Below are 72,089 nucleotides of genomic sequence, written 5' to 3'. Positions count from 1 at the left end.
CACAGTGTTCCTTAGTGAGAACAGCTCTCTCCATGAGCGACCAAGGAGACATACTCATTCATCTGTGAGGAACAATGTGGTGTCACTACTATTCGCACATGGCTACTCCTTCCAAAGTCTGCACTGTCAAAGGGTGTACTTCCGAACATTGGAGAATATCAGGGTGCTACTGCTTGACCACATTGTACACAGTGACTGATTGGACAGCAGGTTTAGGAATGGGTGTTAGCATTGTTGCATGAGCCAGATTCATTTCTGTTGGATCAGGGTGGTAGTGAGTGGAAGGGAGAAAATGAGGGGACCTGTTCTAGATCTTAAAAGAAAGTCTAGCCTGACCTGTGGTGGCGCAGTGGATAAAGCATCGACCTGGAACGCTGAGGTCACCAGTTCGAAACCCTGGGCTTGCCTAGTCAAGGCACATATGGGAGTTGAAGCTCCTGCTCCTCCCCTCCCTCTCTCCCCCCTTCTCTAAAATAAATAAATAAAATCTTTAAAAAAAAAAAAAAAAAAAAAAAGAAAGTCTAGCCTGACCAGGCAGTGGCGAAGTGGATAGAGCATTGGACTGGGATGCGGAGGACCCAAGTTCGAAACCCTGAGGTCATTGCCTTGAATGCAGACTCATCAGGCTTGAGTGCGGGCTCACTAGCTTGAGCGCAGGGTCACTGGCTTGAGCGTGGAATCATAGACATGACCATATGGTCGCTGGCTTGAACAAAGGGTCACTTGTTCTGCTGTAGCGCCTGGTGAAGGCACATATAAGAATGTAGTCAATGAATAACTAAGGTGCCACAACGAAGAATTGATGCTTCTCATCTCTCTCCTTTTCTATCTGTCCTTATCTGTCCCTCTCTCTGTCTCTGTCACACACACACACACACACACACACACACACACACACACACACAGAAAGTCTAAGGCCCACAAAATATCAGTCTGCAAATCACCTCCTTACCATCCTACAACAGCTGCAAGTCATTACTGAGGCCGCAGCCTGGCTTCTTGCCCTGCTGACCTTTGCTATATCTCAAGAATTTTGTGCACAACTTCTCTATGACAGATTTTTTCCCCATTCTGTACTTTCAGCCACTTCTCCCATATTTTTTGTCTTTTCCATTTCTTTGCTGAAGGCTTCATTGCCACTTCTCCATTATTTTCTCCGTGTTCACGCAACAACCACAGTGAGTGTTTAGATATGGATCTATTTTACCATCCTTCTCTGTGAAATAGTTCACTGACTTTACATTGCTCTAGAATTACAATCCAAATAGCATGAGCTCCACTCTAGACACCAGTCTTGCCTTCTACTCCTCCAATCTGCCAAGCTAACTCTCTTGTCTCAGGGCCTTTGCACAATCAGATCCTTCTGCCTCTTCTTCCCATTCTTCATCAGCCTGAGTCAGCCTTTAGATTTCCTTTTAAAAATCCCATTGCAGTAAAGACCAATATAAATTAGGCCTTCCTGATGTTCTCATTCATAGCACCCTATATTTCAGACATATTATATTCTGAAACGAAATATTTATTTATATTTGTGACTAGTGTTTCTTTTGCAAGTGTACCTGCGAGGTGACACAAATTTATTTCATGTCACTCTATCCCCATGGCCTAACATAGTATCTGATTACATACATGTTAGTTAAATTGAATTTAATACACCTCATTTAAACACCGCAGGAAAGGTGTAAAAAAAAAGTGGTGTATTTACATCCTTAGGTACTACTTGTCCTCAGGTAGGACTACAAAAGTACACCGTGCAAAAGATATCCCTTATCTCACAATTTTTGGAACATGTTGAATCACAGAGTAAGCTAATCAGGGAAGGTTTATGATGCAAGCTCTTTTTTATATTACGCCCAGAGGAAACAGCCACACATGTTTTGGCTAACCTTGGTCTTGAATCATTTCCTGTTCGCTCTGGAGGCGCCTTGAGTGCAGTACCAGCCTTGTTGGGACAGATCTCAGTCTTAAGCAGTTTGGGTTGGCTCTGTGATGTCAGTCCTGCACTGCAGAGAGGACCTCCACGACACAAGTGCGTTTTTCAGGGAAGGCCTGGAAGCTGGAACTGGTGAGTCAGTTCAAGACTGATTCAAGCAGTGTGCCAAAGAGAGGTTCTCTGAAATATATTTTGCATGGTGACAAACTTTTATTTTTTTTAATCTAGAGCTATGGTAAGAATACAAAACAAATTTATTCAGAAGAAATTTTTATCATAATAAAAGATGAAAATTAAAGTATTGGGACCCTGAAATGTTGACTGTTTCTGTTCCAAATGTCTTCAACTATAAATCAGGACAAGGATATCGGGAGCTGGAAGAGTGGAAATTATTGAACAATTACTCATTATTTCTTTATTGAAGAACAAGTCTCTGAAATAGGAGAAATTCTCTCCATTATTTGAATAAGAACAATGAGTCTGAGAGGTTAAATGACATACCCAATGTCACAGAACTAGTGAGTGACAGAGCCAGGATAGAACTCAGAGCACAGGCTCATGTAGGGTCCAGGTGTGCTCTGAGAACAGTGTCCACAGGGGAATATAGGTTTCTATGTAATCAAGATAAACTATTTATTTTGCACATCAAGTATTATCAAAATGTTAAGAAATGTGGAAATATATTTCTTTCTAAAATAGTAGTAAGTTAAAATAATTGGGATATGGTGTGCTATTCTGTTTATTAGATGATAAATTTTAGTACAAATCACAAGAAATTGACATTTTTGTATAATTCAAAACTGGTAGAATGTTGGCAATTTCAAATTGCATTAGTCTTTGTATTGTCTTTTTCTCCTTACATCACTGTATTTTATCTCTATTTTAGCACTTAGAACATTGCCAATGATGTAGTAGAGACCCAGTAAATGTTTATTGAAGAAGTGAAGGAAATAAAGTTACATTATCTAAGATACAGTCATCCTTGAATGTTATCCTTCTTACACAGAGACGTAACATTTTAATAAAATAGAGAGTAGCTTTCTAAAGGCATCCTGGTGCAGAGAAAAGAGTGTGGGCTTTGGAGATAAGAAGGTAGGTCAGATTTTCACCTCCAGTGCTCACCATGTGAGACCTTGGGTGAGTCATTTATAAAATAAAAGGATTTCTGTGAGGATCAAATAGGATTACCTTTCTACAGAGCCAATCTTACAAGAGGGACTTGACAAATACTATTCCCGACCATGTCTCTACATTTAACCAACCATTTAAAAATAATTGTTACCACTTACATGGAGTCTTAAAAAGTTTATTGTTTGTAACCCTATATTCAGCTAAGCCATAGTCACTAAAATGCACTGGAAATTTTTGAATTATTAAAAAAAATCACCATTCCAGGAAAACATATAAAGAACAATATTTTCCAAGTATGAAATGCATAAATACCTTAATATACTAATATAGTATAATAATATCAACAAATCTAAAATAATGAAAATTCTAGTTACTTTCCTTTGTGGGATAGTATCTTTGTAATATAAAATTCTATTTTAATAGTGTTAAATGGCAAACTTCCTGTGTTCTAAGTTCATTATCATTGCTCCGCCCTGTGAAGATGATAATGGTCAGCAAAACAGAGCTATTTTGGTATTAAGTCAAGCTGCACAATCTTCCTCATCAGCAAAAATTGAGGGGACAGGCAAGGAAAAAGCTTTTATGTTTGCAATTAAGCTTTGATATTTAATAATAAAATAACAAAAGCAAAGCTTTTTGTTGATCTAAAGCAATTTGATATTTTAGGGGAAAAGACAATTCATATGGAAAATCTCTTAGATTTTGTTTTGCTGTTATATATCAAGACACACTTAGTGAAAAAAAATGTTTATTCACTAGAAAAGATTTTTCAGATTATTTTTGTCCCTTCTTTTCTTAAGTGCAAATGTCTGGAATATTGTTTGTTTGTTTTTACTTTATTCCAGAAAAATGATCTCAACATACCTTTAATTACTTTATTGTCTGTTACCATTGTGATTTCTCATAATTGAAATTTAATACTGTAGCTTTTTGCTCATTTAGCATTCAATAAATATTTATTACTTACTATGAGGAAGCCACAGGCATGGCTATGAATGAGAACCAGTGACCTTCAAAAAAAAATGTTTATATTCTAAGTGACTGCTCCCACCCTGAAAACTATAATCCATGTTGTATTATATACGATAATTCAAGGTGACACAGTACTAAAATAACCTGGTTTGTGTATTATTTTATGACCTGGTCTATATACATTGAATAGGTATACTCTCTCTGTCTGTCTGTCTGTCTGTCTCTCTCTCTCTCTCTCTCTCACACACACACACACACACACACATACATCTATTCCACATGCAGTCAAAATTTAAGTCCAGTTCTGTAACAGATATCAGCTTAGAGTTTGGATGAAATAGACCAAATCCTTCCCTCAAGACGAAAACAACTGAGGAATATTGGGGGAAAAGACTTCTAGTGAAATACCTGTCAGGAATGTAGAAAAAAAATCAATGACGCACTTGAATTTAGGAGCTACTTTCATAGGGAAGGTATTTGACTTAGCCCATAAAATATGTAGAGGATTTGAGTAAGTGCAGGGGCAATTATTTTGGGGAGGTAACACTGATCTTGCTACTCTGACTTGGATTTGCAGACCAGCAGCATGGGCATCTGGAAGCTTGTTGGTAAAGCAGAATCTCAGGCTTCACCACAGCCCTCTGAGGCTCCCACGTTATAAGAAGATTCCCAGGGATTTGGATGCACACTGAAGTTTGAGAAGCACCATGCTGGACACAGAGGATGGAGGATGTGGGACTTTGACTACCTGGGCCAATGTAGCTGGAACACAGAGCATGTGTGAATGACAGACAGGCTGGACAGAGTACAGACAGGTGGTAGTGCAGTTGATGTTACTTTCTAAAAGGCTCTAATGGTGGAAAACTCAAGATCTTTACTTTTAGGTTTAGATCAGGTATTTATTTGAATAAATCTAAACTTCTGAGTTGAAAAAGTAATAGTAGTGCGATCAAGGTAGTAACCTTTTATCAAACTGTGACGTAGGCAAATTCTAGTCAATCAATACTTCCCTAAGTAGAATTAACCATATATTCTTCTGAGGTTATTGCTATCACGTGTATTTTTCTTTTGTTGCAAGTACTACCCTATACTATAAGTATTTGTTTATGTATCTGCACTCTTTCTACCCTTCCCTAACCCCACTACTAATATTTTAAAGCAGAAATTATTTGCCTTTACATCTCCTGAATTCAAGAATTGATTGAACTGAACCATCTAAGTGACAGCTATATATTCATTCAGAGTGAGGCCATAGCTTAATCTCAAATGACTTGAAGTTTAATATTGCAGCTAAAGAAAGTTGTGAAACATTTATTTATTCATCATTACTTACCAGTGTCAGGTATTTTCTACCTTCCTTTTCTGGTACCTGGGCATTTTCTTCTTCCACTGCTTCTCAGCATCTCCAGTCCCCAAGTGCATCCTGTGCTCTGAACAGAACATATGATTACTGATTACATCACCAATGACAAACTCTCATTGACATAGGCAATGGTTACTAGCAATTGATGGCAGAACACAACTATGGGTGATAGACACAATGGCTAGCTGTGTTTAGTATGAGCTAAAAGCTCATCAAAAACTTATTAAGAAAAGAGTTTTGATCTGGAATCAGGAAGAGTCACTTTTGCAAAAGCAGTGACAAGGGTGAGGGTATTCCATGAGGAGACAGAATGAGTGAAAGTATAGTGAGAGAAATGCATTATAACAAGTAATTAATCTGGGCTGAAATGGATGCTGAAAAATTTTTTTTCAATTGAGTTCATGTTAAGGGGATGAGGTAGATGTGTTAATAGAAACTGAATCATAAAGCACTTGAATGCAAGACTAAGGAAATTGGACTTGATTATGTTGGCAGGGGGTAGATTTTGAGTTTCGTCAGGAAAGTTATGTGTGTAGAGTGACTTTTTAGAAAGCTAAATCTTACTATAATACCGGGACACTGTGAGGAGCAAGAGCTGAACACAAGAGAGTCCATCAACAGTAACAATACTCTAGTGCAGGGATCCCCAAACTACAGCCCGCGGGCCACATGCGACCCCCTGAGGCCATTTATCCGGCCCCCACCGCACTCCCGGAAGGGGCATCTCTTTCATTGGTGGTCAGTGAGAGGAGCACATTGACCATCTCATTAGCCAAAAGCAGGCCCATAGTTCCCATTGAAATACTGGTCAGTTTGTTGATTTAAATTTACTTGTTCTTCATTTTAAATATTGTATTTGTTCCCGTTTTGTTTTTTTACTTTAAAATAAGATATGTGCAGTGTGCATAGGGATTTGTTCATAGTTTTTTCTTATAGTCCGGCCCTCCAACGGTCTGAGGGACAGTGAACTGGCCCCCTGTGTAAAAAGTTTGGGGACCCCTGCTCTAGTGGATGGTGATAGAAGCTCAAAGCTCAAGTAGGATGGCTTTGGACATGGGGAAAATGGTGTTATGTTAATAAAGCAGAGCATTAAGCTAATGCATTTCCAAAGTTTGTTGATAATTTGTCTCTAAAATCCAACTACTTCTCTCTATTTCCACTCCCATGTACTCTAATTTGGACAACTACAGCAGTCACTTAAAAGATGAATACTTTAATGCTACTGCTACCCAATGGCTCTACTCACAAAATGCTGTCAGATCAACCTTTTCAAACCACAAACCATACATAATATTGCCATTCTCCAACCTGAAATTCTTCTATGGCTCTATTTGCATTACAACACAATGCAAACTCTGCAACGTGGCTTCAAGTGAATCAGCCCTGCCTGTGTCAATTTCCAGCACGTGCTGTTCTTTCCCTTACTCTCTGGGGTCCACCAATATCAATTTGTTCCCATTTTCTGTAACAAACTATGTTTTTCCCAACACAGGATCTTGTTACAAAATAGTCCCATTCTTTGAAATTCTCTCTTCTTCATCACTCATCAAAATAAATTCTACTCAGGCCTGACCTGTGGTGGTGCAGTGGGTAAAGTGTCAACCTGGAAATGCTGAGGTTGCTGGTTCAAAACCCTGGGCTTGCCTGGTCAAGGCACATATGGGAGTTGATGCTTCCTGCTCCTCCCCCCTTCTCTCTCTTCTCTCTCCCCCCCCCCATCCTTTCTAAAAAATGAATAAATAAATAAATAAATTAAAAAAATAAAAAAAATAAATTCTACTCATTCTTTTTATGTTTTTACAAATTTATTTATTCATTTTAGAGAAGTGGGAGAGAGAGGGAGAGAGAAAGAGAGAGAGAAAGAGAAGGGTAGAGGGAGGAGCAGGAAGCATCAACTCCCATTTGTGCCTTGACCAGGCAAACCTGGGATTTTGAACCAGTAACCTCAATGTTCCAGGTTAATGCTTTATCCACTGAGCCAAAACAGGTCAGGTAAAATAACTTCTACTCATTCTGTATATTGTGGCTTAAATTGCAAGAAACCCCTTCCTTAGTTATATTTTTAAAGTCCTTAAAAATAATTTGGAAGTCAAATAGTAATTCAAATGTTTTAAGAGGGGGGAATATTCTTATGTTTTGTTGCAAAATCCATACCCCATTTTTATCTCTTTTTAAATGATTGTAGTAAAATATCTATCATATATAAATTAACATTTTAACCATTTTCAAGTGTACAGTTTAGTAGCATACAGTATAATTACACTGTTGAGCAGCCATTACCATCATCCATCTCCAAATCTTTTTTATCTTCCTAAACTGAAAGTCTATACCTATTTATTAAAAAATAACTCCTCATTGCTCCCTCCCCTCAGCCCCAGTCTCTGTGAATGTGATTACTCTAAGTATCTCATATAAGTGGAATCATACAGTGTTTGTCTCTTTGTGACTAGCTTATTTTCTCAGTGGAATATCTTTAAAGTTCATTCATGCCATAACATGTGTCAGAATTCCCTTCCTTTTTAACACTGAATAATATTCAACTTATGTATTTATCACATTTTATTTATCCATTCCTCCATTAATGGACATTTGAATATTTCTACATTTTGGCTATGTGGATAATACTAATATGAGTGGTAGAGCGTCGGCCTGGCGTGCAAGGGGTCCCGGGTTCGATTCCTGGCCAGGGCACACAGGAGAAGCACCCATCTGCTTCTCCACCCCTCCCCCTCTCCTTCCTCTCTGTCTCTCTCTTCCCCTCCCGCAGTGAGGCTCCATTGGAGCAAAGATGGCCCGGGTGCTGGGGATGGCTCCTTGACCTCTGCCCCAGGCACTAGAGTGGCTCTGGTGGAGGCAGAGCGATGCCCCGGAGTGGCAGAGCATCGCCCCCTGGTGGGCAGAGCGTCGCCCCCTGGTGGGCGTGCCGGGTGGATCCCGGTCGGGCGCATGTGGGAGTCTGTCTGACTGTCTCTCCCAGTTTCCAGCTTCGGAAAAATACAAAAAAAAAAAATACTAATATGAACATGGGTATACAAATACATGTTAAAGCTTCTTCTTGCAATTTGGGGGGGTACATACCCAGAAGTGGAACTGATGGGTCATATGGTAATTATATGTTTATTTTTCTGAAGAATTGCCATAATGTTTTCAACAGTGGCTGCACTACTTGACATCCCCACTAGAAATGCATAGTTTCCAATTTCCCCACATCCTAGCCAGTCCTTGTTATTTCCTATTTCTAATTTTGTTATAGTAAATATGTTAATAAATGTAAAATCCATACGACATTTTATAACATAGTTATACATTTAAAAATTGGAAGGGCTATCTTCTCATTTTGATCCAGTCCCTTAATGCTATAAAGAAGAATAAAACCCAACCAGTTACATTGCTTTCCCTATGGTACACATCAGAATGGGACTAGAACCAGGGGTCCTGCTTGCCGATGTTTCATGGAGCCTCTTGGACACTGAATATGAAAGTGGGGAATCAGAACTGTTAAGCACAGAATAAGGCATACATCAGGACTGAAATGTAATCAAGTGTTGGGTTGAGGCAGAATTCTTACTTTGTATATGCCTACATTCTTAGAAAGTTAGTATAACATTGGAAAAGTTAGTGAACCTCTCAGAGCCTCAGTTTCATCTTTAAATGGGGTATAATAAACAAAAATATTGAAAAAATTAAATGGAGTTATTCAGCATCTTATAGAGTGCCTGACACTGTGAAGGTGCTGAAAAAAAATATGAATTTTTTTTCCTTCACTGCCAAAATAGAGCATAATAGTGGACTCGTATTAGGTGCTAACCCAAAGTTTGCTAACTCGACTTGCTTTGACATGGGACAGGGTCTAAAACTGCCATAGGCTTAGTTTTATTCTGGCAATTTCTTTCCAATTTTGGGTGGGTTGTAATAAAAGGTCAGAGGAACAAGAGAAGCAGATGGCCTTCCTGAAGCGTGTGCCAAAGGGATTCGTGTGTGTCTTAAGGGTGATGTCTCCACCCATCACGCAGCTCGGAGACTCAAGGGCAGATCCCCAACATTGTGCATGTCCCTTCCTGAGCACTCCCTGGTGCAGACTCCAAGTCTGACAAGGAAAATGTGCTGTGATCATCACAGGGGGAGAGAACAGCTGCTCCGAGGTGGAGTCTATTGTCAAGGCTCTCCTGGTAACAAAAAGAGGAAAAGGCCTATCAAAGCATTTCCTGCTCACAGGAGCCATGTGCTTCCATTAATTCTTTTCTCTGAGTCAGTCTGTCTCCCTCAGGCTAATGTCTCTCAAAATCCACTACCCCAGAGCACAGAACTGGCATTTTTAGCAGTTAAATTTACACTCTTTCCAAACAGTGTAGTTTTTCATGAAAGGAACTATCTCAATGTTCAGGGACATGTACTTATATATTTCTTAAGGAATAAAAGATTGTGGTTAAAGTGGCTATAATTTTCTAGAATTCTGGTATTGGTACATGGGGATAAAGGTGAAGTCTCTGCCTTTCCTGCACCATCAGGAAATTACAGAAAAACAACAGTGAATCTTAGAGTATGACATTGGTTAAATTCACACCTTATGGAGAAAATTAGCTAGCCATAAAAGTCAGTGAAAAGGTATTCTTAAGTGAATGACTAGTTCTGTGAACCAAAGGACTAAATGAATGTCTGAGTCTTGTGAACCAAATTCACCAGACGTGGAAGTAAGTAAAAACATATTGCTAAATGAATAATTGAGTTTTGTTAATTAATCTGGATTTGATTTCAAGGAAGCAGTCCTGCAATGCAACTCTCATTAATAAAGTATACTTTCTTATACTTTACCCCTGTCACAAAGAAGGTGGATGGTGAGCATGGTGTGTACATATAGGAAGGCAGAAAGGCAGATTTGACAAATGCTTATTGAGCCCTGTCATGGTGAGAGTCCCTAAGTGCTAAAATGGTAGATTGTAAAAAATAGTAGAGAATAATCAAGCTGTTCTGGTCAATAGTCTGCCAATCACCAAACACATGAGCAAGGCCATCCTGCATCATCTAGCCATCAGGTGGCCTGACAGCTGACCCCAGTTATGTGAGAAAATCTGACAGAAGACAGCTGACTCAGTTCAGGTTGGGAAACTCCCCAAATTACCCCACAAAATTATGAGCTAAATAGAACAGTTGTCATTTTAAGTTGCAAAGTATTTGGAGGGTTTGTCCTGTAGCAAAAGCTTAGTGCTGCTATAGTCAGTAGATAAAAGGCCTGTGCTGTGAGGCTAGTTTTTCGGGGTTTGTTTGTTTGTTTGTTTTGTTTTTGTGACAGAGACAAAGAGAGTCAGAGAGACAGACCAATCGAGACAGACAGACAGGAAGGGAGAGAGATGAGAAGCATCAATTCTTTGTTGCAGCATCTTATTGTCCATTGATTGCTTTCTCATAAGTGCTTTGATGGGGGGAGGGTGCTACAGCAGACCGAGTGACCCCTTACTCGAGCCAGCGACCTTGGGTCCAAGCTGGTGGGCTTTGCTCAAACCAGATGAGCCTGCACTCAAGCTGATGACCTCGGGGTCTCAAAACTGGGTCCTCCACTTCCCAGTCTAATGCTCTATCCACTGCGCACTGCTTGGTCAGGCTGAGGTTAGTTTTTCAAACCTTTTACAAAGCCAGGATGAAATTGTCCTCAAGACACTCCCTCCCCTTTGTCTTCACTTATAATTTGCTCACATGCATGGCAGTTAAATATGTCCCATAAATGAATAAATTAGTGGTCCTTATTGATGCTACAGACTGTGAGTTTGACTAGGGCGAGTGAGCCTTTGTAAGTCTCTCAACCTTGATGCCCAGAATTTTGTTTCTGGTCTTTCTTGGCCAAGGAACAGAGTTTTGAGTGGTAATACTTGTACCATACCCCTGTCCTGCCCAAGGAACTGTCTTATTTGTCCAGAAATTTTACAAACCTATCTAACAGCAACATTGAGTTTTTAAAATGGAAAGAGATCAACTGTTCAGTTTTGTATATGTTTCAAAACAGTAAGAACAAGCTGTAAAAGAATACAGGTTCACTAAAGCAGGTGTGAAAGGTAATCAGTGGGATAGAGAATCCTGGTCCTGACATCTTTTGAGATGGATAAAGTATTCATATGCCGGGTTAGAATATCCTGGAAAAATCACATGTGCTTTTGATCCCATAAGAACAGTAATGATATAGATATTTTCAACCTTCATATGTATGTAGAATAAAAAGACAATACTAGTTCCAATGGTGGGATTCAGCTGGTTCTTTTTAGTTTGGCACTAATACCTAATTTTTTGTTGAGTTCGGCAGACCGATTGTTAAAATGGCACTTGTAATCAGGGTTCTCTCTCAGGTAGGCACCTGGGCAGTCACTCATTGTGGAAATCACAACTTTACATTCTTGACTCTTTTTTAACATTCACCTGCACAACAGTGCATTCCAAGCACCCATAGCAATATTCATTCTGTCCATAGGTGAAAAAATATTTGACAGAACTATGCTTGTGGCCCTGGCCGGTTGTCTCAGCAGTAGAGCGTCGGCCTGGTGTGTGGGGGACCTGGGTTTGATTCCCGGCCAGGGCACATAGGAGAAACGCCCATTTGCTTCTCCACATCCCCCCTCCTTCTTCTCTGTCTCTCTCTTCCCCTCCTGCAGCCAAGGCTCCATTGGAGCAAAGATGGCCCAGGCGCTGGGGATGGCTCTGTGGCCTCTGCCTCAGGCGCTAGAGTGGCTCTGGTCATGGCAGAGCGACGCCCTGGAGAGGCAAAGCATCGCCCCCTGGTGGGCAGAGCGTCGCCCCTGGTGGGCGTGCCAGGTGGATCCCGGTCGGGCGCATGCGGGAGTCTGTCTGACTGTCTCTCCCCGTTTCCAGCTTCAGAAAAATACAAAAAAAAAAAAAAGAACTATGCTTATAATATTTATTTATTCATTTCATAGAACTCCTTATACCTTTGATGAAATACCACATTTTAATTCCCTCACATTTGTTACTTCAGTAAACAAACATACAAGTAAAGAGAAAAAGTGCCAAACAACCAGGGGGCGACAAGCTTTCCTTAGTTTCAGCTTTGTGTTATGCCCCAAATTTCCCAAGATATTATAAGTATTATTTAATATTTTTTCATTAATATTTTAAAACTCTTTCTTATAACATAATCTAGCATTGTATACCTCTTTTATTGTTCTTATTTAAGAATTAAATGAATGAAATAATAAACTACCTTTTGGTATATCATTTTTTAGACTTAAGATGGTCATTAGAGCAGAGAACCAGTTGTTGAATTATTTGAATCCCACCACTGACTAATTCATATCCACTCAATGTGACTGTGATCAACTTAACCTTAAAAATGAGATGTTTGGATTGTTATTTTGCCTACACAGTATCCCACTCTTCCTTGGCTGACTTACTTAGTCCATTTATTTTATTAAATGATTGTTCAATGTCACATTAATATGGTCTTGACTGTTGGTATGATACACATTTAGTTGTCTTTCTTTTCCAATTGAAATCAGACACTAGCCAGTGGCATTTGGTTCTTAAAAAAACATGCTACAAGCTTTATTCCACAAAAGTTCCCACACTTCTCAAGCATGGATTATGAAACTTTCTAAGCCTGTGCCATTCTTTCTGAAATTCTTGCTAGATAAGGTAAGATGTATAGAATTGCTTTTGTGATCAGCACAGTTTTGTTGTTGTTGTTGTTGTTTTTCATTTTGTATACCACTGGAGTTTTTAAACCTTCCCACTAACATCCCTTCCCTTCTTCACACTCATCCACGTGAAGTGCCTACGTTGTGGCAGTGTCTGGTTACACTGTGTCTTGGACCCTGGAAGGAGAATAGGAGAAAACAGTATCTTTTTGTCTTAGATCCACAACCAGAGATACAGACATTATGTCAAGAGCAACAGAACTAGAAGCTATCAGCAACTCAGTTCACAGATATTCAGAAAACGGGTTCACTTCCACTGAACATTTTGAAGGCAATCACGTGAAATGAAAAAAAAAGTGCTTAGCGGCGGAAACGCGCAGCGCACAACGCCTTCCTGACGGGACCCCAGTCAGCACCGACTCCAGCCCGTGCTGGGGTTCAGTTATTAGCAGGCCACTGTTGACGGAGCCATATATTGAGATGCAGAGGATGTTAATTTCAGATTATTAATAAGTTAATACCTCAAACAATTACCTTACCTTTCTGTGAAGTGTGTATGTTCATCGTCAATAAACACTCACATGTTCAGCACTGTGCTAGAGGCTTTGTAATGTTCTGCCATGACCAGAGCACCACCCTCGTCTTCAGGAATCTTACTTTTAGAGGCACATAACATCTGACCTTTTTCAAAACATTACCTTATATTATGCTTACAACAATCAAGAGAAATAAGTGTGAAGATGTTAAGAGCTGAATTGTGCTGCCTCTAAATTCATATGTTAAAATCCTAACCCCGGCACCTCAGAATGTGACTGTATTTAGAAATAGGGTCGCTAACAAAGTAATTCAAGGAAAATAAGGTCACTAGGGTGAGCCCTAATTCAATATGATGGGTGTCTTTATAAAACAAAGAGATTTAGCCGCAGGGAGGGCAGACCATGCAAAGGCAGAGAAAAGACAGCCGCCCTCAAGGCAAAGAGAGAAACTTCAGAAGAAATTTACAGTGCCGACATACCGAACTTTAACGTCTAGGTTCTAGAACTGTGAGAATATAAATTTCTGTTGTTTAAACCACCTCGTCTGTGGTATTTTATTATGGAAGCCCTAACAAACAAATATAGGAGGTATTATTATCCTTGTTTTATAGATGATAAAATAAGGTTGAAAGAGATTAAATTATTTACTCAAAATTTTTGAGTACATGCCTGAGGCAGAATTAATCCAGTTCTTCTTCCCCCTGCACACTGCTCTGTTTATCTTTCTACAGTCTCTGCTCGGCACACCCGGCTACGTGGCTATCTAGCAGCCAAAACCAGTGCTAAGAAACATGGGGAGCAGATGTTTTTCCTGAGGCCACTACCACCTTCAGTTGTTTTTGCCTTTCCCCATTTCAAGTGTCCCCTTATCCCTGATCTCAATCTTCCTCTTCTTCTGCTTTGAAAGTAAAACCATATTATCTCAGTGGAAGATATTTGCTGTTAGGAAGAAAGTTGTTTTATTAAACAAATTCATTAAGTGCTAGTTATATAAGTGCTTGTAATTAATGAATGCTAAACCTTCCTTTTTAAAAGACTAACTCTAAAAGAATAACTTTTTTTTTGGATTAAGAAATGAATTCTCCAGATAGTAGGTGAGTGGTAGATGTATTTAATGGGAGGAAAGGTCTTCCATCCACTTGAAAGATATATTTGACTGCTAAGAGTATGTGGCTAATTGTAATCAGGTAAGATTTCATAAAACAGAATTTATGAGCAAAGTCAATATAATGGTATTGTTTGAATGAGAGGTAATAGGAATAACACTGGTCACATCTTGGATCAACATTTTGTTCAGTCAAAAATGTATAGCCTTAGCCGGTTGGCTCAGCAAAGAGCAAAGAGTGTCAGCCTGGTGTGTGGAAGTGCTGGGTTTGATTCCCGGTCAGAGCACTCAGAAAAAGCGATCATCTGCTTCTCTACCCCTTCCCCTCCCCATTCTTTCCGTTTCTCTCTCTCTCTCTCTCTCTCTCTCTCTCTCTCTCTCTTTCTCTGTCTTCTCCTCCTGCAGCCATGGCTCAAATGGTTGCAAGTTGGTCCCGCTCGCTGAGGATGGTTCCATGGCCTTGACTTAGGCTCTAAAGTAGCTTAGTTACTGAGCAATGAAGCAATGCCCAGGTGGGCAGAGCATCACCTCTTAGAGGGCTTGCCAGGTGGATCCCAGTTGTGGTGCATGCGAGAGTCTGTCCTTCTGCCTCCCCGCCTCCCACTTAATAAATAATAATAATAAAATGTATTGAGGTCTGTGATATGCCTGGAGAATCACGAATGAGTTAAAATGAGCTAGGTCCTCACACTGATCACAGTTTGTGACTTTAATTTAGGTCAGTGGTTTTCAATCTGACTTTATAGCAATATGACCTGAGGATTGGTTTAAGAACAGAGGTAGCAGGTGACCAGTCCTAGAAATTCTGAATTATTAAGTACAGGGTTCTGAGTTATAAAGCATCTTTTAGAAGATATTCTGATGAGAGTAAGTTTAGAGACAGCCTGACCAGGTGGTGGCATAGTGGATAGAGCATCAAACTGGGATGTGGAGGACCCAGGTTCAAGACCCGGAGGTCGCCAACTTGAGTGCGAGCTCATCTGGTTTGAGCAAAGCTCACCAGCTTGGACCCAAGGTCACTGGCTCGAGCAAGGGGTTACTTGGTCTGGTATAGCCCCACGGTCAAGGCACATATGAGAAAGTGGTCAATGAACAACTGGGGTGTCGCAACAAAAAACTAATGATTGATGCTTCTCATCTCTCTCCATTCCTGTCTGTCTGTCCCTATCTATCCTTCTCTCTGACTCTCTTTCTGTCTCTGTAAAAAAAAAAAAAGGTTTAGAGACAACTGCACTGCCAGATATATGCCACAGTATTGATAGGGGGAGATGCTCTTATAAGTAGCACTTTGAAACTGTGAGTACTTTGACTCTCTGGGGTCAGCAGGAATCTCCAAAATTTTTCAGATGATGAAAGGTGGACATAAATAATAAACGCGGGCAACTTTAAAGAGAATAAGAACAAAAGGTAGTGGTTAGGAAGCAGGAGCTTTTCTTTTGGTAAAACAGATATGCATCAAAGTAGACAAATATCAGACTGATGTTCAAGTAAAAATCCCAGGGAAAACAATGAAGATATTAATCTGCACACACTGCAATTATTCAAGTTAAAGAAAAATTATATAGTCCTCAAAATATGTCCTTGTTGGGCCCTGGCCAGTTGGCTCAGCGGTAGAGCGTCGGCCTGGCGTGTGGGGGACCTGGGTTCGATTCCCGGCCAGGGCACATAGGAGAAGCGACCATTTGCTTCTCCACCCCCCCACCCCCTCCTTCCTCTCTGTCTCTCTCTTCCCCTCCCACAGCCAAGGCTCCATTGGAGCAAAGATGGCCCGGGCGCTGGGGATGGCTCCTTGGCCTCTGCCCCAGGCGCTAGAGTGGCTCTGGTCGCGGCAATGCGACGCCCGGAGGGCAGAGCATCGCCCCCTGGTGGGCAGAGCGTTGCCCCTGGTGGGCGTGCGGGGTGGATCCTGGTCGGGCGCATGCGGGAGTCTGTCTGACTGTCTCTCCCCATTTCCAGCTTCAGAAAAATACAAAAAAAAAAAAAAAAAAGTCCTTGTTGGAGTATCATTTTCAATTAATATGATAAGAAAATCTTGAGTTAATGTCACAAAATCTAATTATGTTTATTTTAATCTTACATTAAAAATTGTCATTGACAGAAGATGACACTGTAGCATAAATGGTTCCCATGCTCTGGCTAAGTAGCTCAGTTGGTTAGAGCATTGCCCTGATACACTAAGGCTGTGGGTTCAATCCCTGGTCAGGGCACATGCAAGAATCAACCAATGAATACATAAATAAGTGCAACAACAAATCAGTGTTTCTCTTTCTCTCTCTCTCTCAAATCAATCAATAAATAAAAATTTAAAAAGAAATGGGTTTAGCTTGACCAAGCGGTGATGCAGTGGATAGACCATCAGCCTGGGATGCTAAAAGCCCCAGTTCAAAACCCTGAGGTCACCAGTTTGAGCATGGGCTCATCCAGCTTGAGCATAGGATCACAGACATGACCCCATGGTTGCTGGCTTGAACCCAGAGGTTGCTGGCTTGAGCTCAAAGGTCGCCAGCTTGAAGCCCAAGGTCACTGGCTTGAGTCCAAGGATGCTGGCTTAAGCAAGGGATCACGGGTTTGGCTGGAGCCCCCAGGTCAAGGCACATATGAGAAAACAATCAGTGAACTACTAAGGTGCCACAACAACTATGAGTTAATGCTTCTCATTTCTCTCCCTTTCTGTCTATCCCTGTCTATCACTGTCTAAAAAACAAAACAAAACAAAACAAAATGGTTTTCACCATTCAATTCTCTTCACAGTTAACTGTGGAGCTTTGTACAAATAACCATTACTGGGCCAAATGCCCAGAGACTTTGGAACCAAGATTCTATATTTTTATTATTTTAAAAAATTATTTATGTATTTAATTTTTTAAAAATTATAATTGATGTTTCTTATTGTATTAGTTTTAGGTAGACAACATGGTAGTTAGACTTTTATATAAGTTATGAAGTGGTCCTCCTATAAGTCTTGTACCCCCATGCCATAGAATTATTACAATATTACTGACTATATTCCCTAAGTTGTACTTTGCATCCCTGTGACTATTTTGTACTTACCAATTTATACTTCTTGATTTCTTCACTTTTTTTCACTCAAGCCCCTAACCCCATTCCCATGTTACAATCATTTTTGTTCTCTGTATCTATGAGTTTGTTTCTGTTTTGTTTGTTCATTTATTTTGGTTTTTAGATTTCACATATAAGTAAAATCATATTGCCTTTGGTGTAATATGAAGCAAATGGTACTATGAACCAAAAATTTACAAGAGATTTACAAGAAATACAGAGACTGGAATCCAAACACAACATGACAAGAAGTCATCAACTTACAAGGTAAGAGAGCAAGAGAATCAGAAAGCAGAGAAAAACTAGAGAAACAATTAGAACAGTTAATAAAGTGACAACAACTACCTATCTATTGATAATTACTTTAAATGTAACTAGATTAAATGTTCCAATGAAAAGATGAAGGGGGAAAGAAGAGGTGGTACATATACACAATGGAACAGTATTTGGCTATTGAACAGAATGTACTCTTACTCTCTGTGACAACATGGATGGACCTAGAGGATAATATACCAAATAAAATAAGTCAGACAGAGAAAGAAAACTATACTTTTAAAAATGCCATAGGTCGCCTAACCAGGTGGTGGCATAGTGGATAGAGCATTGGTTTGGGATGCTAAAAACCCAGGTTTGAAACCCCGAGGTCACCGGCTTGGCGCGTGCTCATCTGGCTTGAACATGGGTTCGCCAGCTTGAGCACAGGGTCTCCGGCTTGAGCATAGGATCATAGACACGATCCCATGGTCACTGATTTGAGCCCAAACGTTGCTAGCTTGAAGCTCAAGGCCACTGGCTTCAGCCAGGGTTCATTGGCTCAGCTGAAGCCCTTCAGTCAAGGCACATATGAGAAAGCAGTCAATGAGCAACTAAGGTGCCACAACTATGAGTTGATATTCCTCATCTCTCTCTTCCTGTCTATCTGTCTTTCTCTCTCTCTCTCAAAAAGTAAAATAAAATAAAACAAAATAAAAAAAATGCCACAAGTGATTACAATTCTCACTCACAGTGGAGATTTTCTCAGTGACTGTTATTACTTGGATGTGGAAGAGAGAGTTGTACTAACAGCTGGCCTTAGCACGGGCACCCACCGAAAAAGAGGCAGGCTACTAAAAAACATTGATGGATCCACAGAAAGGTATTTCTCTCACATTCTGCCTTCAGCCGCCATCATTAGTGATCACAACTTTTTAAGTTAGGCTTTTGTTTTATTCAAAAGGAATTCCTGCCATGTATGGAACACCAACTGATCCAGAAAGAAGGTTAATCATGGAAGCTGGTACAGCTATTATTTCCCATTTATGTACAATGAGAGTTCTGAAAAAGGTCACAAACATCCCCATTTCATCAGATCTATTTTTTACCCCCTTATCAATAAAAATCCAGAAGTTCAGGCAGAGTTAAAAAAAACCTAGAACTTCCGAGTCTGCTGTAGCTGCTTCACAGAATGCTGCTGTTTACAGATGAGGAAACAAAAACTCGGGAACGTGAATTGCCACGCTCTTTGAAAGACTGTAAATATTTTCTGTGCGCATCTGTGTATGCTATTCATTTTAAATTTTCTGGCTCCTCTGACAGGAGAATAGAGATTCATTCTGACCATGGTGACCCACACATATGGGAGTTTACTATATTTTTGTTGCATGACTGGATAAGGTACGAACCCTGATTCCACTCCCCATGTGTGAGAAAGGGCGTTAACTAAGTTAAGTGCCTTTCTGGGAAACCTGCACGTGAAGTTTAGAAAGGTAGATAGGGAACCCTGGAAGACCATGCAAGTCCTAAACCATGCTTCATCATTTCTTTATTAGTAAGGCTTGTCAAGTGAACTTTGATCACATCCTCTGATTGCGCTCTGCCAGTAGGAAAAACTATTAGGCAGGTGTATGTCCTGGGTCCCTTTCTCAGTAATTTTTATCTATTGGAGACTTCTATAGATAAACACGCTCCTTTACTGTGGACCAGGGAGGTAAACTGAGGGGCTAAACACTGAGTGAAATGAAATAATGAGTCTAAAGTTTAAGATCCTCCAGTGAGCAAACTGTGCCCCAAAGCATTGACTGATAGCTGGGACAGAACTTAGATGTGGTGTTTTGTTCTAAGGTGTTAACCCAGGTCTTATTTTAACTGCGGACTTGGAAGGTTATATCTAAGAAACCCCTGATACAATTAAAATGACTGAGCTAAGAAGCTTTCCTCCGTGTAACTCAAGTGACAGATGAACAGACAGACACAGGTCAGATCAAAGTGATTTTCTCAAAGGCCATGCCTCCCTGTCTTTCTGACTTACTAGTGTATAAGTAATAGTCATTTTAAAGGGGAAAAGAGAAGCTTAGTTTCTCTTAGAGAAACAGTCTAATCTAGTGGCTAAGAATCAAGGCTTCAAAGCAAGCCTCCCTGGGTTTGAGTCCTGGCCTCTTGGCTCCATGTCCTTGGGCATGTTACATCATCCCTCTGTGCCTCAGTGTCCTTACATTAAATAATACACTTGCACATGCATGCTCACACCTACTCTTACTGCACGATACTAATTAAGTGATTTAATGCATACAAACAACTTGGAAAATGGTATGGTAAAGAGTAAATATCAATGAAAATTGTCATTATGATCCTAATAACAGAGATATTATTAATGAGCTATTTTACCTTTGCTGTTTTTATTTCTTCTATTTCAATGAGATAACTTGAGATATGTTTGGCCATCCTTGTGCCATAGAAGGATTTCTGAACTGAACTAATCCTACCTGTTCTAATATGTTTACTTTTACCTCCAATTAAATAATATAAGTATTATGCAGTTGAAAACCATCATTGTGAAATCATAGTAATTCCAACTTATGTTCATCATGAAGGGAAAAGACAGCATGGCTGTGTAAATACCTCCCGGGAGAGTTATTACTCTCCACACTGTTGTGCATAACATCTCCATTGCTTTTTAATTTGTTGCCTAAGTTGTGGACGTGCAAGCAGAAAATACTGATAGTAGACTGCAAGAACACTAAGTAAATGCTAATGTGAAAAGTGGCTAAGATTTATATTGTACTCTATTGAAAACAACTGAGGCAGAGTACATAGTTATGAGTATGTAAAATAAATTCAGTCTTTAAACTATGTTGTTTAAAGATGTGTTTAAAGTCTTTGACAAGAAAATAAGTTAAACTTCTTCACTGGAAGCATGGAGTATTGTAGGTTTTCTGGAGAAGTTGCTAAGTTTGCTTCCCAAGTGGCTTATTGATGTCTTTTGGGGGTTCCAGATAGATAGAGAGAAATGTGTCCTTAAGAGGCCCTATCAGAGGTACAGAGTTATTCCTGGCACCCGAGAAGAAGGCTGGGTGAAATCATTAAGCAAGCTCTGTTGGCAAGAATGGGGACATAGGGTCATGGAGCAGGGGACCTCTATACAACCTTCACTTCGATAATCCCCAAATACCATTACCGGTTGAGCCTCTCATCTGTCAAAGTTCTTCCTCTTCTGTTCTTAATTTATTTGGTGCCATGGATATTTTTTCAAATCTGACGTAAATGAGAAATACTCCTTCCAGAAACACACACACATGTGCACACATACTTCTGTGTATTAATTTGTGGTTTTCATAGATGCTATCATGTACATTCTTTTTTAATGGAGTGATTTATATCATTTTCAGTGAAGAAATCAATTAACATTTGAAAGTAGATTTGAGCACTTAGTTTTTTTTTAAATGTGTTATTTAAAATCTCGACCTCTAAGTCCCCTAAAAGATTTTAGATCATTCATTTGTTTTGTTTCACTGTAATCAGCAGTTTTAAAAAACTTTGTAGGTGTCTCTGAAACAATAAATTTCTGAAGAATTTTTATTTCTATCTGATAAGAAAGTGTAGTAGGCATTAATGTATGCCTTCTTAGAAATATTTTATTTTTATTTTATGAGGAAATAAGTCAAGACTGTAATGTTATTCCCATATTGGTTTATATTAAATAAATGTTGAAAACCCACATAGCCTTGATCATAATTCAGATTATACCCTAAAATATACTGTTTTGGGAGAAATAAATGTACAAAATTACTGTATCTACATGGGAAAAAAATTTAAAATATGTAGAGAAAAGCCTTTTAAAATTTGCTCTCTATGGATACATAAACAATGTTGATAAGTCAATCAATAAATTTCTATGTCTATACATTATAGCTTTAAGTTGGAAAGTAACTTTCTGCATATAAAATGTAAGAATTTGGTTTGTAAAAGTTTGATAATTAATGCAAAGCTAGTCTAAAAGCACTTTTTACTCTTAGAGCAAAATCCTTAGAAAAGTTTATAATAGTTTATAGTACTAATTTACCATCTTATTTTTTCTTTGATTCCAATCATCACAGACCAAGAGTAGTCAAGTTTATAATAATTTATTATGGTTGCACATCATTTCTCATGTATAATAAATTATAAAACCATAACATCTTTATATCCTATTTAGTATATCATGTTCACTTCCTAATGTTCACTGCAGTAACTGTAAGCAATTTAATTAGATTATACTTTAGCATTCGTTAGAAGATAAAAAAAAATACATCAATTTTTTTCACAGTACTATGGATTTTTTAAGGCCCCATTATTCTAGCTTTTGTGCAACCAATTTGAAATGCATAGGAACCCTTTACAAACCAGAAGGTGCTATATGGTCTGACTGAACTGCGCAAGGTACTGCAGCTTCTTGACTTTGTAGTTACACCCTAGTGGTACACTTTTCAGGTACTGTAATAAATGCAAATAAATCAGCAATTACTGATTGCTAAAAATCTATACCAATAGACAACACTGAAGCTTGGAAACAACTTGAAAATTCAAATAAAAAACTCAGTAAACAATTGGGAGCATGGTACGATCTTTCCCTGTTCCCCCTTCCTCCTCCCTCCCTCCTGCCCCCCTTTTTCCCAGTTTGGTTAAGGGGAAAAAAAAGTTCAGGTTCAGGTTGAATTTAAGTCCTAGGGCCTGACAAAGAGACCCTGGCTGCAGTTCTTCCTCAGCCATCTGTTTTTTTCTCTTTCAGTTCTCATTACATCTGTCCAGTCTCCTCTCCTGACACCAGCATCAGTCCTTTCCCGCAGCCGGGAGAGTTTTCAAATCCTTGCTGAAAGCATTTTGTCTTCCGCTGTCACAGCACAGGCATGAAATCAGCTGCAGTCTTTGTCACCAGTTTGCCCTGTTCCTCTCCAGCCTCCGGAGTCCTGCCAGAGGAGAAGCTTGCACGGAGCAACACAGGGCTGCACGTTAGAGTCTCACAAACTCACTTGGTCTTTTAAATGTCCATCCTTGGATAACGTCCTTATCCATTCTCTTGTCCTCAGTGAACTTTGATGGAATATTTCCGCAGTTTCAGAAACTGTAACAGCTTGTCTTTCGTCCTCTTCTTCAGAGCCATCAGGGCTCGTGTTTTCTCCTCCAAATCTTGATCAATGGCAAAAATGATCTTAGCCCTCTCCTCTGCTTTCTTGTCCCCAGAGTTTTTGAAGAGCCTCTGTAGGGATTCTTGGTCGATGTTTTCAAAGATGTTGCCCACGGCTTTCTTACGCGAGGCTGTGTCGAAGTGGTAGCCGTGGATGGACGGGCTGACCCGCAGTGAGGTGGACATGATGCTGTCTTGCTGGCTTGGCTTGGCTTTCATAGAGGTGAGGATCTTCGAGAATTCGGCTCCCAGGCTCTCCAGAGAGTCTGTAGCAAAATCATTCCGGGACTGCTATTTAAGGCTTGAACAAAAGCTCCAGGCTCAAATTACACTGGTGACATCAGAGTGATCTCAAGGAAGACTAATCACAGACAGGTTTAACAGTTGAGTTGCCAATATCCTGTTCTTGCACAAAATGTTACCAAAAGCTGTGTTCAGTGATGGGACGAGGAGGTGGGGATTACTTTTTACCTCATCTGTGGCAATAGGACTATAGAAACTTGGGCCCCTTTTTTGAAAAAAAAAAAAAATAGCTGAAACAAAGCAAGTACAAAGAAGAGACACAAATGGGTGGTTTAAGTTTTCAAAGTCTTTCCAAACATCTGAAACAAAGGTTCTGCTAACACAGGAAAGTTTTACTCTCTGAGAAGTTATGAAAGTGTACTGTGAACATTTGTACCCTTTGGACATGTCTCTCCAGGGCCACTCCTGAACGGCTGCGAGATAGACATTCTGATTCTACAATGTCTGATTGCAGAATGGGAGTTTAACTAAAAAACAATGACCTGACACACAGCCTAAAACGGTGATCTTTCAGGGATTGTGTATAAGTACTACTCTGTAATTACTGAATAAGAGTGCAATTTAATAATAATGATAGACAATATCCCTTAGGCTTGTATATTTTTCATGACTATATCTACTTAAAAATATAGAAAAAGAAAGGTAATTATGTGCTTTAAGTATACAATACTCAAAAGGAATGATTTGACTTTTTCCTTTAATATTTATATTTATTTTGGCATCACCCAGACATAAAACAACACTTTCTCTGGAAGAATTTAAATTTGTTCTTTTCTCCTTCCACAATATTTAGCTAGCCAGTATCCCCACAGATATATGGAACACTTATATTCAACCAACTGATATATGTGGACTTCAAAGGATCCCGGAAACCTCTTTTCATGGACTTTCAATCTGGTCTACTTTCTAATATTCTAAGAAGCTGAGCTGGTCTTTATTTTCCTCTCATCTATGGGCAAAGAAAAAGGCACAAAAAGAGAGAGTATGGGGAAAGCTTCACACTAGAAAATTGAGTTAGAACCCTTCTTATATCTTATATATTTATTTATTCAGTAATTTATTCACATGCCCACTCATTTATTTAATCAATGTCTATTAAAGGTTTCCTTTTACCTACAATTTTTCCAGGCATTGGAAATATAACAGTAAATCAAACTAAACCAAGTAAACGACAACAATAAAAAAATGTCTACATTACCTTAATAGAGTTTATAGTCTACCTGGAAATAGGCCATAGAAAGATGTACATTTATACTATAGATGAAGTCAGGAGGTAATAAATGAAGTAGAGTTGTATAGAAGAGGAAGGGAGGGGTAGAGATTGCATAGGATGTTCAGAGACAGCCTCTCATAATGTGATATTGTGCAAAGACTTGAAAGAGGTAAGGGAGTAGGCTGTGTAGACATCTGGAAGAAGAGTGTTGGAACAGAAAGTAGGCGGAACAGGAAGTGCAGAGGCCTGAAGATAAGAGTATCAAGGAATGTGTGAAGAACAGCCAGGAGACCAGTGTATTTGGAACAGAGTGGCCAGAAAAGAGTAGGAGGAGCAGAGGTCAGGGTGAGAAGCCGGTGGGGAGAGGGCAGAGGCAGACTGAGGGCAAACTCGCTGGCTTAGAATTTACTCTGTAAGAGATAGGCAGCCTTTGGAAAATTGAAAGCAGAGAAATGACATGATTTTACTTACAATTAAAAAATAAATAAATAACTGAGGTTTCTTTGTAGAGAACAGATTTTTGTGGAGACAAGAAGGATATGGGGAGCCAAAAGGCTAGTTAGGACACTTCCAAAATGATCCAGGCAAGAGATGATGAAGGCCTCCACTATGGAAGTAAGTCACTGTGCAGGTGGTAAGAATTGATCAGACTCTGGGCCTATAATGAAGGTTAAGTCAGAAGGGCTGCTGAGGGCTTCGATGTGAGGAATGAAACCTAGAGAGGGGTCCATGCTTCCTAGGAAGACATTTCTATGTGAGCTATGTTCATCTCCCCAGCCACGGCAGCTGAGACTTGTTTCAGTTTCCCATGGAAGAGCCCTGTGTTTTGCTGCCTATGATTACAGGTTTACTGGCAGACGTAGCACACCATGTGGCAGCCCATCTCCCTCACTAAATACGAAAATAGTTTTATCGCAACAAGGATTGTTATTGAGTTTTTATTAAGTGCCAAGAACTTTATATAACCAATTTTAATTGTTGTCATATTCAAAGCTTTGCCAACTTTCTCATACTCTGTTCTTTCTTGAGGTGACTCTCATGCTTTTTATTTCCTTTTTATTGGTTACTTCCAAATTTTAAATCTCAGCCTACTCTTGTTCTCTGAAGTACAGATTCACTTAACTAATCAAGAGATATATACAAATATGATACTAATAGCTGTTTAGTTATAAGAGCCAGAAGTCCAGCTATAATCTTTGATATCTTCTTTTCTTTCTCCCTTTATCTACATCTATCCTCCATATATATCTATCCCAAGTTCTATCAACTTTATCCATGAAATATTTCTCAAATCTATCCACTTTCTATTTTCATAGCTAGGCAAGTCTTTATATGTAGATGGTTGGATACACTACGAAGAACTCCCTAGAAGATCCCCTCAGATGTTTGGCTATCAGCCCCCATCAAGGATTGCTACCACTGAAAAAAGTCACCATGCCTTCTTGTTGCAGCTCTATCTTAGTGACTGATGGACAAAAGGGAATAAACCTATACTCCTTCCCTACTCAGAGGGATCATCTACACTTCAGAGCATCTTTTAGGGTCAGCTGAGACCCTCCCTCTGCCCAATTCTGTTCTTTCCCATCCTCAGATATTGATCCCAAGAGCCCTCCATAATAAAACACCTGCCTAGTAATCTCCACCTTAGAGTTTGCATCCTGGGAAGCCCAGGTTGTGGCATCCCATCTTCTCTCGCCTGGCCAAAGACTGTTTTCTACTCAGCACCCAGAGCAATATTTTCTAATAAGAAATTTGATCAGAACACTCTTGCTATTACTTTTAGGATAAGCCCTAAAAATCTTAACGAAACCTTTGTGAGCATGACCAGCTCTGGTTTCTGACTACTTCTGTAGCATCTTAATTTGCTATTCTCCCTCCATATCTTTATGTCTTCCAATGCTTTGAATGTACCATACGGTATAGACAGCAGCTTGCAGGTTTTCTTATAAATACTCTTAGAATAGCAATTCTAAGCCATCTTCTCATATTCTTCCATATTCTCCTTTTGTCTCATACCCTGTAATTTCTGCAGAAACACAACTCTACTCTTATATACATTTCTTATTTTAAATACACTAGTCATACATTACCATGACTTACTGAGATTGTTTTCCTCTTCACTAGAAGAAATTGAGTTTTATTTATTAATGGTGAAAAGTGAAAGGAGGAATTAGTGAATAAATGAGGTAAAATACTGAATTCGATATCATCTTTTGCATCATATGTGTAACTAAGAGTTGCCTGGAGTGTTACTGATAGAGCCTGAAGTTGTGCCTGGATGTAACAGGAAACGCATCAAATACCAAAATCAATAAATTTATTGATTGAGTGGTATAATCTTTCCTTTCCTGGGTCTTTGCACATATATTTCTTCTTTTGGGAAAGTTCTCTGCTTTTTATCTTAATGAGGTAAATTTTATTTAGTCATAAAATGTCACTTGCTCAGAGGCCCCACTTATCTTTCTAGACTAGATTGAGCTTTTTGTACCCTTTACTATGTACCCTTTACTATACCTTAGTAGTACAGGTTTTAAACATATAATTATTTTTATGGATTACTTAATCTATCTCTACCAAGAGCAGGGATTATCATATCTAGACTCATTCTTCTCATTAATGTGTCTGAAGCTCCTAAATCATTTAAATGCTTTCAAAATCATGTTAAATAACAACTTATACAATCTGTTTAATTCTCATAGCAACCATCTGAGGTTGGAACTACTGTAGTCCTCATGTTACAGATAAAAGATTTGAAGCACTGACCATTTACTCCTTATTGTGGAATAGTAGCCACCCTAAAATTTGTTGTTCTCCCTGGAATCTATTAACACAGGCAAAAAGAAACTTTATATTGCAATAGGAGTTATGGGGTAAAGGATTTCTACAGGTATAAATAAGTTAAAAATATGAAATGTGAAGATTTCCTTAGATTATCTGGGTTGGCCCATATAATCAGAATAGGTCTTATAGGAGGGAGACAGGAAGTTAGAAGGCAGAGAAGACGCTCAGCTGTTGGCTTTGATGGAGGAAGAAGCCAAGTGCCAAGGACTATAAGCAACCTCTAAAATCTACAAAAGGTAAAGAAACGAATTCTCTTGAAGGAATGTGTTACTGCAGACCCATTCTGGACTCTTGGCCTTCTGAATTGTAAGATAATAAATTGATGTTGGTGTAAGCCACTAAATTTGTGACAATTTCTTACATTGGCAATAGGAACCTAACACACTTCATGAATCCTTCCGCTACAATAAAACAACTTGAACCCAGGGCTATGTGACCTCAAAGCCCATAATTTTAAATGCTGTAGTGTATTGCTGTCAAATCAGCTGCAAGCTCTGTCTTCAAAAAGCTTGAATAATGTTTCTACACAATATCGAGCAGCTCTCCTTGAGTATTGCCTAAAAATCCTCAGATTAATTTGAGGGATTAAGGAATTTCAAAATTGTTTAGAGGACAAGACCACCCACAGGAAAACAATGTTGATTTCTGTTTCCCAGAAATGCGACATAAACCTTAAGGTTATGATTTGTTGATGCTCTTTGCTCAAGGTAACTCCACATGCACTTGAAAAACATTTCATTGCCGTCACTCAGTCTTTTCCTTTCTTTGTACAAATATTTCCAGTGAATGATGTGGACAACAGGATCTAAAAGATTCCTAACAAAGATTCGCAAATTACATACAGATAGGATCTTATCAAAAAAGGCACCATATAGAATTTTTACTTTCTGCAGTAAAAACAAAAGATACTAAGGCTGTTCTAAAGAAACGGTTTCTATGCTAGAGTATTTTTTTTTCTGGGGAGGCACCAATTTTCGAGTATTGTTTCATCCTACAAAGAGATTGACTGTTTGCTAGTGATAAATATGTTCGGTGGGTTTTGTGTCTGACAGAGATTTGAGAAAATAAAGAGAAAAAAGAAAAAATACAGTAAGTGACTTGTAAGCTATATTACTATCTACATTAGTCTCACAACAATACTTAAGATAGATATTATTGACCGCAATTTTGACCATAAACTAAGAATTGGCCTAAACAAACTGTTCAAAGGTAAGTGGTGAAAAATGAATTCATTTTCAAATATTTATTTTTAATCTCCAAAATATCCTCTGGAAATTTTTCTGACTGCTGGCTGGGTTACTTAATTCTACTTTTTTAGATGAAGACTTATGATTTATTCTATATAAATCTTTATAGAATAAAGATATAGTGGCTGGTGCAGAGAATGTATACAGTGAATGTTTACTGAATTATTATGTGAATAAGTGAAAGAAAGTCAGCATACAGAATTTAATTAAATGCTAACTTTGTGTATCAATATATCTCTCTGATAACTTCCTGAATATGAAGACTATAGAAGTCAGTACTGGGAATTTCTGCTTAAACTTCAGCTGACTTACTCCTAGACATTTTTGTTTTAACAACAAAAATTTCATACTGCATTACAAAGTACTTTTACATATATTATTTCTTTTGGCTTTCATAATATCACTGGTATTTTACAGTTGAGGAAACTAAATATTACAGAAGGTAAATAAATTTCCCCAAATTTTGGAGCTAATTAAGTGACAGTGCATTTTTCTCATCCTAAATCCTGTGCTTTTTATTTTCTTTTTATTTTTGTATGACAGAGAGAGACAGAGACAGAGAAAGGAACAGATAAGGACAAATACACTGGAAAGGAGAGAGATGAGAAGCATCAATTCTTTGTTGCAGCTTCTTAGTTGTTCATTGATGGCTTTCTCATATGTGCCTTGACCAAGGGGCTACCGCAGAATGAGTGACTCTTTGCTCAAGCCTGTGACCTTGGGCTCAAGCCAGCGACCAGGGGCTTCAAGCAAGCAACCTTTGGGCTTGAGCCAGTGACCATGGGGTCATGTCTATAATCCCACGCTCATGCCAGCGACTCTGCACTCAAGCTGGATGAGCCTCTGCTGAGACGATGACCTTGGAGTTTCAAACCTGGGTCCTCTGCATCTCAGTCCAACACTCTATCCACTGCACCACCACCTAGTCAGGTTGCTTTTTATACTGTTGCATAACTTCTTAATTTTATTTATTATTAACTTATTTTCTATAGTTTGAAAATTCTACAACCACCTTTCATTTTTCTTTTTATGTATGTATTCAGTGATTTATAGATTCATTTGCAAAGAAAGTGTTGAATGCTTTACCATGTACCAAGTCCAGTGATATACACTTGAGGAATACCTTGGGGGATGCGGACACGGTCCTTGTGTTTGTGAAACACGAGGTCTTGAAAAGAAAAGAGATATTAGGCAAATAAGTACACATATAGATAAATGAAGAAAATTTTTATGTGTTAGAAAATGAAAAGTATCAGGTGATATAAAGGAGGAAACAATGTGAAACTTTGAATTGTTTTGAGTCATGAAAAGCCTTTTTGAAAAAAAGACATTTAAATTGACTTGAAGTAAATGTTGAAATGAATCAGGAACCTTGGCTAAGAGCTTTTGATGCAGAAAAAAAAAAATCCTATGTTAAGGCCCTGAGGGGAGAATGAGTTTGAAGGGTAAGAAAACAGACACAAAGACAATGCTGATTGGAAACAGAAACCAATGAGGAGAGAAGAATGCGAGATTGGTGGGGTCAGGAAGACTAATGATGCAGAGTACTGAGGACCATGTTAAAGATTTAAAACTTTATCCTAAAGAACAATGAGCAGTTTAAAAGTATCTAAGTGTAAAAAAACCCCTTTTTTTAATTTAATTTTTTAAAGAATTAGTTTGGTTGTTGGACCATCAAAGACACAACTAAAGAAAGCAATTATGGTTTCAGATAGTAATAGATTATTCTGTATATATTTGGGAAATAAACTCAAAGGAACCTGGTGATGAATTGAATAGGAGGTAGGGTAATAGGTAAGGATTGCTTTCAGGTTTAGAACTGAGCTCCTCTGTGTGGAAGGTTGAGATGGGGAAGGGGAAATGGAGAGAATTTGGAAGAAAGATCAAGAGTTAAGTTATGCAAACTCAGTAAATCTGAAATACCTGGGAAACAGCTCAGAAGATAGTTGAATATATGAATTTAGAACTCAGAGAAGTCTGAAAAGTCATTTTAATTCTTTATCTTTTCTCAATAATATGTATCAGGAAATCAACATTGATCACAGCTTTCTTCACCCTACTTATGCATAAATCCAGCACCCAGAACAATGCCAGGCACAACACAGACATTAAATAATTTTTGGAATTATTTACATAAGAAAAATACTGAAGCCTAGAGACAGTTCAATAACATACTAAGATAAAACAGCTGGTCAGGGGTCGTGTTGTTTCTCTTCATCCGATGTTGAAATCTTCTCCATTTTACTCTACTTAACTGAAATAGCAAACAGTTTTTGTCAGTAATTGTTTTGAGGATCTTTTTTTTATGTCCTATATTTATATATAAACCCTATTCTAGAATTCCATTCCTTCTATACTCACGGTTAATCTCTTTTTAAAACTTATCAGCAAACATTTTTTCTTTCAGTAAATATTTTTAAGTGTATTTTTATTCTTTATTTATTTCTGATGAGAAAGAATGGCAGTTTTACTTAGAAGCTTTGATTCTGACATTTATTTTTGATCCTAGAGAGGAACTAATTATAAACACTAAACCAATATGAGTTTCACAAAAAATATGAGGAAACACATTTTCAAAGCATTCTAGTTAAAATATGAAAATTTTAAAAACCCCACAACTCTATTGAAAAATTTTTTTAGCCAAAACCATTTTTTAAAAGGTTCTTTTTAAATCATGCTTCTGCATGTGAAATGAAGCAGCTGTCTTTGCTTAAGCCATCAGTCTATATTAGTAATGTTTCCTAAAAATGGAACTGAAGATAAGCTTTTCTTTTTTTAAAATTTTAATGAGCTGTTCAGATTCAGACATGGAGCCCCTGGTATTTATAGCTGCTTTAAAAAGAAAACAATTGTGAACATAAACTAATGTGTTTTTCTCAGGAAGTGAGCGTAAGATATTTATATGTATTTATAGTAGCACATGTGCTTCTATAGTCTCTGACTAAAATAAGTCTGTATGAACCGTCTCCTCCCACTCCTAGCTTCCACCCACCCGGTGCGTGCTTCTGGCTGAGAGTGGGAACGTTGGCATATTTCAGTCATTTTCAGAGTGGAACTACTAAGAGAAAGGGAAAGTTCTTCCCTGTGCTTTTCAAATTGTGAATAAGTAGTGTTGCAAAGAATACACGTGGCCACTCTTTAAAGGTCTCCTCTACTTTCTTTCTCTGAGCAGGGTATAGTCACGTCTGGACCCTCTCTCTGCAAATGAACTTAATTCTGTATGATTTTCCAAGAACTGTATGCAACCCAGACTTGGGGAATAAGAATGTTCTCAAAGTTACTTGAGGGACACTTGGAGACTTGAAATTCTTCATAACATGAAGCAAACTCTTAGCAAAGACAACATATCTTAGTTTAAATATTAATTGAAGGGTAAGTATGTGGAAGACAAATTAGTCTTGTCTTAAAAGTGCCTAGGGGTAGAAATAAGAACAATACAAAAAGTAAGCTCTAGGAAAACAGATTTTTGACTAAATACAATTAAAAGCATTTGTTTTCAGTGAATAAACAATGAGAATATTTAAGTACAATTAGGTCTAACATTTATGAGGTACAGAGGTAGAGGCCTGTAAGTAGTCTCAATAGACCAGTGCTTCTTTGTATTTACTTGATTTTTTTGCCTTTCATCTACAGTTTGAGTCAAGTTACATACACACACATATAAAAGTGTGTAAATTTTTGTTTCAGTTATGTTGCATCAGAACATATAAATGTCCTATAAATAATGTACATATATAACTACAACCCAAATTTCAAAAAGAAGTTATACTTACAAGTTTTGTGTGCTGTGTTTTCCATTCTATTGTATTCTATCCTCTTGTTTTTTAAAAATGGCTGGTCACAACCTAGGAACTGATTTCCTTAACTCACAATTTGAAATCCATTGAAATAAACAATTCTAGAGACCCTTTCAATGTTGAGCAGAGGAGGTAGTCATGCTTTTATTCAATAAACTTTTACATAACTAGCTGTTGCTTTGTTGCTGTTGCTGTTGTTTTTTCATAACTCTACATGAGACCTTCAACATAGTCACCCTGAAATGACAGACAATTCTGTACTACTACCATTACTGTAATTATTTGGGGAATTATTTCAGAAAAATATTTCTAGAACTAGAGTGTAGGGCTACATAAAATATATCAGTTGCTTAAACTACATATGCATTTATTCATTTGTTTATTTGTCCACTTATTCAATATCATATAATTCGATTCTATTTTGAAAGTCTCCCATCCACTTTGTTATGTCCTGATGAAACACATACTATGTTATATAAACTTATTAGTCCTGTTTGCCACTCCTCCAGACATCCCCAGTGTGCCCTCTTCCATTTATACAGGATGGGAGCTGGCGGGCCCAGGTAGTAAAAAGGGAGCCACAATAGACAGCAGTGATGATTATATTGGATATGGGAGGGTGGGTATAAATAACCCTGGGTGATAGGTGACAGAGTAGATCAAACGGACTCCCAGGATACTCAACAGGACCAGTTTTGAATGCATGGAATGAAAAACTGACTAAGACATAATCATGAGAGTCCCTAAAATGTAGGGAAAATTGTACAACTGCTTTAAATTCTAAGCTTTATCTCTATAGATAAACCTATTTTTCTACTAAGCATGTTATACCTGAAAAGGAAGGGAAAGGATCGTTTAACATAATCGTGTGTTTCAGGATCATTCAGTGATTAGCATTCAATAAGACTTTATTATGGATTTTATGTCTCTGATGGTAGAGGAAATAGATTATGCTCCCTAAACTTTGTCCGCTTTATTTTAAACACTGACAAATTGGTCCATGGTCATTGGACAATACTGACTAGATGTTTACTGAGCTCCTGAGAGTTTAACAACTTTCCTATAACTCTTTTTTAAAAAGTTCCTGACATCGACTTACACTATTGTCTTTTTTTTTTCAAGGAGTATATCATACACATGCTCTCAAATATTGTTAAATGTTATTTGTAACTAATTATGTTATACGTTTCATTCTACATTAAATAGTTCCTCTTGTGATTAAAAAATGAATTCAATTGAAATATTTCCAGAGGCAAGCCATCTCCTATCACACAGATTTTGTGACCAGAATGGCACGGCACCCCTTACCTATTTAATCGATTAGACTCAGGAAGGTGAGGCAGTTTCCTGAGGGGCATAAACTTCCGGGTGGCTCAGCAAGAGTTAATTTAAACCCATGGCTAATCTGCTGCAAATGTGGGTAGTGGGCAGAGTTTATCTTGAGTGCCTCAACTCTTCCTCTTGCTTTTTTCCAGGTAACAAGTGTTTCCTTAATCATTGGAACTTACTCTTCAACAGAACTGAGAATCGGCCCCTTACAAATTTAAGGCAGATAAGGAGACTCTCTGGGGTGCCTTTCAGAGAACGTATTTGCATTTAAGCCAGATTTCTCTTCTAAACTACCATAGACCTTCAGCTTTCTGCAGTCAATAAAAACACAGCCTGCTCACCTTCTTGGTCATAATTTCTACTCCAGTTGCTTAACTATTGATCTTTACATGATTATACACCTGACCAATAATAGTTATGAATAAATCACAATGTATATGTTGAAGGCTTGTTAAGTGTCTAGCATTCTGCCTGGTTGATTCTGACTGTCAAAAGCAATGTGCACAGCCCTATGGTGAATTAAGGGCACTTGACCTATGGTGGTTCTCTGACTCCAGCCCCAGCTCGCTTCCAGCATTCTGTTTGTCTAAACTTAAAGACACTGCAGAACACCGAGTTCCTGGACTTTCCTCTGGTCCAATCAGGCTCCGTGTCCCAGACAGTCCTGCAGTTCTTGGCATGGTTGCTCACTCCAGCTCCTAATCCAGAAGGAAGTTGGGGAGCGCAGCCAGAGGCTGCACCCTGAGCAGCTGCGAGGTTAAACGCGCACTGGCCCTCTGTGCTTCTCAGAGTTCCAAATCCCTGGGGTGGCAGGAAAGGTCCAGGCTGTGCAGAAAAAGGAATCCGGCTCTTCTGGCGTCCGCACCTTCCTTCCTGTTTGTACTCCCAGCGGGAAGTCTCTGATATAAAATGACACTTAAAAAAAAAAAAAAAAAAAAAAAAAAGGAATGGTAGAATGCTGCCAAAACCTCAAGCTTAGTTCGCAGTTTTCTACTTGTCTAGAAGCCAGTAAAACTGAAAGACCACGTCAGATCACACCGTCTATTTAACAGGTATTGTGAGAATGGCTTTGCTATTATTGAACACCTTGCACTAAAACCAAATAGCACAGTCATCGGGTTTTAGAGCCGAGAGGAGGTGTAGTTTCTATTAGAAAAGAGATGTGAAATACGGTGGAGTACTGGGTTGCAGGGCTCAATTTCTTCTCTTTCTGCAATCCTGCCGTTGTTTCTGTGCAGTCTGTGTGTTTACAGTTGGTCGTGTTGGGACCCAGGGCAGGCCACCAAGGTATCCTATGATGACATGCCGATTACTTTAAATTAAAATCTTTGCTTCTCCTCTGTTCTCTCTACAGGAAATAAATCATGTGCTAGGTGGCTTCCCTGCTCCTTCGGGTTGAGAGACAACTTATTGCAAGAATTAAAAGCAAATATTCAGCCAAAAAAGCATGTATAAACAAACTTTTACTGACTGCATAAGCAGCCCGAATTTTAGATTTCTCTAATGAGCACTAACTTTCTATGTCCCGTCAATTTTTTTGGTAAATTTTTTGTTTCTTTGTGTACAAAGTATAAGAAATTGCCTGGTTTGATGATTTCTGTGAGCTTCATTTCATAATCTGAGCATCACACTGTGATTTTCCCATGCACTCATGGTGACCTTTCTCGTGTTAATCTAGCCTTGTGTTGATTTTATCGTTTGAGTACCAGTCCTGCCATAAGAACTGAAGGAAGGTAGAAGGAGAGTCCCTCCTCCTCCCCAACAGACCCAAGACTCAGTTTAGCAGAGACTCCTGGAAGTGCAAGGGACAGCAAGCCAATGACTGTTCATCTCCTGCCTCTGGCTCAGATCACGCAAGAAACGGGAAGTTCTGCTAACTTTGTTCCTGTATTCCTGGGCCTTGCTTATCTATTGACTGATCACGTATTTTCATTTTGATGACAGAGATGGGAGAGTGAAGAATTAGTTTCCATTTCAGAAAATAATTTTGGAGAAAAGCTAAAGTTGAAAATATTCTTGTCAGGAATTTAATACTAGGTAGCTAGGCATCATAAAAAAGTCAGCCTTCTGGCAAGCAGGGTCCCCAGCCTTGGCCAAGAAAGAAGGAAGCAAAGCCAGGGTTCATGAGTTCCGTGCACCTTGCACACACTTTACATATAGTCACCAGAGTCCTGTAAGATAGGTAGTCGATGTCTGTGGAAACCAACATCCAGTCAGTACCTGAATGCACAGGGTCTTGTTTTTTCTGTGGGTCTGTCTGAACCCAAAACTCTAGAGAGTCTTTTTACCAACTGCTACACTCACCGTCTTCTCCTGTACTGGCATTCATGGAACGCTGTACCCACAGTATCATATTGTGCACACAGACATGCGCCCTCAAAATATATATAATCTAAAATAATTCTCACAGTAACTCATTGAATGCGTGAGAAAACTAAGGCTGAGGGAAGTTGGGTATTCCACAGAACTTTAAGCAGCTGAGATGAGACAGCTGTCCCAGTTCTGTGGGACTCCAGGTCCCTGCTTTTTCCACAGTCCCACTCTGTTTGTATGGGACATTTAGAAGAGGTCTTTACACATGTCGATAATTTGCAGCTGTATTAGACCCAAGAGAACAAAGAAGGAAGAGCTCTGGGAGGAGGAGGACATATGAAGTCAAAAAGGAAGGAGAGTCATGCATTAGATGCATTTAGCAGCCAGAGAATGCCACGAAATCAGCGAGTACCAGAAGCCAGAAGAGAAAACGGGCTCCTTCCCTAGAGCCAGCAGAGACAGCATGGCCCTACCGACATCTTGATTTCAGACTTCCAGCCTCCAGAATTGTGAGAGAACATATTACCGTTGTTTTACACAACTCAGTTTTTGATTATTTGTATAGCAAGCCTGGAAATTAATACAGAAGTTGTCAAAATTTTTCCCCAACTAACTCTCTATTTTATTTTATCCATAGCATTTATCACTCTTTAAAATTATTATGTTGTTATAAATGTAATTCATAGATATAGGAAATATTTATAAGGTTTATATATGTATAAAATGCAGATATTTGAAAATACAAAGTGTATGTAGTTCAGCCAAAACCTAGGATTGTCTATGTGACTATATAAATATCTGCTGAATTTGTGAACACTGAGAAAGCAGTAATAGAACTACACTCAGATGATCTCTGAACAAAAACCTTTGTTATAAGTGTTACCACCTCTTCCCTCACTGAAGGCTAGGTTATCTCAAATGCAAAATACTATTTCAGTATTTAATCTAATAAATCTAATTCTGTGAGCACTGAACTCAAATTCTGTCCCATTTATTCAAACTCCCAGAGAGATAAAGAGCTGTAAAGAGATGATTTGGCATCGGTTAAGGGATATAGATGTTTCAGTGTGATTACTATAGCTAAGATCTGGCTTGGAAACCATAATAGTAACTAATTAATCCAAAAAGAATAGAGGAAACATATTAAATCAAATATATCAGTTTAAAGGACCCAGTTAATTTACCTTTAGTTGTCCCCATTATGTAAGAACTGAAACACAAACTATAATTTTTTCTGTGACTTGGCAAAATAAATTTATTTATTTTTTATAAAGTATTTTTATTGACTGATTTTGAAAGAGAGAGAGAGAAACATCTGTTTATTATTCCACACATTTATGCATTCATTGGTTGATTCTTATAATGTACCCTGACCAGGGATAAATTTATTTTTGAATCTGAGTTAGGTTTGACTAAATTGAGTATGGTTGTTTATGCCCTAATTCATCACGTGATCTGCTTAATCGAGTTTGTACAGATGTCACTTTCTGTTTCCTAAGCCTAAAGCCTTTTAGATATCTTGAGTATTATAGATGAGTCCTAATGCAAGAAAATCAAATTTGTTTTAGTGGATAAAGCTCAGGTTTCAAGAATCAAAGCCCTCTGATTTCTACTATGATGCACCATATAATCACAGGTAAATAACCCTATTTTTTTTAGCATGACCTATTGTTTTTCATGTCATTTATTTTCTTTTAAAAATTATCATAAAAGTAAGAGAGGTTTATAACAACAATTTAGAGAATACAAAAATGTAATGCCAAGAATATAAATCAGTCACAGTCTTACCAGCCTTCAATGAAACTGCTAGCATGTTAATTTTGTTCCAGCTGGCTTTGTGTGAACATAATCATAGTATATATATACAGCAATACAGATGTGTTTCTCACAAAATTAACAATATATGGCAGTTTTTGTATCCTGTTTTCTTTTGGGGCTATATAAATATTCGTTTCTTTTATTCATATGCTATATGAAATCTTTGCTTTTAAATACGACTTTAAGTGGTTGCCCAATATTTAATTATATAAATACACTGTACATTATTAAGTTGTCTATTGTTGAAAATGCAATCTATAATTAATTTATAAATGAGGTTTCAGTAAATACTCTCATCCATAAATATTTGTTTATATCACTGATTATTTCCTTAAGGTGAATTTACACATGTGGAATTGTAGAGTCAAAATATCTGAACAAAGCTTTTGTACCAATTCCCCATTCTTTCCAGAAATATTTTAAAAATTCCTTCACACATACAGTATACATATATACACTTAATTCCTAGCTAATTAAAAATAAAATTCCATTAAGTTGATGTTTTTTCAAATAATAGCAAGATCTAACACTATGTTTATATCCTTTTTATTTTCTTTTTTTCTATCTATCCATCATATATTTTTAAATAGTTATCATTTGGGGTGTTAATATTTCTCTTACTGATTTGTTTTATATTAATACATACTAAATATGTTAACCATTTGACAAATTTTATTGCAAATGTTTTTCTTAGTTTATTGGTTGTCTTATCATTTTCTTTTTTTTTAATTTTTATTTATTCATTTTAGAGAAGAGAGAGAGAGAGAGAGAGAGAGAGAAAGGGGGGGAAGAGCAGGAAGCATCAACTTCCATATATGCCTTGACCGGGCAGGCCCAGGGTTTTGAACCGGCAACCTCAGCATTCCAGGTCGATGCTTTATCCACTGTGCCACCACAGGTCAGGCATCATTTTCTTCTTGATGTCTTTTTTTAAAAAAAAATGAATCCATGTATTTTTAAAAATTATTTATATTTACTTATTCATTTTAGAGAAGAGAGACAGAGAGAGAGAGAGAGACAAAGAGAGAGAGGGAGAGAGAGAGAAAGAGAAGGAAGGGGGAGGAGCAGGAAGCATCAACTCCCATATGTGCCTTGACCCAGCAAGCCCAGGGTTTTGAACCGGTAACCTCAGCGATCCAGGTCGACGTTTGATCCATTGCTCCACTACAGTCAGGCTTGATGTTTTCTTATAAACATTTTTTAAGTTCACAGGAGGAAATGCAATTAACACAACAAGATACTATTACAGACCTATTAAAATGGCCACAAGCCAGAAAAATGACAATAGAGTACCAAATGCTGGCAAAGATATGGGGCAGCGGAACTCTATTGCTGGCGAGAATGCAGAATGCTATAGCCACTTTGGGTGACAGGTTGACAGTTTCTTACCATATGATCCAGAAATCATGTTTTCTGATATTTACCCGAAGGAACTGGAAATTTATGTACTTATAAAAACCTGCACATGAATGTTTATAACAGCATTATTTATAACTGTCAAAACTTAAAAGCAACCAGGATGTCCTTTAGTAAGTGAATAGATAAATAAACTATGGTCTATCCAGGCCATGGAATATTATTTAGCACTAAAAAAATGTGTTTTCTAACATTTCATTTTAGAGAATAACCTAAAGTGCATATTATTAAGTGAAAGAAGCCAGTACATATGGTATAATATGATACCCTAGAAAAGGAAAAACTATAAAGATTGTAAAAAAGTCAGTGGTTGCCAGGGGTTGGAGAGAGAGGGGAAGGACTAATAGGTAAAACATAGTAGATTTTTAGGGCAATGAAAATACTCTGTATAATTCTATAACAATAGATACATGTCTTATACATTTGTCCAAATGCACAGAATGTACTACATCAAGAGTGAGTCATAATGTTAAACTATGAACTTTGGTTGATTATGATGTGTCAATATGGGTTCATCAATTGTAACAAATATACCACTGTGGTGAGGGATGTTGATAATAGGAGAGGTTAACTGGGAAATCTCTTTATATCGATTTTGCTGTGAACCTAAGACTCTAAAAAAAGTGTCTTAATTAAAAAAATAAAAGCCTACAGTTGAGTTTCCCAATGTCTTTGATTATGTTTTCTTCAATGTGTTTGTTGGAAAGAATACTCTCATCATAAAATAGTTCAGGAAATGTCTGTTGAACACCTACTACATGGTAGATCCTGGTCTGGATACTGGGGTTATAAAAAGAATAGAGACCTTCACCAAGTTATAACCAGAGGGGCTAGAGTCACAATAACCAACATAGACAGTTAGTTAACTAATTAAATTGGTTGTGATAAGTTCACAACTCTGCCTACAAACATACATATTTATTTATTTATTTATTTATTTATTTATTTATTTATTTATTTATTTATTTTAGTGAGAGAGAGGGACAGATAGGGACACACAGACAGGAAGGAAGAGAGATAAGAAGCATCATCCCTTTGTTGTGTTACCTTAGTTGTTCATTGATTGTTTTTCCATATATGCCTTGATGGAGGTGGGGTTGGGGCTACAGTTGAGCCAGTGACTTCTTGCTCAAGCCAACAACCTTGGGCTCAAGCCAGTGACCTTGGGCTTCAAGCCAGCGACCTTTGGCATCAAGCTAGCAACCATGGGGTCATGTCAATGATCCCGCGCTCAAGCCAGCCACCTTGCGGTTTCCAACCTGGACCTTCTGTGTCCCAGGCCAATGCTCTATCCACTGTGCCACTGCCTGGTCAGGTCATATTACTTTATTTTATTTATCTCTCCCTACTGATACTTCATATATATGACTAAAAAAATTTATTTGCATTTTCAAATTTCTGTCTAGAAATCTCCTTAGCCAAACTCTACTGAAGAATATTTTCTATTTTCCACTGCAGACCATAGTGTTGTCAAAATTTCTGCCATTATGTAATACAAATTTTCTTTCTTCAGCAACCAATAACAGTTATTTCACTCTCTTTCAGGCTTACAGTCAGCAAGAGCAGTCTAGTTTTTTGTCTGCCGCATGGTTTCAGTGATGATGTCACAGGTTTTAGCTTTACTTTTTGAGTGTCTCAACTGCAGGCACCACTTTAGGTATCAGGTAGAATTTGATCAGGCAAACAAAACTAAAAATAACATGGGGTAAGGAATGGATCACAAAAATTAGACCGCATTCATTTATGGGAGATGCTGAAGGAGTCTATGAAGGACTTTTTATTCTGACCAACAGTCAGGAAAAAAAACTAGAAGTGAATTGGGTAAGGTGAGGACAAATTAAAATATATGGGACAAATTAGAATCCACAAGAATAACCTGCAATTTATATTTCTCAACAGTTCTGACTTGGACAGCAGCAGTGCCCAGCAATTGAAACTAACATCTGTTGCCACAGAGCAACACACATACTCTTGTTTAGGACTCAAGGAAGCTGAAAAACAAGATCCAGTAGAAGCTGGAGGGGCTGGAGGAGCTGCCGCCCCGGTTGCTGCCCATGACAAGTTAAGGCAGCAAAGCTAATGGGTGCGAGATGCCATGGCATCCGGCACCCTAATGCCCTGTGTCATTTTTACCTTCCAAAAATAATGTTTAAACAAAGCGCGATCTTGCTCTTTTCACACAGCTGAAGGCAGTAGGAAGACACACATTGATTTAAATCTGAGTTCTGTAATCACAATTCACACAATACATGTTTTATTATGGGACCAAAGTCTAAGGGAAAGTGGGATCTCTTGATGCAATGATTTTCCTCTCCATTAATAGGACAATAAAAGATTTGTATTTTATCGACTTTCAACTTTAACTTTGATTGCAGGAAGAACATTCAGTTTTCTTTATTATCTTTGGCCAGTGTTTTCTGACTTAATAATGGCTTTCCCTTTATTATTGCTTTTTCAAAACTTGGGCCATTATTTTAAAATTTTAATATTTAAATTTTTTTCCTTTTCACTGAATTTATTGGGGTGACATTGTTTAACAAAATTATACAGGTGTCAGGTGCACAGTTCTACCACACCTCACCTGTACACTGCATTCTGCCTTTGCCACCTTCAGTCAAGTCTTACCCAGCACAGTGTATCCCCTATACCAGGGTTCCCCAAACTATGCTCGAGGGCCATATGCGGCCCCCTGAGGCCATTTATCCGGCTCCTGCCGCACTTCCGGAAGGGGAAACACTTTCATTGGTGGTCAGTGAGAGGAGCCTAGTTCCCATGGAAATACTGGTCAGTTTGTTGATTTAAATTTACTTGTTCTTTATTTTAAATATTGTATTTGTTCCCGTTTTGGTTTTTTACTTTAAAATAAGATATGTGCAGTGTGCATAGGGATTTGTCCATAGTTTTTTTTATAGTCCAGCCCTCCAACGGTCTGAGGGACAGTGAACTGGCCCCCTGTGTAAAAAGTTTGGGGACCCCTGCCCTATACCCTCCTCCACTCTCCCACCCACTCCTCGGCATCTCAGATAACTCCTGGAAGTAGGCTGAGTATAAATATATATGTTTGTGGAAGTTTTACAGCTGCTGCCAAAGCATTTTTCCCACTCTCTCTCTGTCTCCCTATCTCTAGCTGATTGATTTCTCTCCCCCCGCCCTCCCCCTCTCCTGTGAAAATCTTACATTTTAGAATTGATTTTTAAAATCTTGAATTGAATGCAGGTATTGTTAAATGATTTTTCGAAGAAACAATGACTAAGGGCTTATTTTCATTTAACAGTTTCACATACAAATGGAAATATAGGCGAAAACCTCCCTCCAAAACAGGATTCTTCCAGTGAACAGCCTAAACCAGTGAGTAGCTTCCGTTTTGCCAACCGGTCTCCAGCTTTTCCTTATCTTATACAAGCATAAGTTAATCACATTATGCAAAACCAGAAAGAAGAGAATATGATGAATTTTAGATTCTCATTGAGAATTAATAGTCTGATACTGCCCATAAATTCAGTGCCATCTCTTGAGCTTCTAATAGTGCGATACATGACAAGATAAATTGCTAGCCACTTTAAGCAAATTACAGAGTTTTACCAACCTTAGAAGCAAAGCTGAAATTTGTGACATTTTAAGAATGTTCACAAGGCAGCATGAGAGAACTTCCAATTAAAGCTGAAGAAAGAGGCAACCGTGAACCTCACACACAGTTCTTGCTTCATATATGTAAATACACCTCCCTCTCTTTTGTCATTTTGTACACATTTTTGCCTTGCAGGCATTTAGCTTTATGTAGCCAAGAAGCAACAATGTAAAAAGAGGGTCAAGAATAAGAACGCACCACTGTCTTCCTTTTTTTTAGTGTGTCTCTAAGTTGGCTGAGGACTTCATCTGAATCTCAGTCATCTACTTATCTCTCACAATACATAGTAACAATAAATATTAGATAAATGTTTGTTCAATGAATTAATGATGTTGAGTAGAAATTGTCTTAAATGTACAGAACCCTGTGTGTGTTTGTGTGTAACAGAGAAATAGAAAGAAATTTAGTATGGTTACCTGACCTGTGGTGGTGCAGGGGATAAAGCATCAGCCTGGAACTCTGAGGTCACTGCTTTGAAACCCTGGGCTTGCCTGGTCAAGGCACATATGGGAGTTGATGCTTCTTGCTCCTCCCCCCTTCTCTTTCTCTCTTTTTTTCTCTGTCTCTCTTTTTCTCTCTCTGCTCTCTAAAAATGAATTAATTTTTTTTAAATTTAGTATGGTTATCTGCTTCAAGCGTTACCAAACCCACCAGCTAGAACTACAGGAGATCCATGGCCACCTATAGAGTGCATCTTTACATAGCATTTAAAAATAACTTGGCTTTTCTCTGAAAATCAATTCCATGTAGCTAAGAGCTGGGAAACTTAAATGATGAAAAAGATAACAGAGTCTAAGACTCAATAGTGAAGCATAAAATTACCGTATTTTTTGCTCCATAAGACACACCTGACCATAAGACACACCCAGGGTTTTAAGGAGGAAAATAAGAAAAAAAAATATTCTGAACCAAATGGTGTGTTAAAATATTTAATAAAATGCTGTATTTTTCACTCGATAAGACACATGGGCATTTTCCCCTCCACTTTTTGGGGAAAATTTGTCTTATAGAGCAAAAAATACGGTACATACTTTCAATTCTTTTTCTTCTTATTCAAAAAAGAGAAATTAGGGGGAAAATGCCTCTCTTATTTGTTTTCTTTTTTCAGCTATATTTTTATAGTCAAGAATAACGACCTTAGGGTTCAACAACACGAGTAGTCAGACAACTGAGGCAGGAAAGCAAGAACAATAAAGGCTTAAAAGCTCCGCTTTTGCTGTGGAGAGAAAGGTCCACTGTAAAGGGCAATCGGAACAGAACACAATTGATTCTCATTATTTGTGGCAGTTGTGTTCTATAAAGTCTCAGTGGACACTGAATTAGTGACTACTGGGCCATTGCTTCTGGGGGAAACACACTGTTACATTCCTGGGAGCCTCTGGTCACAATATTTTTCTCAACCAATCAACACATACTTTGTTTTATGTGTGTTTCTGCTCTAAGACATCCTGTTTAATACGCACTGTTGATTCATTAACATGAACTCACAGCCTAAAACACTATAACTCATGCCTGAACAAAACTTACCTAGCACATGTTTTCTTCCCAGGGGAAATCACGTTGGATAACACCTAATGCCACATCTGGGAGCCATTTTAAACAGCAAAATCAACCAAATGCACCAAAATGTGGTATTAAACAGACCACACAGAAAGACACTTGTTTATAGTCTGAGAGCTGAAGTAAAAAGACAGATCTTCTTGTTTGACCTCAGCTGGGAATATACGCATCAGGTAAAACACAGTGTTTGCCATTTACACATCTGTAAATGGCCATGAAAGTGCCATCACTGTTGATTTTGTGTTACAGATAAGTTTTAGCAAGTCGGTGAAATCACAAATACAGAATCCGTGAATAATGAGGATTAACTATATATGCATTAATGGAAAAACCGGGACCCCTTAAATTGAATCCAATTGAATGCTCCGCATTTATAATCGGGTCTATTATGCATCATCGTGGATTCAAGAGGAAGCAGAAACCAATGGTTCCTAAGACATGTTTCCTGGTAAATGTTTTTCCCATTAAGAGTATGATGGCTGAGAGGCTTAATCAGTTGGCAAAGCAATGAGAATTCTGGGTGTATGTGTGGGGGGGAAGCCTCCACTGTTTAAAACCCAATGATATAAATGAAGAATATAAAATGTGACTTGACAAGTAAAGCAGCACCGAGTCTCTTGAGAGACATCATACCCAATACTATTTTAGTGATGTTTGAAGTGTGCCTGAGCTAGTGTGACCCATGGATGCCACTTCTGAAGGACAGCTAATTATTACCTAACTGGGTAACACTACAGGGAATTTGGATCTGGCTTTTAGATAAAGCCAAAAAAAAAAAAAAAAAAGATAAAGAGATAGAAGTATCCTCAGAGTAACATCTTAAAGAGTCCTAGTAAGTTCAGCAGAACTTTCTTTGAAATAGCTCATTATAGCCAGGCCAAGGAATTTGTAACAATGCTGCTGAAAATCCTAGACAAAGAAGTAGAAAACAATGAACAAAAGACAACAGAGAAACACTCTATAATGCAGATATTTTTATATCTGTTTGATACTAAGAGGATTGTGTTGTTTAATGGATTAAGTAAGATATTGCATAAGTGAAGAATTATTGCAAAACTAAAGAATAGGTCCCATAAAATAATACAACTGTTTAATATATGGCAGTTACTAATATTTTCACCCCAGTTGTGAGCTAAGCGATAATTCACAGGGTAACAGAGGATCTTTTGAGACTACTTTGTGTAGACAGGCTTCTGGACTTCTCCATTGTAGTAGAGACTATTATCTACAAAATATCTATTCTCCCTCTTTTCCTTTGTAAGCTAAAAAAGTAGCCTCTAAGCTTTGTTTATAGTAAAATGTAGCCATGTGACTGAGTTCTGGTGAATTAGGTATAAAAGTCACTAAGTGGGACTTCTGGGAAAGCTCTTTAAGGAGAACTAATATAGCTGGCATACTATTTTCCTTCCCTTACCCCTACGTGACGGCTTTGAGGACAGTTTGAGAGTGTGGAGGACAAGTGTTGCCCTCTAAGAATGAAGGAGCACAAAGTTACAAGGAGACAGACTCCCTGCTGAAATTGCGAAGCCTCTCTATCAACTCCGCACTGTCTGCTTCTGGTGGGAAAACAAATGAGCTCCTACTTGGTGAAGCCATTGAGTTTGAGGGTTTCTGTTTTAGCAGCCAAATTAAATTCCTTACTGACAGACCCACAGGAGCTCAGGCGTGTCTGGTAAGTCCCTGTGTGGAACAGAGTCAAAGCTTTTGACCTTCTTAGGAAATAAAAGTGACAGGTTATAACATAGAATGTAAAAATTTACACTCTTCTGATTTGTGGATTTATATAATCATTCTCAGGATAATGGCATTGAGTCAACAGAAAAATTAATTTAAGAAACAGTTTTCTCTTCTTTTATATCTTGGGTTTAACATAGATCATAGATATTCGATTCTGAAAATCTTGTCTAAAATGTCTTTTGTAAATAGATATATAAATGATCCAGGACATGGTTGGTCTCCTATAAAACTTAGATCATTTCAGAAGAATGCATTAGTTTCTTTTGGGACTTGATCACCAGTTCTTCCAGGCATTATTTTACGTAATCCCCATCAATTCTACCCAGCTTCTGAAAGACCAACCTGAGTTAAAATTGTTTGCCTCCTTGCCTTAATTTCGATGACAGCAGAGCCCTCCCAATTATTGAAAACACTGTCGCAGGTTTCCTGTTTAACAAATGGTAGCAAAGAGGGACTGTGGGTGGGGCATCAGTGATCTGACCTATGAAAATATGGCCCAGGCTTTGCTAAAAAAGGATATACATGAAAGATGTCTAAGTTGTCATGTCTCCAGCCATTGTTCAGTGCAGGCGACGCTGACTCACTGTCCTGACGGCAAGGGGAAATCCTGTACTTCCCTCTTTGGGCTTAAGTGAGGCAGGCACTTTATTGTTCTGCTGGAGCCTTGGTGTCACTATCTCGAACACACTAGTGCCAAGTTTCAGGTAGCTTCTGTAAATCATGTCATTGGAACTTGGGGACATAACTTTTTCCTCTTTTATTGTTTGGACACTGGGGAGCATTGTGTTTGCAGGCATGTGCACATCTTTCTATCCACCTGGGACAGCTCAGTTAGGTCTCCATGGTAACATTTCCCAGGTTCACTTTACTCTCAAGAAGAAGTAGTCTCGACATTTGCATCATATCAGGGAAACCTTACATTAACGGTCAATTATTTATTTTGACATATTAAAGAGAAAGTATATAAGTTGCCAGTCATTTACAATATCATGTACTCAGTACTGTTCTCATCAGTTTATGGAGAGGGGGCACCAAAAAATGTTTAAGGCATAGAATCTGCCTTCAATAGATGAGAACAGTGAGATAATCAGCTTGAGAAGAACGTGGACTAGATCTGACATATTTCCTCACATGTTCCTAGGTGAGGTTGAACAAAACCATGAATAGTCAATGAGATGCTGCATGGACTGTAGTCAGTGAAGCATTCACCCAGAAGATAAGAGACTGAAGGGGTAAATGTATGTAAATTAGGAGCAAAAAACCCCGGCAATTCCAGCAAGAATCGGATATGCAAAAACTTGGAATCAGAACTAAATACTCATCGGCAGAGAAGAATAAATTAAAACCCTGCCTGAAAAAAGAGAGGATTTGCAAAGAGAACTAGCAGGCCTTTAAATCACTTATTAAAGGGATGCTACATTAAGGAAAATGTTTGAACTTGAGATGCTAGGAAACAGAACATTTAAAGATGCTCAGGGGCACGGTGAAACAATATTTAATAAGAGAAATGGGCAAATGTTCATTAGTTTTTCAATATAGTGTTTGCAAGGAAAATGAATAATGAAATTAAAATTTAATGTAGCCCTGGCCAGTTGGCTCAGTGGTAGAGCATCAGCCAAGTGTGTAGATGTCCCAGGTTCAATTCCAGGTCAGGGCACACAGGAGAAGTGACCATCTGCTTCTCCACCCCTCCCCTTATCTCTTCTTTCTCTATCTTTCTCTTCTCCTCTCACAGCCATATTTTTGTTGGAGCAAATTGGTCCCTGGCTCTGAGGATGGTTCCATGGTCTTGCTTCAGGCACTAACATAGCTTGGTTGCTGAGCAACAAAGCCACATCCCCAGATAGGCAGTTCATACTCCATAGGGGGCTTGCCAGGCGGATTTGGCCTGGGCACATGCAGAGAGGTCTGTCTCTCTGCCTCTCTGCTTCTCATTTAAGAAATAAAATTATGTAGAAATGTTGAAAATTACTTAAAAGAATATTCTGTTTACTTACATTAAAGGATCTATTTATAGCCTGACCAGTTAGAAACCTGAGGCTTGTCCAATCAGGACACACACGAGAAGTAACTATGGACAAGTTGATGCTTTTGGCTCCCTGCCACCCTCTCTCTAAAAATCAGTAAATAAAATCTTCAAAAAAATCAATTTATGGACAACAAAGATGTTATGTGAAAATTATAATGGGTAGGACAGAAAAAGAAAAATTAATTTTTTTAGTTCTATAACATTTTTGGTGAAGAACTTCACCTTAACTATAGTCTGCTTCCTATCACCTTAAAGCAAAACAAAACAAATCAAAAAAATCCACTGACATAGACAGCCTGATGCAAGTCACACAATTTACTTAAAAAATGTTCTGCAATTTAGCCTGCCCAGGCGGTGGCACAGTGGATAAAGCATTGGACTGGGACACAGAGGACCCAGGTCAGAAACCCTGAGGTCGCTGGCTTGAGTGTGGGCTCATCCAGCTTGAGTGCGGGTTTACCGGCTTGAGCATGAGGTCGTTGGCTTGAACATGGGATAATAGACATGACCCCCATGGCCACTGGCTCGAGCCCAAGGTCACTGGCTTGAGTAAGGGGTCACTCATTTTGTGGTAGTGCCCTCCCATCAAGGCACATATGAGAAAGCAGTCAATGAACGACTAAGGTACCGCGACAAAGAACTGATGCTTCTCATTTCTCTCCCTTTCTGTTTGTCTGTCCTTATCTGTCCCTCTCTCTGTCTCTCTCTCTGTCAAAAATTAAAAAAAATTTTTTTAAAGGTTCTGTAATTACACCTACTAGTTAGTTGTTCTGAATTAGTCAGATTTATAACAGTCATAGTAAGCAAACTCTGGTTTTATTCTCTAGAGCAGCGGTTCTCAACCTGTGGGTCGCGACCCCAGTGGGGTCGCCTAAAGCCATCGGAAAATACATAATGCATATCAGGTATTTACATTCCGAATCATAACTGTAGCAAAATTACAGTTATGAAGTAACCACCAAAATTATTTTTTGGTTTGGGTCACCGCAACATGAGGAACTGTATTGCTGGGTCATGGCATTAGAAATGTTGAGAATCACTGCTCTAGAGTATATAGTTAGTAGGCAAAGCTGTACATAGAGTTTATCGCTCATGCCCAGTGATGGGATTCAGTCAGTTTGCACCTGTTTGGCAGAACCAATACCTAATTTTTTGTTGAGTTTGGGGAACCAGTTGTTAAAATGGCACCTGTAATCAGAATTTTCTCTGAGGTGGGTGTCTGGGCAGCTGCCCAATGTGGAAATCACAAATTTACATTCCTTACTTTTTTTTTTAATGGTCATTTGTCCAACAGCATATTCTAAGCACTGGTACTAATGTTCATTTCGTCCACAGGTGAAAAAATTGCAAGTGAAGAAGCCAATTAAAAAGCAATATAAAAATATCTTTTTTTAAAAAAAAATTCAGTGAGAGGAGAGGAGCCAGAGACAGACTTTCACATGTGCCCAACTAGGATCCACCCAGCAAGCCCGCTAGAGGGCGTTGCTTCATTGCTCAGCAACCAAGCTCTACTTACTGCCTGAGATGGAGGCCATGGAACCAGCCTCAGCACCTGGGGCCAACTTGCTCTAACTGAGCCATGGCTGCAGGAGGAGAAGAGAGAGAGAGAGAGAGAAGTGAGAGAAGGAGGAGTGGAGAAACAAGTGGGCGCTTCTCCTGTGTGCCCTGACTGGGAATCGAACCTGGGACATCCACATGCTAGGCTGATGCTCTACCACTGAGCCAACCAGCCAGGTCTGGAAATATCTTAAATTAACAGTTTTATTGTTTTTTGCAGGTATTATTTAATATTATTTTATTAATATTTTAAAACTTTCTTATAACATAATCTAGTTTTGTGTACTTTGCTTTTTGTTCTTATTTAAATATGATATTAAAGGGATAAAATAATAAATTACCTTTTGGTATGTCATTTTTTTATACTTAAAATGGTCATTAGGGCAGAGAACCAGCTGTTAAATTATTTGAATCCCACTGCTGCTCATGCCCATGGTCCACAGTATAATTTGTTTTCCAGTTCAACTGCTCCAAACAATAATTTGCACATGGTGGTAATTTTTGCTGAAAGTTGAGTTATTTGATAACTTTAAATTTATTTAAGTTACTATTTCTCTCATTCTGTTTAGTATACTCTTGTTTATTTCTTCCGGTTCAATGAGCTAATCTTTAAATCTTGTACAATGTGATGGGTTTAACCATATTTTTACTTGGTATCTTGGTTATTTTTGTGTGTGTGGTGCTACTTCTGAGTGAAATTTGACTTTCAGGTGTTATTTTGAAAGCAGTCTGCTATTACACAACCTTCCACTATGACTCTATTGGGTCTTGTGGATGTTACTCGGAGCTATCTGTCAGAGCCGCTGGAATACAGAGTAATGGCCAGTAGATTTAATTACAATAATTTTTGATAATTTTCTTTATTACTATTTGAAATACTTTTAATGAAGGACTTTAACCCAGTCAAATCTCGGGATATATCGTCTGTCAACCAAGAAAAGAAATGGTGATTTCATTCTTAATTTAGAGAATGTTTTGGTGGCATGTGACCTTTAAATTCCAAATTTTTAATTTGCATGTTCTTTTTATAATTTGCATAAATTTATGTATTACAGAGTCCTGTTCTCACATCAAAGTTAGTTTTAACATTAAAAGGTTACATCAAAAAAACAATAATAAAGGTTTCCATGGTTGTAAGTCTCTCTCACTGACATGATTTGAATTTCCAATGCTATGACAGAATCCATCTCAGCTCAGGAAAAAGGAGGTGACAACATAAACCAGGTTGATTTTTTTCATCACTGAAAAAAATTACAATTTTTTTATTTCCAACTTTTTATTATACTTTATCTTCTTGAATTATGTGAGCAATTTCTCTGTGGTAGTTCATTATGAGTACTGATTTGATTTTGATTTCACCCATCAGGAAGTGCCACCAAGCTTCCACGACTAAGGTTTTATGCATTTTATTATGTAGGCAAAATTGATTGAACCATTGGCCATGTGATTCAACTCAATCTCTCTATTCCCCTTTCTTCCCTAGAAGTCAGGAAGTTGGGCTGACTTCACAGAGGTCAAAATCCCAGCCTTCTAATCACAAGATTGGTTTTTCCAGCACAGCAAGCCCCCATATTAAAACTATTTAAGGCTTCCCCAGGCATCACCTCATTAGCATAATATCACATGTGGTCCGAGGGGTTAATTATGAATAACAAAGACATTTCTATCACCTAGAAAATTTCAAGGATTTAGTCTCTGTTCATGAAACCAGAGATAAAGGCCAATCAAATTCCTTATTATACAGCAGGGTTCAATAAATTTAGTAACATTTATTCATGTTATTACAGCATTGTGTATCATAACTTTGTGAGGCAGGGAGAGTTTTTTATATAAATTTTCACACTGTGTATTTTAGAGATGAGAAATGAGTGATGATGTGAGGATATGTTCAATTCAAGATAAAATTTCTGGTATTTTTTACAAAACCAAATAATTTAAGAAACTAAAGAAGGCCTGACTAGATGGTGGTGCACTGAATAGAGCATTGGCCTGGGATGCTGAGGACCCAGGTTTGAAACCCCGAGACCACTGGCTTGAGCGTGGGGTTTTTGGCTTGAGCATGGGAACATAGATATGACCCCATAGTTGCTTTCTTGAGTCCAAAGGTTACTGGCTTAGTCCAAGATTGCTGGCTTGTGCCCAACGTTGCTGGCTTGAGCAAGGGGTCACTGGCTTGGCAGGGACCACGAGGTCAAGGCTTATTATGAGAAAGCAGTTACTGAACAACTAAAGTGCCACAACTATTAGTTGATGCTTCTCATATCCCTCCCTCTGTGTCTGTCTGTCTCTCTCTCGCTCACTAAAAAAAATAAAATAACTTCTGTGTAAAAACTAATTAAATTATTTTTGAAAGGAAAACTGGAGATGGAAGGTAAGCCAGACCCTCTGAAATACAAGCTACAGATGTTTAGCATATGCTGCTTACAGCCATTATCACTGGGGGCAGCCAAGGAAAATGAACTCTTGTGGAAATGTCTTAGATCTGCCTGCATCACTAGAGGTCTGATTTACCTCATTTTCCTCCCAGAGAAGCAATAACAGACTTAAAAGATTGCATTAGCATTTTTATCCTTTTGTCACAGTGGGTTAGGTGATGGCTTTGCATCCTATTAAACAAAAATAAAGATATTTGAAAAATGTTCTGCTGCAATTATAAGATGTAAAGAGCCTTCTGGTTCATTTATATACCCCAGCTGGAGTCTGATTGGCAGCTGAGGAACACAAAACAATGGGCATTGCTTCAACTGCAGAAGGGAGCCAAAGGGAGGGTTAATTTACAAAGCCTTTGAGAAGGAATATCAAGAGAGTATCTCTTCTGGCCTCCTTCCTTCAGACAGACAACTCAGTACCATTTTACACTTGAGAATACTAAGGCCAAAAACGCGGTAACTGGATGAGGGATCTGTGGTAGATATTGTTTAAATTAGAAAGCTACAAAACAAGGTAAACCCTAAAGCCCATGAGTTTAAAATATTTTTCAGAAATCTATTTACTTTATGTAAAACTATGCTATAGAAACTATTTTAAAAATCATAGTAAGAAAATGAGCCTTTAAAAAAAAAAGATTTATTGTTTTAGACATTCTAACTTGCCTATTTTATATCACATTTAACTAGACACTTTGCTTTTTAGGTTTCTTGTGTTAATAAAATTTATTTAGATAATTATCTTAAAGTTTTAGGAGTAACTAGTTCTTCTGTGGTTTTGGAATCTCTTTGTTAATATAATTTGTCAGAATCATAAGCCATCAAAGGGGACTGTTTAGTTACCGTGTGACTCCAAGAGAAATTATTTTCTTCCGTTGTTTCTTGAAGAAAAGACTATAAAAAGAGGTTGCAACTGATAGAGCCAGATGCAAACCAGTACAAAGGCTCTAGAATGTTTCCACTTTTGGGAGAAGGACAAGGTAAGGTGAAATCCAACCATAAGCAATGCAATTGGTTGTCTTTGTGGTATAAATATAAAGTTCCTAAAATGCTCCCTTTTAAGTAAGATCTAGTTTCTACAGAATTTTTTCCTAATACAGACTAGTTATTTTACTATGAACACTTCATGGGGTCTGTTTGGGAGTCAGGCTCTTGTCTGTAATGTTCAAGATTTTATATTGGAACATATAGGATGAACAAGTGATTCATGTTTTTCATGTATAAACAACTAAGATAAAAGGATGAATACTCACCTGACTAGAAGGTGATGCAATAGATAGAGGGTCAACCTGGGATGCTGAGGACCCAGGCTTGAAACCCTGACATTGCCAGCTTGAGCATGGGCTCACTAGCTTTAGCATAGAGTCGCTAGCTTGAGCATGTTATTATAGACATGACTCCATGGTCACTGGTTTGAACCCAAAGGCCACTGGCTTGAAGCCCAAGGTCACTGGCTTGCACCCAAAATTGCAGCTCGAGCCCAAAGTCAATGGCTTGAGCAAGGGGTCATTGGCTCAGCTGGAGCCCCCCACCCCCCATCAAGACACATATGAGAAAGTAATCATGAACAACTAAAATGTCACAACAACAAGTTAATACTTCTCATTCTCTCCCTTTCTATCTGTCTTACCCTGTCTGTCTGTCTCATGCAAGCTAAAACAAAAAAACAAAAATATGAATATCTAACAGAAAAAATTGGGTATATGCTATGTAACAGGCAGGCAAATTACAAAACATTTACGCTAATAACTGTTAAACATTTTGGAAAAGTGTTCAACCTTGTTAGCAAATCAAAGAAGTATGATTGTTGAAATAGTTAGAAATTTTTATCTATCAAATTGGCAAGTGTGTAAAAATATTATAATCTTCACTTAATAAATATTCAGGTCTTTTTTACCTTATATTGTAGTAACTAAAGAGCAATATGATAGTAAGGATAAGTCATTTTTCAAATTTTTGAAACAGAAATTCCACTTATAAGAATTTACGTTATGTGAAGGGATTAAGCAGTACAAATTGGCAGTTATAGAATAGCCACAGAGATGTAGATTATAACAGGGAATCTAGCCAATAATACTGTAATAAATATGTATGAGGCCAGGTGGGTATTTGAAGTAGGGGGGTGGTTAGCACTCTATAAAGTACATGATTTTATTTCTTTTTTTAAAAAAGATTTTCATTTATTCATTTTAGAGAGGGGAGTGAAAGAGAGAGAAAGAGAAGCAGAGAGAGGAGCAGGAAACATCAACTCCCATATGTGTCGTGACCAGGTAAGCCCAAGGTTTCAAACCTGCAACCTCAGTGTTCCAGGTTGACGTTTTATCCACTGCACTATCACAATTCAGGCATGTACATAATTTTCTAACCACGTTTCTGTACATTGAAACTAATAAAGAATAATATTGAATGTAAACTGTAATTACATTTTTTAATTTAAAAAGTTATATAAGAGATTACAAAGATGCTGTTGTAAATGAGTGTTCATTGCAATGGGAATTTGGAAACAATGTAAACTATTAAGGACTTCTTAAATTATAAGACATTTTTCTGATAAAATATTTATTGTACAGTAATTTACATAATATTCTCAAAGTATAATTAGCAAATGGAAACATGTTCATGCAATATTAAGTGCAAAAGGCAGACTTCAAAAAAGAAGTATGATTTTTATATTTTTATAAAAGATGATGTGAATAGAAAAAATACTGGAAGCTACACTTTTAACATCAGGTGTCTCTAGGTATGAAAATACATTTTGATTTTTACATTTTCATCAATCTTTATGTTAGTTTAAAAAAAAATAAAACCTGAATTACTTTCAGGGTTATAAAAGACAATGAATGTGATTTTCCCAAAAGAAGCGGCATAAAGTGAATAGCCTATCACCATCCAAACTTCATGATTCTTTCTTAGAAGTAAAAGAGCATGCTAACACATTTGTCACCCACTAATGAGCTGATGGGCCTTTAATTTGCACATTAGCTGGTCCTGTGTGGTATGGGTTTCTGTCAAAATGAGGAAAGACACATTTTGACTTGGGAGAAAATGGAGTCCAAAAGTTCTGGAGACACTGCAGCCGCAGAGGAAGAGTGCTGGCCTAGAGAAGGGGCAAAAGTGGCAGAAGAAGCCGTTCTTGGTTTTTCCTTTCAAACTCTGAGTGCAGAGCTTTGACAGACCTTGCTTGGTGCAGCATTTCTCCCATTTTAAAAACAACATTCACAATAATAAGTTTCACAAAGCAACCCACTCACTCTAGTAGAGATCAGTGCCTGTACAAAACACGTACACACAAGTGAAACCAAAGTTTCAGTCACACACGAAAACTCCCCAACATGAAGAGCTGGGCGTAATAGCATAAAACTTTACATTTTAAAGGGAGCTTAATGTATCATGAACACAGAAAATGAAAATAAACACTAGAGGAAGAAGAGAGATCCAAAATCTCCAAAGTGAAGTAAACTCATTTAGATGAGTAAAAAAGATTTTGACCTTTTATTCATATTTATTTGTTACTTTAATTTCCATTTATGTATCTGATACTTGCCTACATAATTACTACACATGCATATAATTTATAAATAAACATAGACTGGAGAATTTTGCTCGATTAATTTTTTTTTCCTTAATAGGGCTCTGTAATCAAACAGTTTGGAGAACAAGGTATGGTTTCTATACACAACAAGAGTTGAGAAGAGATGGGATGTCTGAGAGTATCTAGTTAGGAATGTTGTCCAGAAAAGAATATAAATTGATTTGAACTTTAAAAAAATAAATTATATGTGTAAAAGATGTGTAAAATTTTGGTGTTCAGAGGACCAAGTTGCAGATCAATGAATAAGGCGAACCTAGGAGAATCCTAGAAGAGATGGTAATCAAATCTTAAGACAAATGACACAGGAAATAGTCGTGGAGGGAATATCATAAAATTCTTCCCCTTAAAAACACGTGGGAAAGAGCACTATGGACATTTTCTGAAGCTGTTTTGGTCTTGGGGCCTTAGGATGCCCCATCACCTACTCATCCGGATTTATTTCCCACTCATCTCCACCTCCACGGCTTCATGAATGGGTTCCCTCGCCCAGTTTCCTCCTTGGATTCTTCACTGTGGTGAATAGTGAGCATCAGAAGATCGGAAGAGAAAGGGAGGGTGTGAGTTTGGAGTATGTACTTCCCTGGGTCTTCCCACGCCAGATACCTAGACTGGCTGTGTCTCTGGCAAAAGGCTACATGTCATTCGAGGCTGTGCATGCTCTTTAATTCTGGGCTCCAGAAATGACTCCATTCTCCAGCAGCTTCTGACCTGGAGGGTAAGGGTTTCCTCCTCTGTTGCCAGCCCAGGGATAAGTACATTTGTCTCTATCAGTTTTTCTAAATTCTCCTCCTACTTCGGTAAAATATTTTTTTAAAGTTCTACCATTAAACCGTCCTCAAATTTCCCAGTTTGAATGTGTTATCTATATCTTGGGATCTTGACTGCCAAGTGCAAAACATGTGAGGTTGGATTTCTAGAAGGCAAAATGTGGAACTACTCTAGTCTGAGCATGTGGGAGACATGGCAAGCACATGAGGAGAGATGTGGGTTAGTTGAGGATTCCAATAAAAGACCATTTCCTATTGTAATCACACAAAGAAGGTCCCGAGGAAGCAAGTGCTACTCGCTCTAAGGTGTCATATCTCAGCTCACGAAAAGAACAATGAAGAGGAAGGACCCACAGCAGACTTCTAAGGGTCTGGAAGTGTTTGATCTGGTGGTTCAGTCATAGAGGTTTATTTTATTGTTTATTCTTATAACTGTACATACAAATTTTATACTCTTTTCTGAATTTGTATATATTTTGTAATTAAATACATAGCGAGGAGGAAGAGTAAATAAGGATAGGGTGAACGATATCACCCATGATGCTGTCAATTTATAATAATATTTGAATGTTTCATATACTATTTTCTGCTATGTAATCTTTATTTTAGAATTCTAAGGGAGATATTTTTATCCTTTATTTCAGATATTCTTAGGAGTGTAGAAGAGTGGTATATGTTAGCTACCAATATTTTATGAACAATTTAACCAGGAAAAAAACAAAAGTTGTGATAGATTGCCTAGACTGTGATGCTTCACTTTGCAAAACACCCTTACTTGCCATCTCAGATCAATATGTGAGCCAGAAGTGTTTTTAATAAGTATTATCTGAGTCTTTAATCATTTACAGGAAATTTTAAAGTTCAATGAATGCAAAATCAAAACTATTGCCAACTTGTGAAATAACCTTAAAATATCTAGCTTTAAAATATTTACCATATTTTTTATCAGTCTGCTTTTCCAAAGCTAAAAAAAAATTCCTATTGTTCCCCAGTCATTATAATAATGTAGAATGCTTATAAAAACCTAAGTCGAATAAAGTTTGACATTATATTTGGTTTTTAAACAGAAAGTTCCCCAGTACATATGTGCATAAAGTCCCCTTGAGACTGACCTAGCAATGGAGAATAGTTTCAAGGATAAAAACAGAAAAAAATGTTTATTATACTCATTCCTTACTGAGAATATAAATGAGTAAAGACATTATTATTAAACCCCTTTGAATTGGATTTTTTCCCCACAACTCACATTTACTACTGTTAGTTTCGTTTTAAAGTCAATGTGAATTCAAATGTGAGGAAGGAAATGCTTTATTCATATGAAATTTTTGCAGTGATTTATACACGAATGCTTCAGGCAAAAAGTAAGATGAAAGCACTTTATTTCCCATTTAGAATTCTTTTCCACAGTTCAAAAGTAAACTTTTTCTCACTGTGGTTATTGAGTTTAAAGCCACTTATAGCCCTGAAAAAAAATCATGGAAGAGGTGGTAGCCTCTGCTTGGACTCAGTTCCAGCCCGCTGCAGAGGTTGCTTAGGAAGAAGGTTTGGGGTCTCAGAAGCAAAGGTGATACAGGAAACTAACTAAGAAGATTGGATCAAATGACACACACAGTAGCAGATAGTCTCACTTTGATTCCCGTAGTGGGGAAGTAAGTTCAAAGGGGAAACAACTGAGCACAAGTGAATTTTGGAGAGCCTTAAAAACTAGACCAAAAAATTTAACATTTTCAGTTACCAATAGTAAATCATTGATATGTGTTTGAGACCTGGAATAATTCAATACATGTAGTGCTTCAAGAGATTTTAGTCTGATAGCACTGTGCCAGTTGAATTGTGTGCAGAAAAGACACATTTGGAGTAACCCACAAAAGCAATAATAAAAGCCAGTGTTTATAAAGAGGAGAAATGCGCTGGTGAATAAATTTGAATTGTAATTGAAAATGTCAACAGAAGAGGAAGACTTTGCTAGAAATCTGTACATATAAGGAGGTGAATGGAAAGGGCATAACTGAAAAGCTTGCAGCCTCCAGGATGGAGAAGATGGTGGACAGAGAAGGACCATTGGCAATGAGTTGATCATTTGCGTTTAGATTTGGGTGAGGAAGACCCGTTTGATTTGGGCATGTAAAGTTCATGATGACCATGGGACATCCAGCTATTTATTTTAGTAAGTATGTGGTAGTTACCAGTGGAAAAGTAGTGATGGTGGCAAATTCTCCAAAAGAATCAGGGTGAGAGAAGAGAAGAGGGGACAAGAAAGATTTCTGGTGAAAGAGAAAATGTGTCATGAAGGCAGAATGAAGAAATAGGAAGGAAAGTGAGAGGAGAACCAGGAACATGACGTGCTATGGAAATAGAGATAGAAACATTTTTAGAAGTAGATGGAAACTAAAATCAGACCTTTCACTGATGTCAAGGACGTGAAATTTGAGCGTAAGTTCCCTGGGATGGAGCAGTTCAGTGGAGTGGTTAGGGCAGTGGTTCTCAACCTGTGAGTCGCCACCCCGGCGGGGTCGCCTAAAGCCATCGGAAAATACATAATGCATATCAGGTATTTACATTCTGAATCATAACTGTAGCAAAATTACAGTTATGAAGTAGCCACCAAAATTATTTTTTGGTTTGGGGTCACCGCAACATGAGAAACTGTATTGCTGGGTCACGGCATTAGAAAGGTTGAGAACCACTGGGTTAGGGTAAAAGTCAGAACATGAGGGTTGATGATACAGTGGAAGAGATCTAAATGGAGATGTTGGACATAGACCACAGTAAAAAATGAGCAGAGACAAGAAGAAACTAAAAGATGTGAACTAGATGGCAGATACAGGAACAGCAGGATCAACCGCAAGGGTTTATTTTAGGACAGGAGTCTTGGGGCATAGAAAAACTTTTGAACCTGGGGTCTAGAGATCACATACTTTGATAGATGGTCTTGTAAGAGGCCATAATAAGCCTGATAATGGCTCCACTGCTGTAACCAGATTTCTGGTTTTATGCTTGTGGCTGGAAATGATGAGTTTGAAAGTCAGCTCACAATAATAAGAAGGAGAAATGCTAAAATAGTCTTTGCACTCAATTTCACTGGGACAGACAGACTCATAACCCCCTTCTCACTGGTTAGAAAGCCAGCATCTTACTTCCTGCTCAGACTGTGAGGACAGACACAAACCAGATGTGTTATGACCTTATCAAAACCTACACACAGGCAGGAGGCCATAACATACTGTTTAAATACAGCCCACATGTCACTAATCCAGACCTTCATTTTCCATGATGTCCCTAAGGGGCTGGGGCCCAGCCAGCTGCAAAGCCCCCGGCTAGAATTTTCCGAAGAGCATGTTGGCCTAAGAGAAAAGTCGGTGTGCAGGACAGATAACTCTTAGAGTGGTCACTCTTCAACACTGAGCTGTTTCACCTTAAATTAAATTAAGCCACCAGGAACAATCTGACATATTAGTTTGACCTTTTTTAACTTTTTCATAATGAAAAGAAGAAATGGAGATGGGTCCCTGAAAGGTCAACTTTCAGAAACTGGAAAAGACAAACAAAATAGTATTTGGTTTTTTTTCAACATGACTCAAGTAATGTTTCAACATGACTCAACATGACTCCTGCCACTTCCCTTGTGGTTCAGATCCGCCATCCACTGTATCTCTCATTGGGAATTTTATATTTTTAATATTCAGTTTTGACATTTTCCTTAATGTGTTTTCATTGTTTCTTTTAGACCACCCTGAAAATATTTTTGTTTTCCATTTTCTCAAACACATACACATACACATGCACACACAGATACACACACACATACTCTCTCTCTCTCTCTCTCTCTGATTTTAAATAACTTAGCTAGCCTTCAAGTTTTAATTTAACAAACATGTATGAATACCAACCGTTTACTAATTAGCCATTTATTCTTGTTTTATTTTGAAAGCAATTATATTGCTTTTAGGGAAATTAATAAAATTTTAGGTGTAAGGCCAGTGGCCTCCACTGTGGCCATGCAGGTTCCCACTGGATTTGGGCAGACAGTAAAGGAACTGTGGAGCCAGAAAATGGTGGGACATTCGTTTATTAGGGTCTTGTAATGGCGATGAGCAAACAAGCAGGAAAGATCGCATCCCTTTCTCCCTCTGGACTCAGAGGCCCCCAGTCAAACAGACAGGGCTGAAATTTCAGGGCTCCCGAAAACCCTCAGCGCTCAAGCAATCTCTCTCTCTCTCTCTTTCAGGCTGGAGGAAAGAAAAACCTTCTCCAGCAAACAATAGCAAGCAATGGCCCCTTCCAAACAGGAAGGCAATCAGTAATTTGCAATCTGATGCCCTGAGAGTAAGCACCCACATCCTTCCATAGACTATACATACATGGTGCTGCCTCAATACAAGCCGGCAAATCGAAATACACTAGAAACACATTGGTTTGCCCAACATTAGGGGAAAATTTTACACTAAAAAATATAAAGAAGAAAAATGTAAGAAAACTTTACATATCTCACAATCCAAATACAACTTAATATTAACCATCTATTAGCTACCTCTTCATGCATGTTTATAAATGTGTTTATAATTTCGCAAAATCACACATATCTTCTATAAGCATCTTCTTTCACTCAGTATGTCATGATGTCCTTCCTATTCAAAATGTACCACTCATATTGCATAATATATTGCATAGACTGCAATTTTCTTAACTAGTATTCCAGTGGTGGAAATTATCAATTTTTTCTTTTCAAATTTTGAGAAGAAACCTTATGTATACATACATATACATTGTCCTTCTTTTCTTTTTTGTCTTAGCACTGACCATTTTCTCTTGATGCATTCTCTTCCTACTACAGATTGGCTTAAGAGACCTTAAGAGTAACTGATCTTTAATGGAGAAGGATTTTATGGAAACCACATTTTATGTTCTGCTCTGGGCAGATTAGATAAAAGAATGAGAGCTGCATGCAGACAGATTATGGTTCAACACTCTGATGATATATGTCCTGAGATAACTATTCAATAAGTGAGATAATATAAATCTAAAAGTGTGCCACAAATTACATAGCTCAATAATTGGTAAAACAAATATCATTATTATGATGTAATTATAGAACTTGTTTCATTAAGTGGTGAATTACTAGGTCTTCACTATGTTTGTAATAAAGCTAGATAAAATAATTTTTAGCAATTATAAGACAAATTGTTCTTAAGTGAATGTTTGAGCAAGCTGACCTCTTATATATCACTTTCTATAATATTCTAAGATTCCAGAATGAAGCTATTATTAATTGGTCTTTTACTTCACCACCACTTCCTTGAATTCTTCCTCCTAACACCACCTGGAAAAAAGTATTTATGTTTTAATAAGGAACTTCCAAACACCCTAATTTAGGTAGATTCTTAGCCGGTAGACCAAGCAGGCAATTTGGAGTAAAGGAAGTCTTTCAGCTTATTGAAATCACAACTTTTCTTTCTTTCTATTTTAGATCTTATTAACTCATTTTTAGAGAGAGAGGAGAGAGAGAGAGAGAGAGAGAGAGAGAGAGAGAAGTGGGGGAGAAGCAGGAGCATCAACTCCCATAGTTGCCTTGACCAGGCAAGCCCAGGGTTTCAAACTGGCAACCTCAGCATTCCAAGTTGACGCTTGATCGACTGCGCCACCACAGGTCATGTCATGACTTTTTATTTATTTATTTATTTAAAGATTTTATTTATTCACTTTAGAGAGGAGAGAGAGAGAGAAGGGGGAGGAGCAGGAAGCATTAACTTCCATATGTGCTTTGACTGGCCAAGCCCGGAGTTAGGAACCGGCGACCTCAGTGTTCCAGGTTGACACTTTAACTACTGCACCACAATAAGACAGGCAGGCCACAACTTCTTTAATGTCTATTTATTCATTTCCAATTTAGATTTCAGGGGTCTCAAATGGAACTAATCCCCACCTCTACCACCACCACCACCACACATACACATATCCAGAGTTTCAGCTCATAAATTTTATAATTTGAGGGGTCATTGGACAGATTAAGAAGAAATAACAATAAAAAGAAACATACACATTCCACAATATTCTGTTACATCCCCAGTTACAAATTATGAAAAGATAAGCCACAATTGACATCAAGGTGCATGTAAATAGAAGTTGGTAATCACAACCATGGGGTAAGGGGCAACATAGATACCCTGTTTTGATAATGAATTTTTCACAACAGCTTCCAGATCAGCTGTCTTTTCAAGAAAACATCCCTGCCCCCTCCTAAGAACCAACACCAGCCAGCATGCATGCATAGAGTCTTGACTACAATGCTCTTAGCCTTGTTTACACATTTATGTTCTTGGAGAGTAGTATTATTCTACCAAGAAAGGAAGGCTGCATTACTGTAGAATGAAGATTTATACTTGGAGATCTAATATTTCCAAAAATAAAATGTTTCTCAAACTTTTGACTTTTCAATAAAAGAAGTAGTGTCTTCAGATAGGAAACCAAATGCATGTACTTTCTCAGAGGCCAGCTCTCTTAGTCCACTATTGGCTTTTGAGACAATCTTAGAAAAATATGCTTAAATGAAAAAAAAAATGATGTATGTGTAAGTTCTTTGAAGAGATGAACACTATCTGCTGCTTAGCAATGATAGCAATGGTCCTCATCTTCCAGGTTGTCAGGGTGTGATGAAGAAGTCAAGAAAAGGGAAGGTCCTCTAGAACAGAAAGAATTTTCATTTGCTTGCAGCTCATACCTCATTTTAAAATTATGCCATACCCTGAAATAATGTGTAATTCTCTCTCTCTCTCTCTCTCTCTTTCTTTCTCTCTTTTTAATATTTGCAATGGTTTTTCATAGCATGTGGCCTGTGCTTTTTAATAAAGGTACTCTTACCTTGAGGGTTATTTTTTATTCGAGATACTTTAAAGATCAACGATAAAACAGCCTGCAAATGAGAGTTTCTGGAAGTTTTTGTAAAAGAAATAAAAATTGTTGTAATCAAATGAAAATAGATATTATGGAGTAGAATGGACATTAACACATATTATTGCATTTTTTAAATTATCTATATAAATTGCTATCATATAATTTCAGAATTTTGCCTTTTTAGTCAAATAAGAAAAAGAGCAGTGACATATTTTTGCCAGCCTCAGGGACACTTCTGTGGAAAATTTTGAGAGGCATTAACCTATGAGTAGAGTACATATTCCCATCCTGGTATTCAAAATCCTTTGTAATGTGATCTCAGTATTTCTCTTTTTTTTCCACTTACCTTCTATCTGAAACCTGAACAAGAACTGCCATGTCCACCTCCTCACAATCCCTCAGGCATGCCAGACTGTACACAATTCTTCAACCAGCCTCCTCTCAAGAATGTTCTTACCTCTACTTCTCCCTTACTTCTGGTTTTCAAAGTTTAGCCCCAATAAACTCTTCTGATGCCCAATTCCTTGGTGATTCTCCTCTCCACTCTTCTACATTTATATTTTCTTTCATGTTATTTACCATAAATGGTAAAATACAGTGTTTGGTTAAAAAATACATACAGCTTCAATCTAATTGTACCTATTGTCTTTCTATTTAGACTGAATTTCCTAGAAGAAAGGACTTTGACTATTTTTTATCATTCTTGACACAGTGTCAAGCATACCATAACACAGATTATAATACATGGCCAATGTTAGGAAAATGAGTTTGTAAAAATTTAGTATTTTTTGAGTTTGCTCGCTTTTGTTGTTAAAAAATGGCACTGGGCAGCACCAGGTATATGTGGTCTGTGAAATTGCAAATTACCTTCCTGCTTAGGAAGGGTCATTGTTTTCCTAACGTTTGCTGGAGGAGGGGTCTTTGTGGGCCCAGGTAGTTTTACAGAGAAAGAAGAAGGAGAAGAGGCAGAAAGAAGCCATGTTTGCAGAGAGGAGCAGAGAGAGCCGAGAGAATGAATAGTGCTGAGGAAGGGAAGCCATGTGGGCAGGGAAAGAGAAGATGTGCCGATGGGGAACCAGAGCTGAGGGGTTTTTGCGAGCTCCGCTGAGACTAGTGGGGCCTTTGATTCTAGGAGGAACCAGAGAAAATTTCTCCTGATTGCAGAACTGGAGAATATGTCAGGGCTTGGGGAACCCTGAATGAAAGGGAAGTGTTTTCCCTGTGTGTTTGCTTGTCCGCTGATGCGAGACTTTAATAAAGGAACGGCCCAACATCTTTTGGCTCCACTGTTTCTTTATCGTCTGTCCGAATTCAATGAGAACCTGCATGTGCACAGCCACAATGGCAGTGGTCCCTGGCCTTCTAGTCAGCATATTAGAGATCATTGAATCTGATTTTCTTATTCTAAAAATAAGGAAATACAGACCAAAAGTAAAAAAGAATGACCACTGAATGAATGAATGAAAGAATGAGAGGAAATACTGAGAATATCTGAAAGCTAACACAGTGTTTATCACTGAGTCTCCGTTTTGTTTTGGTAGAGATTAGTTTTACATAAAGCCCTTTAGCAATTAAGAGAAAAATAGAGATACAGACAGAGTGACTGTCACTATAGCCTGTGGCACATAGATTAGGTCAGAAATATGGAATTTTGTCTAATGGAAAGGATTGTTTCATTCTGGCCTTGTGGCATGTTTTATGTTAACCTGAAGGATGTCTGGTATTTCCTGAAAGCTGGAGGCACTGCATTCTTGTGATTGCCCTCATCTACACAGCACTGTTAGGCCTTCATTTTTAGCATAGGGTTTATGTTTTGGAGTGTTACCCATTCACATGCAAAACACTAAATCTCACAACAATATTCTGAAGATTTCTTTACAAGTGTTGGGCAGGCAAGTTTGTAACAAGTGTTTTTAAAGTTTGTTCACTTGTATTGAGGCAGCACCATGTGTGTATAGTCTATGAAGGCTGCAAATGCCCTCAAGGGGGCAGATTGTAAATTGCAGATTGCCTGCCTCCACCGGGAGGGGCAATTGTTTGCTATTGTTTGGTAAAGAAGGGGTATTTCCTGCCTAGCCTGGTTTTGCTGAAGACAGCTGAGGGGCTTGGGAGCCCTGCTGAGGGTGGTGGGGGCTTGTGAGTCCCACAAGAAGTCCAGGATATGGAACCAAAGATGGAATTGGGGATTGGGAGACCTGAGAGAAAGGGAAGCTGTCTTCTCTGCCTGTTTGCTCGTCCACCATTATGAGACTCTAATAAAAGGAATGGCCCACCATTTTCTGGGTCCACAGTGCCTTTACTGTCTGCCTGAATCTAGTAAGAATCTGCAAGGCCATGACCAGAATGGCAGCGGCCACTGGCCTTACAACAATCTTCTCCACAGTTAATACATTGCCACTGAATTGGTTTGTTCAGATGTGTCAAACCTCCTTAGTGTGATGTCATCTGAGAAATTGGTAGAGGATGAGAGATGAAAGAAATAGGAATGTTGGAGAGGGGAAATGAGACTTGGGTCTACAAGATGTAACATGGGAGAGCAGGTAAAAATGGGGAAAATTTTTATTTCTTCTCATCCTCTTTAGAAGAATAATAGCATTGGTCTATGCAGTCTGTATTTATTAACTCTGAACCTCATAACAATCCTATAAGATGGGTACCATTATAATCAAAAACTGTGGCTCAGAAGGGTTATAACTTGCCTACGTAAGTGAGCTTAATAAGTGTCAGTACCTGTTTATAAACCAAAGAAATTCATACTCAGAGCCATACTTCTATCTACTATACTACAGTGTCTCTCAAAGAAGAGATTCAAATTAGATTTAAAATTAATTTAGAAGTAAGTTTATAATATAAGAGAAATTCAAGTCAGTGAAGCTTTAAGTAATAGACTCACACCCTTATCACTGACTTAAATTATTTATGGGATATAGATTGGTCATGCATACATTCACAAATTTTGTAAAAAAACTCATGGAGAAATTTAGTTGTCAAAGCAATTCAGTCTTCAAACATTTGAAAAAAATCAAAATTTGAATATTATTCCCTTTTCATCTAAGTAGATGGTTTAAGGACTTTGTGGAAAAATACAATATCCATCAATAAAAGAGGCCTAAAATTCTCATTTATGGGTAAAGCCCCACCTATATCAAAAAATAAGTATAAAAATCTACTTGTTAAGTGAGTCAGACTGACACACGTTTTATCTTCACCTTTCCCGTGAGAGAGGGTTCTTGAGCAAGGAGGGGCAGGTAACATGATGAAAGCTATATTTTCAGAGAATTGGCCTAGAGAATGGATAGGAGATGATTGAGGGCCATTAGTAAGGTGACCAATCATCCTTCTTTAGGGAGGATAGTCCTTCTTTTGTATGTTCTGTCCTCCCTCGAAAAGTGTCCTCTGATATGTCCTCATTTTTTATTTTGAGAGAATAATCTCTAAATGTCTGTATTCAATCAATGCAGAGTTGATCCATTGCATGTGATGTGACATATTTGTATTTGACATTATGATTCGTCAAGGATCAGTATAGTACAGCAAGACACAAGTATGAGACGCATGCACTCCACATGGGAGACCTTGAGAGAGAGCACAATATACTGAGCGCACAAATGGTTTTGTGTACTTCTTGCTGAAACGACATGGCACATACGACATTGTAGACTCATGATTATTTCTCTCTCAGTGAATATTCAGTCATAGACAAGTAAACACAATTCACATTTTATTAATTTATTATCTATTTAATAATTTCCAAAGACGCATAATTTTATTTACAAGTATTTTCCCAAAATTTGAGTTTTAAAGTAGAAATCTAACTTTATTTTTTTTATATTTTTTTATTTTTTATTTATTTATTTTTTTTATTTTATTTATTCATTTTTAGAGAGGAGAGAGAGAGGGAGAGAGAGAGACAGAGAGAGAGAAGGGAGGAGGAGCTGGAAGCATCAACTCCCATATGTGCCTTGACCAGGCAAGCCCAGGATTTCAAACCAGCGACCTCAGCATTTCCAGGTCAATGCTTTATCCACTGCGCCACCACAGGTCAGGCTAGAAATCTAACTTTAAACCATATCTATTAATAATGTATTTTGATTAGTTGCATAGAACAGACATTTTTTAAATTAGAAAATGATAAATACACAAGAATATCACGTCAAACTAGTGGTTTTGTTTGATATTTAGTATTGTTAATTTAGCTTCCGGAAAATTTGCCTACCATGATGTAACGTTTTCAGTTCCTAATGTGTTTGCATCATTTGTGTAGCTCTATATTTTAATTTTAAATTTCATTTAAGGGATGGAAAAATAAAAAAAGAGAAAATGCCATTTTAACGATAAATTGAAAAAGGAATTTCCATATTTCTCTAATCAAAGAAAGATACTATTGTTTTCTGCAATATTTGCAGTGGACAATTTTGTATTGAAGCTGGGGCAGAGCAGCGGTAACAAAAAACTTTACCACCAACAAAAATAAGCAATCACTAGATGCATCAGCTTCCAGTTGTAAAGTAACAAGTTTTTTTAAAACTTAAAATTATTCTGAAGATGAAAAACAATTGGTTGCAATGGAAGGAACATTTGCATTTCATACCATAATTTGCAATCAAAGTTTTCGTAGTATGGATTGTACAACTAAATTATTGAAAAAGTTTCACAATGAAAATTTTTCATGTGCCAGGACAAAATGCAAGGCTATTTTGAAATCAATATTTTAAAATTACTGTGACAAAATACTTACAGAGAGGACTTGGAAACTGCAGCATTTGTAACGATTTTATCTAATGCATCGAATTATAATGAAATTAAATTGTATCCAATAATAGTAAGACATTTTAATGTTTCCAAAGGCATTCAAATAAAAATTTTAAATTTAGAGTCCATTGAGGGCGAAACTTCTGAAATTTTGTCAAACCATTTATACAGAGTAATGAATGAAAACATTTTGAAGTCCAAAGTTGTTACACTAATGACTGATAATATAAATACAAATTTTGGGGGCTGAAGATACAAAGGGGTGAATAATGTGTATGTAAAATTACAAGAGTTACTCCAAAAGAAAATACTAGGAATAGGTTGTAATGCACATATTTTGTTAAATACAGTCAACACAGCGTCATGTGCCATACCAATTGATGTAGAAGTAATAATAAATAAAATTTATCTGCCTTTTAGTTGTTTTATCATTCGTGTTGCTACTTTAAAACAATTTTGTGAAGAAGCAAATGTTGAACACAAAAATCTTTTAAGACATTCAAAAGTTAGATGGCTTGTTCTAACACCTGCTATAAAGCGCGTTCTACAATTATTTGAGCCTCTCCATTCATATTTTTTAAGTTTAGACAAATGTCCTAAAATCTTGGAATCATTTTAAATAATAAAATATCTGAGATATTTATGTATTTTGTATATAATCAAGCATCTATTTTTCACAAAATGATTCAAAAGATTGATGATGAACACATTTGAGCTACAGAAGTTAGTCTTATTTTGAATGACTTTATCCTTCAATATAAATCTCGTTTTGAAGAAAAATTTCTTCCTTTAATTATAATAAGAAAATTATCAGACTTAGAGGAATGAAATTTGGGCATAATAGAAAAGTTTATCAAAGAAGTGCAGAATTTTTCCAGACATGTTTTCAATATATCGAAGAATGGTCTGAAACAAACATAATGGGAAATAACAATTTTCAATGGTGTTTTTTTACTTCATCGGACAGATATTGAATCTTGTCTTGAGTTTTTATCTAAAGAAATGCCAGACATCAAAATAGATCACATTTGTCTCTTTGAAGAAATTAGAAGATTGAATGTATATTTAAATTCTATAAAATTAATACAATGGAAAAATAAACATGTCAAAATTAATGAAAGATGGGTGGAAATGTTCTGCCATTTCAAAAATGAACATATTCCATGTGAAAATTTATTTATTCTTGTTCAGTTTATATTGTGCTGCCCTGGAACCAATGCAGCAATTGAAAGAGTTTTTTTAATTGCTAATGATTTTTGGACAAGTGAGAAATTAAGATTGAATGTTGATACTCTAGCTGCAGCACTTGCTATAAAATTCAATATGAAAGATATTTCTTGTTCAGATATTTCCAATATATTGTTACAAGATGATACTTTGACAAAAAATATTCTTTCAATGGAAAAGTACTCATTTAGATAAGATCTTTTTTCTTACAATTATTTTAAAAATTGATAGGCATGTAAGCATAATTATAATATAAAATATTACAAATATTTTTATTATGCATTTATCATATTATAATGTATTATTGTTGCAATGAATAAAATGTTTCTTTTATTTACCATATTGTTTTCTTCAGTTTATTTTTGTCCTCCTTTTCATTGTAAAAAAGTTGGTCACCTTACCATTAGGATACAATGCCAGTACTTCAGAGATGACTTGGCTACCAGAGTAAATGCCAAAACTTTTGCCACGCAAGAGTCACTGTTAATCCATGACTGACCAGAAATGCAAGTTGAAAGATGAAGAAATAGAAAATGACTCCAAGGTTTGTAGCCAAGAAGGTAAGATAAGGGGATTGTCAGCTGGCGCGGGATGTAGTGGAATGTGAGACGTATGAAGGCAAGAACTATGACAAATTCATCTTTGTACCCCATGCCTATAGTGCTAACTATGCAAATAAAAGAATAAGCTTGGCATTTTCACTTTGGGGAAAGAGGAGTCATTTTTATGGGAATGTGATATACTGACTTAGAGGAAAGAAGATTGTACAAGTTTGCTTGAGCTGTCATAACAAAGAACAAATGGCTAAGCTTAAACAACAGAAGTTATTTTCTCACAGCTCTGGAAAATAGAGAGCCACGCTCAAGATGCTGGCAGAATTGGTTTCTTCTAAGGCTTCTCTTTTGACGTGTAGAAGATGGTCCACTTCCTCCTATTTCTTCACACTGTCTTCCCATTGTGCGTATCTGTGTTCTAACTTTCTTTTATAAGGACAAATCACATTATATTAAGGTCCATCCATATGACTCTATTATACCTTAATTGCCACTTCAAATTCCAAATGCTGACACATTCTGAAGATATTGAATGTTAGAACTTTAACATATACATTTAGAGGAAAACACAATTCAGCCTATAAAAGATGGTTATCCAAATGCCTACCTTGTAAGCAACTAGAAAATTAAGATTATAGTATGGGAAGAAGACCAAGTTGAAAGATGAATTTGTAAGAAAGTGGATAAAGTCAGAAAACATGTAGTTTTGCAAAACAATTTGCTCCAAATACAGGGGAAAAATATAAGCAAACATGGGAGTTTCTCAGATAACATTTGAGGAATGACTGAATCTAGGAAGGTCCAAGAAATAATAAAGAGAATGAAGTTTAGTCACTATATACTAAAATCACAATTCAAACAGTGCCCCAAGCAAAGGCTTATCTGGCAAACATATTTGGTAAGTTTTCTAACCACAAAGAGAGATTTTAGTTTTGTGATTGTCAACCTATTTATAACTGGTACAAGACTTAACACTTCTTTTTCCAAAGACAAATATGGGTGCTTATAGCTGGATTAACATCAAAGGAAGCTCACTGTCTCTTCAATTCTCAGATTTTTTACTTTCCTCTCTAACACTTATTGTTATGGTTGGGTCCATATGGTATAATAATACCAACAGTGTCCTCATAGTAACTAACTCTAGGATTTGTGCCAAATCATGGCTACTATGACACCGATGTTGCAACGGTAAATCTAGTGAGTACTAAATTGGCTGAGTGAAGAGGAGGAAAAACACCAATAGTTTCATGTTGCTACTATGAGAAGCCATATTGTTTATTCTTATTGTATTTAAAGCAATGCTGGTAAGAGTGTCCAGAAGTCATGGGTCAAAAATACAGTCTGGTAATTAAATATAAAATTAATGCTCATAAATGCTTCTCCTTATACTTAAAAAAAGACCTTCAAACATGATTTTTTTTGCATAACCTGCCTGTGCTGACCTTTCCTGGCCAACCCTGGCTTGTTATCATTCTACAGTGATTCTCCTCTTATCATCGTTACCCCCAAACCAGACCATTCTATCTCATTGACTTCTACCATTCTGGGGATTGGGTTCAAATATGATGTTATCACTAAAATGCACGCAAAGTTGGGTCCTCTCGTTTATATACTTTTAGAGCCCTATCTTATTTTTCCTCCATAGCACTTATTAAAGATGTCTGTTTGATTAATATCCAGCAACTTCATAAGACTGAGAGCTACACACAGGGTAGACATTCTATACCCAGTATCTAGAACAGTGCTTGATCTGCGCAACAATGGAATCAACATACATGTTTCATTAATGAATATATTTCTAGGTAGGTATTTGACTTAATCATTTTAGCACCTTAAGTTTGTATGTTATTTTAAACTACAAACATTGTAGTTAAAAATAAGTAGCATAAGTATGGTAGAAAGATCACAAGATGTGGAATTAGTCACAACTAAATTT

The 72,089-nt window shown here is 37.6% G+C and overlaps 1 protein-coding gene and 1 long non-coding RNA gene across 2 annotated transcripts; one reads left to right on the top strand and one right to left on the bottom strand.

The window, feature by feature from the left end:
- Positions 1–22,100: 22,100 nt before the first annotated feature.
- Positions 22,101–23,445, bottom strand: TCIM (transcriptional and immune response regulator). The gene has a single exon (XM_066237145.1). It carries the CDS (start codon positions 23,373–23,375, stop codon positions 23,055–23,057), a length of 321 nt encoding a protein of 106 aa, XP_066093242.1. The 5' UTR covers positions 23,376–23,445; the 3' UTR covers positions 22,101–23,054.
- An 11,162-nt stretch (positions 23,446–34,607) lies between these two features.
- LOC136308818 (uncharacterized) lies at positions 34,608–50,263 on the top strand. Its single transcript, XR_010726179.1, has 6 exons — positions 34,608–34,938; positions 35,241–38,915; positions 41,333–41,494; positions 42,708–42,781; positions 44,611–45,069; positions 49,723–50,263. It is a non-coding gene; the product is annotated as an uncharacterized lncRNA (long non-coding RNA).
- Positions 50,264–72,089: the final 21,826 nt, after the last annotated feature.

The sequence above is a fragment of the Saccopteryx bilineata genome, chromosome 6 (assembly GCF_036850765.1).
Source record: "Saccopteryx bilineata isolate mSacBil1 chromosome 6, mSacBil1_pri_phased_curated, whole genome shotgun sequence".
Classification (NCBI taxonomy): Eukaryota; Metazoa; Chordata; class Mammalia; order Chiroptera; family Emballonuridae; genus Saccopteryx; species Saccopteryx bilineata.
Note: the sequence above shows the minus strand (reverse complement) of the source record. Positions and strands in the feature narration are given on the sequence as shown.

Excerpts from the sequence above, each read along its gene's own strand:
- TCIM (XM_066237145.1), bottom strand. The coding sequence starts at position 23,375 with ATGAAAGCCAAGCCAAGCCAGCAAGACAGCATCATGTCCACCTCACTG.